General features: G+C 44.6%; 2 protein-coding genes across 2 annotated transcripts in view; both read right to left on the reverse strand.

Moving 5' to 3' along the window:
• plod2 (procollagen-lysine, 2-oxoglutarate 5-dioxygenase 2) overlaps positions 1-6,355 on the reverse strand; it is a gene marked incomplete at its 5' end in the record, with an annotated part of 27,926 nt that extends 21,571 nt beyond the window's left edge. The window contains 4 exons of the mRNA XM_084454332.1: positions 675-838; positions 5,349-5,485; positions 5,681-5,772; positions 6,307-6,355. Coding sequence (XP_084310458.1) covers positions 675-838; positions 5,349-5,485; positions 5,681-5,772; positions 6,307-6,355 — 442 coding nt within the window. The remainder of the gene's footprint in view (positions 1-674; positions 839-5,348; positions 5,486-5,680; positions 5,773-6,306) is intronic.
• A 24,399-nt stretch (positions 6,356-30,754) lies between these two features.
• LOC311322276 (phospholipid scramblase 2) lies at positions 30,755-34,663 on the reverse strand (the record flags this gene model as incomplete). The annotated part of the gene is made up of 6 exons (XM_084454344.1): positions 30,755-30,787; positions 32,007-32,168; positions 32,691-32,852; positions 33,917-34,137; positions 34,462-34,504; positions 34,595-34,663. The coding sequence occupies 6 exons, from the start codon at positions 34,661-34,663 to the stop codon at positions 30,755-30,757; spliced, it is 690 nt and encodes a 229-aa protein (XP_084310470.1).
• Between the last annotated feature and the right edge of the window lie 37,426 nt (positions 34,664-72,089).

A 72,089-nucleotide genomic window follows, 5' to 3' on the forward strand; every position in this document is an offset into this window, starting at 1 on the left:
TGGCAACACTTTGAACCTTTCACCCTAAGTCAAGAATGACAGAATTTTTTATTTACTTTGCAAATATCCCTAAATCATTTGAATTGTTAAAGTCGCAAAGAAATGAAAAAGGCATTCTGTCCCATTTTGGTTCACATAATTGGTCATAGTGTTCATTCAACGATGTATGCCCAAAAAATTTCAAAATTCTACTTTTGTTGTAATCTTATATCAGAGTATATAATTTCTTACTTCCTGGAAAACGGTAGGTCACGTGCAATGACGACAACAGGTACCTTATATTTTAGGCCAATAATCTCACGACATCCTCCTGTCAATCAACGCTATCCTTCTATCGAATCTGTCTAAAGTTCTTAAAACCCGTCCACTTGTCAATGTTCCAATCAAATTCCTCTAAACATTATGTCCCACCCTCATACTGTAGCTTGTTTGCGTCGGAAATACGTCAAACTACAGAAGTTAGATAATCTCAAACGTCTCTGTGCGACTTTAAGCATTTGAACACTTGCTGTTGGGGTTGTCATAAAATGAATGATTATCATATCTACTACTATATATATGATGTCTAACAGTATTAGTTGGCCTTATAACAGTGGCTTCAGAAGAATCCAAGCCAACCAAATGAACATCATCTCCCAAGATGCCCCAGTTGCTTTGCCGAGGCAGGGACCCACCTCCTGAGTTGAGAAAGCGTTTCCCGCTGCGGACCGAGGGGTACTTGTCCGACAGGCGCTTGTCCGGCCAGACCAGTGCCTCGGCAGAGAACAGCACTTTGTGATTGGCCTGCTGGAACTTCCTGAGAATTTCTTCTGGTCCTCCGGCGAAGATCAGATCATAGCTGAACATGAAGTACAGAGAGAGAGAGAGAGAGAGAGAGAGAGAGAGAGGGGAGAGAGAGAGAGAGAGAGAGAGAGAGAAAGAGGGAGAGAGAGAGAGAGAGAGAGAGAGAGGGAGAGAGAGAGAGAGAGAGACAGAGAGAGAGAGAGAGGGAGAGAGAGAGAGAGAGGGGTGGGGGTGAGAGATGGGGGGAGTGGGACAGAAGCAGGGTGTGAGAGAGAAAGAGAGAGAGGGAGAGAGTAGGAGTGTGAAAGAAACAGAGAGGGGTGGGGATGAGAGAGAGAGAGAGAGAGAGAGAGAGAGAGAGAGAGAGAGAGAGAGAGAAAATGACAGATCGTTTTCACTTCTGTACAGGTAAATCCTCATAAGTAGCCTTGCCTCCTGGAGCTCCTGAAGTTAATCTTTCTACCAGCCACACCTACAGACGAGATCTTTACTGGCTCTGAGGTAGGCCTGGCGCCACCATGAATTATCATCCTGCTACTGTATACCTATTTCTGCATTTTTGTCATCCGGCGGGTGGCAATATTAGTGGTGTTTTGACTAGATGTGGACAATTCCCTTCCATGGAATATTTGTGGAAGATTTCCAGAGCGCCACCTAAAATTGTCTTTCCTCTGCGTGTATTCCATCACAGACCATAATAGTCCACTTCCTCCTCATCCTTTGACATTGGACAAACTGTCCAATGTTCCTCTCAGCGTTTGCTGGTGTGACACAAGGAACTCAATGATACCCTGTGATACTGCAGGATGAGCACCGTTTTCCACTGTATTTCAAATGTTCCTTGCTGGATGCATGTCTTGCTAAACCTTTGGCGCTTTCCATCTCAGATTTCCAGTTAGAGAAGCCGGTTTGGGTGAAGGCTGTGTAAACATTAGCACTAGATCCATTCTGGCCTTGCTTGCCTCTGGGGAAGCGTCTTCTGCGGCTGGGGGAGCTAGCAGATTAAGTTTGGTCTCGGCGGTATTATTGGTGCCACAGGGGCTACTTAGCCTGGCTTTGCCATCCTGGTCACATGGCCTCCTCTACGGGCGGCACGTAGCTCAGGAGGTAGAGCGGCCGACTGGGGATCGAAGGTTGCCGGTTCGATCCCAGCCTCCGGAGTGTGCTGAAGTGTCCCTGAGCAAGACACTGAAACCCAAAATCGCTCGGCACGGTGACGCAGTACCTAGTACTGTCACCTCACAGCAAGAAGGTCTACAGTCCTTTTTGGTGCGTGCATGTTCTCCCCGTGTTTGCAAGGGTTTCCGCCCTATAAGAACCCAATATGAAAAACATGCAGAAGAACAGATCTGGGGGCTTGGTTGGCCCCCAGCAATGGCGGACTGGCCATCGGGACGCTCGGGACGAATCCCGATGGGCCGGTCCTCATGTGGGCCGGCCTGGTTGCTGTGAGTGAGATATTCAGAGGGGATATTCCCGGCACTAAGTGGCCTGGCCTGCTGTAAATGGCCCCTGGCCCCCAGGCACGTCCCCTGCACGCTGCCCACTGTCTGCTCCCGGCTGCCCTTAGGGGAAGGACGACGGGACGGGTGAAGAGCAGAGAAAAATGTCATCGGTGGACACTTCGGTGTATGCCTCATCATCACCATGTGCGGTGTAAAATCCGCCAAAATGACAAATTAAAGTTGTCTGTTTGTTTTGAACTCACATTCTGTTTCTCTCTGCCGACCTGTCTGGCCAGGCTTCCATTCACACTGCCTTCCACCCTGCCAGATATTTGCAGGGCCAATCACAACCGTTTATCTAATATGGGGCGGGTTTGATACTACGACTGTACCCATTTAATAGGATGATACAATGACTAACCCACCTTTCATTGCTCTGATTGGTTATAGGCGTATCCAATTGTGTCCAGAGGCATTTAGGTCTGCGACCGTTGATAACGACCCTTGGAAATGGAAATAAACTCAGTAGTTCCAGACCATTCGCATTAATTGGGTCTGGGTCATTTTGCGAATTGGGTCTGGTGAAGTCTGGCTAGGATATACTGGCCTCGGCTGGCAACATTTCACTGTAACTGTACACGTACATTACACGTGACATACTGTACAAAGAAATCTTTAGTTTTTTCCGTACAAAACCACATTCTGGCACATCCATCCTCATTCCTGAACTGCTTTTTTAGGCTAAGCAAACAAGCAACACAGCGAAATAGCAAAAGTTGTACTAAGCTATTTAGCAAGCAAACGAGCTTGGGTGTTAACGGCTGTAACTTTTATCACATCCCGTACAGCACGCCGTGAGGTTCAAATCTATTAAATACATCTCTCGACAATGCACAACAAAAAGAGCTGTCCATGGTTCTGAAATAACAGCACTACGTTTCAGAAGCATATTTGAATGCTGTTTGGGCAGTGGGAAAATAGACTGGATCAGATAGCAAGCTTCACATATTTTATGGGGGGAAACTTCAATGGAAGTTTTTCATTGCTTTCGTCTCTGTGTATCTCAGCCAATATTTTTGTTGATTTGGCTATCATAGGGTACATAAAACCTTAACTGGGAGGGCGGAACATAGAACTGAGGACCTCTTACCCCCTGGGGGGTGCTGGGTCCGCTCCAAGGTAGATATAAATCTGAACTTGGACATTGGAAATTATTGTTCCTGCCTTACGGCCAACTTCTTCCAGGGAAAAAAAAAGCTTAATTGAGTGAGGTTTTGGAAAGATTTCAACCTCATACACTTGCGCATACGAAACACACAGACAAATGCAAATTATATTCAAACAACCTGAAACCTTTCCAAGCCGGTAAATCATGTGAAAATACCCTGTCTATGCTCCACCTTTGCAATAGTGAGCTGTCTCGTAGCTTACAGGCGTTTAAGGCATTTAGTACTGCCACTATTAATATCCTCACCATCTGCTGAGGCTACTTCTGGAAAAGTAATCAAAACTCTAAGGTAAGAAGGCGTCTCTACTGTATACGCATCTGGGTGGCACATGTACACACACACACACACACACACACACACACACACACACACACACACACACACACACACACACTCCTTGGTCTCTGCTGCCTCATGAATCATCCATCATGGCTGCGGTACATGGATCCTCCACCTCCCAGACAGATTGGACTAATAGCGGAAATCTCACTTTCTTGTAGGAATTGTCAAACTGAAGAAGAAATGAATTATCCAGTGAATGCAACAACTTCTAAGACAGTCTTAGTTATAGCCTATTCCAATAGATAATGCATTTGTATGACTCTATATTCATATACAGTATGTTTTCCTCCTAGTATTTTTTTCTAAAATTATTATGGTCAGGATATAACACTTTTGCTCCACCATCATACAGTACATATGATTGTAGGCAACTCTACTCACTAAAGAGGGCAGAAGACTGTAATGCACTGTACTGTATTAGTTCATGTGTTGACTACACATGGCTTCATGCATTTCTCAAGAGCAATGTACCATACGACTAAAGTTGTTATTATGGCCACTCAATGAACTCGCTGAACCTTTAAATAGGCCTACGGTACTCATAATTCAGCTACCTGCGTCTGAAATGAGTGGTCTCGTCACTTCACAGAGTTCCATAATAAGGACTTTCCATGAAAGATAAGGGAAGGTAGCTCTGCGCTATGTAAATAGCAACACCTCTCATTCAGGGGCATGAAGCTTACAGGGGCTCTAAAAACACTTATTAGGTGCTGTAATTATGAAAATTACCTGTATTTTGATTTCACAGATGTACGCAGCCTCACGAGAATATTGCCGCACACACCTATTAAATATATGCCTCCTGTAATTTTGCCGCCCTAAAATGCAAGACCGTTTATTACGTTTCATTAACTAGATTGCCCAAAGTGCTTCACATTTGGACGCAGAGAAAATTAGAAGACGGCCGTGACTATCTAGGCACATCTGTGAAAATATCCATTATAGTGGTTTAGCATACTTTCTGCACCATATAATGTACCAGCTCCTATAATATCTCATGTGATGCCATTGCAAACAACATGTATTTATGCATACTCTTTCTGATTATCATCATTCTTTGAAAGCTTACGAAGGACTTCTCCGCCCGTTCATGAGCTCACAGACACACTGCTCTTCAGCACGGACATACTGTACAAGGTCAAGCACACAGTGTTCCAAGCAACTGAGTCTGGAGTGCTTTTGATTTGATTTTGATTGGAGTGGGGTTTACATAGTGGATTTATGGTTCCAATGTGGAAAAAAGAACCTCTCTGTGCAAATGTAAAAAGGAAATAAGTCGCTCTGGAATATTGGTTTTCTAGGAAGACTGGGCACTGACTGGATCATCCAATACTTGATACCATAAATGCATAGCAACTGAGGATTAGAAATTAGGTTAAATATACAGTATTAAGACTCATAGACCGTAACACCCTCATAATTAACTTTTTGTCTCAATAGTCAAGTCTTGCTACCCATTTCAATCTAAGTGCTCCTGTAACTTTAATATAAATCCATAACTATACATGTCTCCCTGTCTCTGGGTGGTGGAGTACCTGGTCCTTCATACCTGTCAACAGAGAGCACCACCAGATCCTCCTGGTCAGCCAAGCTCTCCATGGCCTCCTTCAGTAGCCTCACTTTCTGCCCCCCGCTGATGGAACGACCCGCGTCCCCGCCCCTCCACTCCTCCCCCATCCCCAGCACCTGTGAAATGATGGACAAGGGTCACAACCAATCATAAATCACAAATCACTGGAATACCACTATTGCAATTAGCACTGTGCACTGATCCATAAGTACAGTATAAGGTATGTTATCTTCTAAAGTAAATCAATAACATGACTGAACTTGATTGAAGGATTGTAGACACCAAGGAATGGGATAATTTACTTGAATTACCTTGACATTGTAGTTGAAGAAGTTGGCTGATTGCATGAAACGAAGGAAGCCGTCTGTCTCTTGTGTGGCAACAGTTAGGACCAGTAGTTTGTCTGATGGTTGGGAAAAAAACATAAAAAAAATCAACAAGAGAATCAAGAGAGATTATCAAATCATCACAGGGTTTATGTATTTCAGTAGCCAACATGTGGATAGTTCACATTATTGCAAGCAAGGTTTGCACCCTGGTCATAGAGAAATACGGACCCATTTTATTGCTGGCATACATTTAAATAATCGCTCCACCAAAATATGTGTTATTTTATGCTTATAAAGTAATGGGTATCCCATAGCAATCCCAACCAAACCTCAGACCAATGTCAACACATGGATGAATGCTACGTTTAGGGGCTCAAAGAGCCGTCTTAATGTAAGGAACATCTATATATAAATGATACATTTGCATATAAAAGCATATTTCTGGTCGGAGGACTCTAAATATAAACAGTTGCCGTTTCATCTTAAGGGAAAAGCTACTCAAGTTCTCAAACCTCCACTACACTTCCGCTGGCGACAAGGACTGAGGAAGGGGGGTAAAGGCCGAGACCAAAGAGAGATCAACGCCACGGCCTCATAAGAAAACAAACTGGAGAGCCGGCGAAGGCGAGGCCCTGGCCGGGGCCGCTCGTCAATCATCTTTGGGGTTTTGCAGAAACAACCCCTGAGAAATCTTAGCAAAACAGGACCAGGGTGCTGGAGGCGTTCATTCATCATCGCAAAAACCAACGGCCATATGAATGTGGTTCTAGGAGGCTACTTCTAGAGAGGAGGAGGGAAGTAAGCCAAATAAATTGATTCCACTTGAGCAAATGTGCAAAACCTTCAAAGGCAAAGAACGTTTAATTTAAATGCAAACAAGAATCTTTAGATGGCGTTCCAGAATGTAGCAACATTTTTCTTCCTCAGACAGTATGCACTGAAACACACCACAGACCTCCTTGAGGCTCTGATTAGGAAGGCAGCAAACTAACAACTCAGCCTGAAAAAGGAAGTCCTCTTTCCAGATCTGTCATGTCTTTCCTTTAGGAGAAATAACATTCCTGTCCCAATTCCTACAGTAACAAGTCCCTGCAAAGTGGTGTCACTGGAGACTCTCATGTTAGAATATCTTGAATGAGAGAGGAAGACGAACAGAGTAAAATCAATGCATCTGTGATCTGGTGGCAGAATTTATTTTTCATTTCAGTGAGAATCTTCCCACATGAATCCTCAGTCAAATGCCGACAAGCATGCACACAGATCCTTTCTTCAAACTTGTAAAGGTCAGGCTTTTATATATAATAATAATAATAATAATAATAATAATAGATCGGTTTGATATAGCGCTTTTCTAGGTACTCAAAGACGCTTTACATAAGAACACACACAAAATATATATGTGTAAATGTTTCCATGGTCTCACACTCACACACACACTCACACACACACACACACACACACACACACACACACACACACACACACACACACACACACACACACACACACACACACACACACACATCCCCTTTAATCGCGATACAAGTCTCATTTCCCATAATTCCTCTCCACATCCTGTCTGTCTGCCTTAGTGTAGCCATTCTCTCACCCCTTCGTCTAGCCAAGGGGCCCTGTCATTGTTCAGATGGCTATTCCAACTCTGCTCCGACGCTCACGCTCACACAGGGCTATAATCGCGTGTAAATAGATCCCAGACTACCCATAACCCCCTGTGCGTGGTGGAGGACAGCCAGCAGACAAGCTTGGACCGACCTAGCATCCAAGCGGTGGACTGAGAGAGGGATGAACGTTTGGGCCGAGTCTCACAGCTCAGGTGTGTGCTTCTGTAGTGACTGCTCCTGTTCACGCCTTCGCTGGGGCAAAGAGGAGGAGGGGAGGGAGAGAGGAGGGAGGGAGGAGGGAGGGAGGAGGGAGGGAGGGAGAGGAGGCAGAGAGGAGGGAGGGAGAGGAGAGAGGAGGGGAGGGAGAAAGGAGGGAGGGAGAGAGGAGGGAGGGAGAGGAGGCAGAGAGGAGGGAGGGAGAGGAGAGAGAGAGGAGGGAGAGAGGAGGGAGGGAGAGGAGAGAGGAGGGAGGGAGAGGAGGGGGAGAGGAGGGAGAGAGGAGGGAGGGAGAGGAGAGAGGAGGGAGGGAGAGGAGGGGGAGAGGAGGGAGAGAGGAGGGAGGGAGAGGAGAGAGGAGGGGAGGGAGAGGAGGGAGGGAGAGGAGGGAGGGAGAGAGTGAGGAGGGAGAGGAGGGAGGGAGAGAGAGAGGAGGAAGAGAGAGGAGGGAGGGAGAGATAGAGGAGGGAGGGAGAGAGAGATGAGGGAGGGAGAGAGAGAGAGGAGGGAGGGAGAGGAGGGAGAGAGGAGGAAGAGGAGGGAGAGAGGAGGGAGGGAGAGAGGAGAGAGAGGAGGGAGAGAGAGAGGAAGGAGGGAGAGAGGAGGGAGGGAGAGAGAGGAGGTAGGGAGAGAGAGAGAGAGAGGAGGGAGGGGAGGGAGTGGGGTCTCCGTCATCTGGGAAACTCATCTAGGCGCTACATAACAGCTGCTTCCATGGTACAACGGAAGAGTTACAGTTACTCCCCCCCCCCCCCTGCATTAGCACAGCGGTAGAGTTGACACACGGGTCATATTCTAAGGGTTATTCACTCCCCTCTATAGTCGCCCCGAGTTATGCACTATAGCCTGTTCTTCCCTTCATAGGAGTAGTCGTAAATCATGCAAGTGATTCAGCATTCGTGTTGTTTTTTACTTGTTCTTTCTTGGCCGAACGGTCCATGTGGGGAAAGCCTTGAGTATCGGATGACACCTTTTTTATTTGTATTTATTCATATTTATTTAATCCTATTCAAGACCCTTTCTTTTTAACTTGTGTGATGTCTGCTTATTACCTGGTTTCACTATGTGATATGTAGTATGTATCACTATGTGATATGTAGTATGTATCACTATGTGATATGTAGTATGTATCACTATGTGATATGTAGTATGTATCACTATGTGATATGTGATATGTATTTTTTAATGAACTATTAAAAAACGGAGCCATTCAGTTTGACTTACTGTTGTCTCAGTAAGATGATATCTCTCTCCCGGGATCTCTCCAGGAGGGATAACTGGACCAGTCAGACTTAGGACATTCCTATGCTGTTAGACAATGGTCTGGGGGGAGAGTGTGTGTGTTGAGGGGGAGTGTGTGTGTGTGTGTGTGTTCAGGGGGAGTGTGTGTGTTGAGGGGGAGTGTGTGGGGGTCTGGGGGGAGTGTGTGTGTGGAGGGGGAGTGTTTGGGTCTGGGGGGAGTGTGTGGGTTGAGGGAGAGTGTGTGGGTCTGGGGGAGTGTGTGTGTTGAGGGGGAGTGTGTGGGTCTGGGGGGAGTGTGTGGGTCTGGGGGAGTTTGTGTTGAGGGAGAGTGTGTGTGTTGAGGGAGAGTGTGTGGGTCTGGGGAGTGTGTGTGGGTTGAGGGGGAGTGTGTGTGTTGAGGGGGAGTGTGTATGTCTGGGGGGAGTGTGTGTGGGTTGAGGGGGAGTGTGTGGGTCTGGGGGAGTGTGTGGGTCTGGGGAGAGTGTGTGGGTCTGGAGAGAGTGTGTGGGTCTGGGGAGTGTGTGTGGTTTGAGGGGGAGTGTGTGGGTCTGGGGGGAGTGTGTGTGGGTTGAGGGGGAGTGTGTGGGTTGAGGGGGAGTGTGTGGGTCTGGGGGGAGTGTGTGGGTTGAGGGAGAGTGTGTGGGTCTGGGGAGTGTGTGGTTTGAGGGGGAGTGTGTGGGTCTGGGGGGAGTGTGTGTGGGTTGAGGGGGAGTGTGTGGGTTGAGGGGGAGTGTGTGGGTCTGGGGGGAGTGTGTGGGTTGAGGGAGAGTGTGTGGGTCTGGGGAGTGTGTGTGTGAGGGGGAGTGTGTGGGTTGAGGGGGAGTGTGTGGGTCTGGGGGGAGTGTGTGGGTCTGGAGAGAGTGTGTGGGTCTGGGGAGTGTGTGTGGGTTGAGGGGGAGTGTGTGGGTTGAGGGGGAGTGTGTGGGTCTGGGGAGTGTGTGTGGGTTGAGGGGGAGTGTGTGGGTCTGGGGGGAGTGTGTGGGGGAATGTTCCAGATTTCCCCCAGCAAGTTGTGAATAAATTCCCCCTTGAATCAACTGCATCTTGGCCTGATTGACTTCTTGAATCAACTGGATCTTGGCCTGATTGACGTCTTAAATCAACTGGATCTTGGCCTGATTGACTTCTTGAATCAACTGGATCTTGGCCTGATTGACATCTAAAATCAACTGGATCTTGGCCTGATTGACTTTTCTCCAGTTGTAATTGTATGTTTCCTCACTATAAAGGCGTGGCCAGTCTCAGTATGATGTCACGTACAGTATCTCTCTCGCTAGACCATTCCACGATGAAACCCTGGACTGGTCAGTCTCTGACATTCCTGTGCTGTTAAACAATGGTCTGGAGGGAGTGTGCGCGCGTGTGTGCGTGTTTGTGTGTGTGTGTGTGTATCTGTGTGTGGGCGTGTGAGTGGGTGCGTTCCCGGGCACTAACTCTCAGGAATTTCAATTCCACCGAATCACTCCCACTGTGCCCTTGGCTTGAACTCCCCTGGCCCCGCCCTTTTCTCCCCCCCGACCATTAACAACAAACAAGGAAGCCACCGCGTGCATGTTGCCATGCAAAGCAGCTAGATAAGTATACCCCCCTGCTCTCCCAGACCACCCTGTCGCCTCTTTAGAGTAGACAGACATGTTCATTTCCTGCATCGCCCAGTAAGTGTGATTCACAGATTTTTGTGATGTTCTTTCACAGTGTCAACAGGTTTCCCAGCCTTCTCAAACAAACACCCGGCACAGCAAATCCTCAGAGGTTCTGGAGGACAGGGGGACTGGCCGGAGCATACATGGGAGAGTCCGCTATGAACAGCCCACAGAAGGAGAGGAATGCAGCCCTGACAGTAACGGCCATAACTCTCCCCCCAGGAAGGGCCCGGGTGCCAAGAGCTGCATGGGCCATGGCTGTCTAGGTAAACTTTCACACTTCCCTGAGCTGGCTCTAGGACTCACTGGCTAGCCTTCTGGTCAGCACTTCTTACTAGAGGAAAGAAAAAAACAACGCTGTTGCTTCTGAGCCTGGCTGGATGGACCTCTATGTATTAGAATAATATACTCTCTGATGAAATATTCTTGGCAAACTGGACCCAAAATCCTGGAACTCTAGGCATTCGGGTATTGTCCGAGTCTATCCAGTCTGTCCATCACCCCCATACTTAAAGTATTTGCCAAAGTCGTTCAGAAAGAAAGTGTGGCCAAGCCAAACAGGAAACAAGCAGAAGTCCTACCAGCAGTTGTCTTGCTTGCCCATCTGTCAGGTTGAGATAATACAGGTGGACAGCTGATATACTGGACATCTGCGACGCATGTGGAATGGTCAGAAATTATGAAATGTTCCTTTAACACACTTGTGTTTGTACGTGTGCGTCACTGCCCCAGCGCTGGGAGGCCATGTTAAATTAGTTCAGCGGTACGCTTGCTATGAGAAGGACATGTACTCGACCTTCCACCTCTTAAGTTCATTTTTCTCTGGTCAAATTGATGGTTGGGTGTGTGGACACTATTTTATTTCATGTATGAGTAGAATAGTATCCTGGAGACTAGGCTTACTGTACGTGGATCGATCCGAATCCGCCTCCTGGGCACCGTGACCTCGCAAGACCTCAAGTGGGAGCTGAACATCAACTCCCTCACCAAGAAGGCACAGCAGAGGATGTACTTCCTGAGGCAGCTGAAGGAATCCAACCTGCCAACCCAATGATGGTGCTCTTCTACACCTCCACCATCGAGTCCATCCTAACCTCCTCCATCACCGCCTGGTACTCCGCCACCACAGCCAAAGACAAGGCCAGACTGTAGCACGTCATCCGCTCTGCTGAGAGGGTGATCGGCTGCAGTCTGCCAAACCTCCGGGCCTCTCTGCACGCCTCCAGGGCCCTGAAGCGACGTGGACAGATTGCGGCCGACTCCTCGCACCCCGGTCGCGACCTCTTTGAACCACTCCCCTCCGACAGAAGGTTGCGGTCCATCAGGACCAAGACCTCATTCTACAGGAGCAGCTTCTTCCCCACGGCCACCAGCCTCATTAATAAGGCCTGTGTCCCCCTCTGACTCTCCCTCCTTTGACTTTGTCCCTTTTGGTCTACTTACTGTACACATGATCGCCGACTATACAGTACTCGCACGACACACACTGTATTAAAACATTGCACTCACGTTAGCACTCTGTACACATACTGTATATACACACATCGCACGCCATTTTGTATTTTGCACTGTTCATTTGCACTGTCCTCTCTGGTCCTCGTGCCCTGTCTGATGTTGTCTACCTCTGCTATGCAGCAACTGACCAGCACACATTCCTAGTATGTGTAAAAACTACCTGGCAATAAAACTAGAACTATCCATCCATCCATCCATCCATCCGTCCATCCATCCGTCCATCCGTCCACCCGTCCATCTGTCCATCCATCCATCCACCCCTCCATCCATCCATTCATCCACCCATCCATCCATCCATCCATCCATCCATCCATCCATCCATCCATCCATCCATCCATCCATCTTTCTTAATGGTCCAGCCTCATTTTGCCAAATGATATCCAAAATGCCGTTAAATTTCATGAAAACAATGGCGGAAAAAAATATCTCTGATGTAAGAGAAAACATTATGATACGTTAGTGGCCTCTGAGTAAAATGGACTCTATGTTTACTGAGACACAAAGTATAGTTTTTTGTGTATAGAACAGTATGTATTGGCAATAGGAAAAATATACTTAGGCTAGAACCCCCAGTGGTGGGCTCTGGTACATCTTGTGCGACGGACACACGCACAAACGACTGGAAGGACAGGGGCTGTTTTTATAGTTTCCCTTCTCATTTCATTAGTTCCCTTCTTTTTATTATTATTACTAATAATAATATTTATTAGTTAATTTGTCTGTCTGGCTGCAACATAAACTCATCCATTGTGGTTATGAAAGGTTTTCATTTTCTTAAGAGTAGCAGAGGTGGCTTGGAGCCCCGCTCTCTCGATGAGGTATCGATGACAGAGATTATGTTTGTTGTTGCACACCACAGCAACACAAACACAGTCTCTCTCTCTCTCTCTCTCTTTCATTCTCTCTCACACACACACACACACACGCACACACACACACACACCTACAATACCAACCCCGTCAACCCCAGGACCTAGCCCTCACACAGTCAAACACACGCTCACTCTCTCACACCAGACCACTGTCCGCCCTACCAATACCATTCACAAAGTCTCATAGCTTTCAATTACATTAGAATTTTAATGTAACCACAGGCAGCTTTCAGCACACAAGTAACGGTTGAGTCAGTAGACGCTCAGACATTCCTTTTCCCCCAACAAACCCCCTAGTCTTCGCCCAAGGTGAGTGCTTCATGTGTTTTACCTCAGTCCCAGTAACCGGGCGAATGGAGCAGCCTTGGGAAACGGGGTTTCTGGGAGATGGTTATTCAGACATTATTTCAGCTGTCCGCAACTAAAATAGAACTTAGCTACTTGTGGGCCTTGGAGCAGCCTGTGATGGCTAAAACACACCGGAGCACATACTGTAGGGGCCTTGTCGCATGTCCGCGGCGCAGGCTGTGTTATTTATTGACTACACGTCCCTAAACGGTGATCATAAAGACCCCGAACGTTAGAATGCGGTCTGACATCATCGGCATCTGGCCAGGCTATAACTCCTCATGTGTTTCTCAGCAACAGCCAGTTTAAAACCGGCAAAAACCAGCCCCCCAGAACGGAAAAAACAATTAAGATGGTGGAAAAGACAAGTCACCATCTCCAACTGGTCTATGTCATGATGTAAGTCAAGGGCAATGATGAACCAATTACGGTCATTTCCTGTGTCACCCAAAGGCCAGGGCTACCATGACGCTAAATGGCTATTAATTGTTTCACGGAAATACCTCGGTGAAACGAGGGCAACAAAGTGTGATGATTCAGTTTCTCTCCAACTTCCAACCCTAGCAAGCTATGAACTGACAAAAGACTACTCTTCTTGACTCTGGCCACTCAGATGGATCTCAGAGGGGTGGACAGAAGTGCACGTTAACCCTGCTCAAATTATGGGGTTCAGATACCTAATTTTCTTGACCATTATCTTTAAACCATAATAGTAGACTTCACTGGCCTTTATCAATGGCTAACTGTCCACAGACACCCACCTTCCAGATATAGTGTCTTCGCCCCAACGTGGGTTTGTCATAATTGGTAGATCTCATTGGCTAGCCGGCAAGACACCCAGAGGTCACGGGTCACGGCTGTTAAAGGGGAGGAACACACATGTAGATATGGCCTGCTGAGCCTGTTAGCCACATCAAATAAAAGAGTCAGCCAGAGAAATACACTGCGATGATCCTTACTGCCAAAACCTAACAGCTGTTCTATTGGTCTTCCCTTAAGGACTAGAACTATGAGGAGAGGCGGAAGTGTTTTCAACACCGCGGCTATGAACAGCGCGTTTGGGGCCTCTTGGAGTTTGTGACTTTTGGCTTTAGGATGTGGAAGTAGCTGGCTTGTTATCGTGCCCATTCCCTATCTGTTTGATGGTTGACAGAAAATGCCACAAGCACAGCAAACACCAAACAAACACCGAAGGTCAACACATGTTTACTAAAGTTGAATTGAGGTTGTGGTGATACGTGACAATGTTCCAGAAGACCAATTATAGGCTCTGCCTGCCAGCTAGGTTTGTTAGCACTAAAGACAGGATTCCGGGCCCAGAATGATCATGCAGAATGCATGGGTGAATGTAGGTGGAGTTTCCTTTCCAGTCTGTGAAGCATTCTCCGAGGTTCCCCTGAGAGAACAATAATCGCCTGTCGGTGTGACTGCTGAGGATACCCAGAGCTTGCAGAAGGATGGCTTCCTTCACTATTTCCCACAGTCACCTACAGGGAGATGTTTTCCAGCCATTCCCTGGAATGCTAAAACTGATCTCAATACAATTAGATAGTGTGGGATCCTGTTGACTTAACACACCGCTGAAATTACCATACAATTTAGAGATCTGTTTCTTTCAATTCCCATTTACTGAGGGTCAGTGGGCTGCGGGTTCCTGTTTCCAGTGCCTGGTTGAATCATTAAGGTAAATACACACACAAAACATGCAATTAAACTTCATCAGCTACATTTTGGGCTATTGTGGTTAAGTGTGGTTGCATTTAAATCAGGAACTTTATAGCTAACCAGCTGCAACGCAACTAGACACATTATAGAGGAGAGAAGCAAATGCAATCATCTAGTGAACTGATGTCACTGATGTGAGACAGTAAACATTGGAAATGAGGAGAGATGGCTGAAGAGATACAACACACACCCCTTTCATTCCTAAAATTATTTTTCCTCTACCCTTGTCTTGCCTCTGTCCCCTCTTCTTTTGTCCATGTCTCCTTTTGTCTACGCCGTCCTCAAAGGTAGAAAAAAGACCAGGTTAAAACCTAGCACTGTATGTGTTGGACTGATGATATGCAGACTAAGACAACGCTACTGGGAAATGTCTTTTCGTATAGGTTCAACTTTATTGACATTGCAGAGATAAGTACTGGGGCAATGAACAACTCTTTACAAGTGTTGATTTTATAAGTCACAGTTCATCCGGCAGAGACCGTAAATTGGCGAGGAGGATGCTGGGTAGAGATAGGCGATGAGGAGCCTCATCTTAGATAACTGCTAATTTGCAGAATGAGAGCGACGCTGAGTCTGGTGTTGCGCACGCGACACCATCTTGGCCGACGACCAATGACGTAACATGTCGCGTGGGCAAAATTCGACCAATGGCGCAACGTTAGTCAGTGACAGACATTCAAGTTCATCAGTCAATAACAGAGATTCAGGTTTATAGGGTGGGCCTCGCTGTGGCAGGTTTGAGTGCCCCGTTTCGCTGTCTGCTGGGACACATGGCTCAGAGACCACTGTCCCGCCATTGCAAATACCAAGGAACGGACAACAGATGAACTTCTATGACCCCGTTTAGACTTGGTTTTAAAATGCGTTTTGGATGATCAGATTCAGAGTGGACAGCGAGACACATCATCGTTTGCACCTGTGTTTATCATGCGTCTCCAAATGTGTCCAGCTGACCACTTGTGTTCGTATATAATAACCATAGTAACTCACTCACTCCTGACTGTGTGCGTGTCGCACAGCTGTTCCATGTAAACAAATCAATAATCAGTCTGAAAAAAGGTTGCTTGAAAGTCTGGACTATTCCAGCTGTTTTGATTGATAGGACAAGTCATTTGGATTGATAGGACAAGTCATTTGGTTTGATAGGACAAGTCATTTGCGACTTGAAAAAGTGCAGGATAAGGCGAAAAAGGAGCAAAATGACCCTGCATTGATGACGTGTTTTCCTGTTACGCCGTTGTGGACGCATCAGGACGCATTAGCGTTTAGACAACTAAGGATATGTGGTCAAATGCGTCCCAGACCACCTCGGCAAGTGGTTTGAGGAAACGTTTCACAAAACGCTTTGGTGGCCATTTACACTTGTATTTAGCGCTGTCCACTTTGAATCTGATTGTCCAAAACGCATTCTAAAACCAAGTCTAAACGGGGTCTATGATACAACAAACACATGGTGAACCTGTCGCGCCACACATGATGCATGTTTTCATCATACAGCTGTTGAATAAACTGGTCGTATTCCCATCAATCTAGCGGTCTATGATTGCACTGTAAAGCAAATATCAAGGTTAGGCAAAAAAACATTCAATTATTTTTTTTCCGCAAGGTTATAAGCATGCTATAAACATGTTATAAGCATATTATACCGCTCAGTGTTGTCTCGCTACGCTTGTAAACGTTTGATATGACATGAAGTGGGACACATACAGATTCCATTGCGACCAGGAGACAAACAGGGTCTATCAGTCCTCAAGAAATGTAACTGTACAAGTTACTTTTACAATCAAAAACATAAATATTTGACTTATTGTTTCATATTTTATAAGTGAAGTTGTTAACCTTATCATGAAACACTAGAAATTGATTCCTTAGACTAGCCTTGTCATGGTCTATGCCTCCCTCTACTGTCTGCATAGTGTTACTACATAGTGGATCTGCTCAAAGAATTCTACAATAACAAGCACCAAAAGAGCTAAGCACCTCAAGCTCTGAACTCTGTGGATTTAGAAAGTTGACAGAGTCCTGAGTAGAATAGTCTATACTTTTACTGAGACACCAAGCATAGTTTTTTATGTACAAAGCAAAATGTACTTGGCAATGGGGGAAATGAATTGTGGCGAGCGCCCCCTGGTGGTGAGCTTTGCTACATGTGTGCCGGATGCACGCACACTAACGTACAGGAGTTGATCTAAAGTCCTCCCCACACACACACCTTTGGCGTTGCCTGTTGGGGGACAATGATGAATGATGACTTATACAACTAAAGCTCTTTGAGTGAATGGTTGTAAAACTAGCATTTCAGTCATCAAATGTGCACTCATTTAGTTTTAATTCTATCGTAACCCAATCTGCCACTGACAGTGGGGAGCCAGCATCTAACTTTGAAGAAAGTGTCAGGTACACTATTGTTTCCAGCAGCAGTTTTTTCAAGAACTCAGCAGATGTTGAAATACTTATTCTCTATAGATGGTGTTCTATTTTATTTTATTGTCACATGAATCCTTTGTTCACTTTAAATTATAGCCCATTGTGTTTTTCCACATTCATCCAATTCAATTAATTCTCATAACCATCCGTCGATGGTCAAAGTAGATGATGTGTCTGTACGGATTCAATGTCCATCCGGTTTGCAGGATGAAGAAGTTCAGAATAACTTTTGCTGGATGGAGGATGATGTAATCATCAGTTTTAGCCAATGAGAGCAACAAAGGCAGTTAGCTGTTAGAAACCTCACACCCAAGTAGTAAAAACACATCATAACCTGGTGTTATAAAGCTTTTGATGCTCAATATCTCATGGGCCTATACTTTGTCCTGATAGAACGCTGTAATTCTAAGGTCACAAAACGACTTTTCAGGCATCTTCCTGTCCAGAGAGGAAGTTGAGGGTAACCGTATGACATTGTTTATAATGCTAACTTCCGAACCGGCCCTTTATACATGTGTCATTGCTCTGATCACAGCTCTCAAATGAGCTCAATGAGCCCTTGGTATTGCAGCGAAGGCTGGTGAACTGGCTGTACCATTCAGGTCTTCCTACTTCCACAAGTAGCATCACACAGCAACAGTTATAGTGCTCCACTCCTACTGAAAGCAACCGTAACGCAAACACTTAAAGAATACATATGGTTACAATTATGGCTTTGGCTACATATTTTACAAGATGCCCAATGATTTTAAGGAGCCAGAATCATCCTATGAAGAAGCCATTTAGCAACACATGTTTACTGAGGGAAGGACCTTTCAGACAAGTCCATAAAGTTCTAGCCCGTTTCTCCTCCCCAAATATATCCCAGGGTTCTGTCCCTGACAGCCGAGTTTACAGCTGTTTGAGCAGGTTCATCTTGGCATGGGTCCATATATTCAATAATAGCATTACTGGTTTATGGTGGTTTACTGATTGTGTGTGTGTGTGTGTGTGTGTGTGTGTGTGTGTGTGTGTGTGTGTGTGTGTGTGTGTGTGTGTGTGTGTGTGTGTGTGTGTGAGAGAGAGAGAGAGAGAGAGAGAGAGAGAGAGAGAGAGAGAGGGTGCGTACGTGTGTGCGTGCGTGCGTGTGTTTGTTCGACCGAGGACATCACCTGCTATAATGCTCACGTAACCTTAATTGTTGCTAATAATGTTATAATGTGATTTGAACAACATATGCATTTATGGATGACGTACGTTCGACAGGGAGACATTACATCTAGCCCTAGTAATGAATATCTATAAATCCAATCCATGAAGAAAATATTTAATCTTTCATTGTAAGCCAATTATATTTTTACAATAGAAATGTGTTGCAGTCTGACAATAAAGAGACAACTTTATTGAAGCAGTCGTGCTTGCTTGTAACTTTAATTGCATTTTGCATGGTGTTTTTCTCTAAGGGAGATAAAAGTGAATTCAAGCAACTGTGCGTCACCCACACACTATGATAGCCTAAATAAAGCTGAATTGTGAGAAGCCGCAGACGTCTCTTTTCTCTCCGTGAAGGCCTATATAACGCTATCGTGTAATTTCGCCATCACCATGTTCCCCTTCGCGAGCACGGAGAACATTTTCCCACACACAGTCCCCGCAGCCAGATGACCCTGACATCATGTTTGCCGATACCCGAATGAGTATTTCTCTTTCTACAGTATAGTTGTCACGACCGTATAGGCTGAAAAGGTAGGCTATGAAAACGAACTGTAATCACAGGAATATAGCCTACTTTTGTAATTTAACCAATCTGCCACTATATAACATTATGCAATACACACAAAACTGTAGCATATTATAGCCTACTGTAGCCCAGACTAACGTCAGGTATGCTAATATCAGGGGTAAAAGTTGTATAATAAGCTGCTTACCTGATTGAATAGGCTCACTTTGAAATGAAATTACATGATCAGTAAACTGTATCCAGCACAAAAATAACAACCAAAACTTGATATACTCCATTGCTTTGGTAGAGGTTAGCCCTCTGTTTCAGGGCTGACTGGACCACTAGACCGCTTGCTCTCGTCCGCTCCAATGGTCAAGACCCCAACCCTGGAGGTTGGTCTCTCGCGATGATAAAATAATGAACCCAAAAAATCCGAAGACAATTTTTAATTTCAGTTTTTCCCGTTCCACTATCCCAGTGAGAGTGAGTCAACTTTCCAGCCGCTTATTTCGCCTTGGGCATGGTATAAATACTGTAATTCAGGAACAGAGAGCAAAAGGCGTGGTTAGGGTTCCTTAATTGCAACTGTAGCCGCTCTCCCTACAAAGTAAAGTGAAAGAGAGAGAGGGAGAGAGAGAGAGAGAGAGAGAGAGAGGGGGGGGGGACGGGGCGCTTGCTCACAGGGTGACGACGCGCGGCGCGAAAGTGTGATTGAACAAGTACAGCTGTGTTTGACATACCCCCTACCGCCTGTAAAGTGTCAAAAAGTCAAAAAGTTTGACATACCCCTTGCCAAATGTGACTTACATTCTTTCTATCTACCCCCTTTATGATGTAGCCTACTCTCCATAAGTTCCAAGTAATACGATGCACATATGAACAAACTTTCTTTTGGGATAAATCAATTCCACAATAGGGTAGGCTACCCTATTGTAATACGTGTTGTCTAAATAGCCCACATTTAACAAGGACATAATTTTTCCAGAACTGAAACTTCTTCTTTTTTCTTTCTTTCTTTTCTTTCCTTTCTTCAACTGTCTCGGCTGACAGCTCGCGATGCTCTTATCTTCCTCCTTATCCCTCCCGCCCGACTCTAGAAAAAGATATGGATGTCAGTCATTCTGTAGCCTCGCCAGCATCCTTTGTGCAGAGACACACAGATAGTGGATAGACGCCAACAAAACAGTTTGTTGCTGGGGGAACTGGATGACGGGCACCGCCACCACTGCCATTCTTTGTGCCTGTTTCTGTGAAGCTCCCAGTGAGTTTCCCACAAATGTGCTTTTCTCTCATTTGTGGTTTTCATTTGTTATTAAGTGAAGTAGACTAATATCCCCCAGGCTGGGAGCGGCTACTCTTACCATTAACTTGGCAGCTGTGATGACTTTCAGGGGTCCTTGTTTGATGACATCATCCACCCCCAGTCAGAAGGTAGACTGGGGAGGGGGACTTAACATTTATGAGAGAAATGATTTAGCTGCAGAGGCGCCTGCAAAACCCATCGAACACAAGGGCTACAGTAAGTGCAATGCCATGAAATCCATATGTCTGACTTGGACTGTGACCATACTGTAACGTTTCATGAATTTTTATTGTAAGCATGTGAGCGTCATGTAAGTGAATTACGAGCAGGTATTGTATTTGCTCAACCAAAAGCCAAATGGGTTGTCTTGGCTTGGTTAGGAATGATAAACATGTCTCCCTGACAGACTGACAGACACACACACGCACACACACACGCACACACACACACGCACAGAGGCACACACGCGCGCACACACACACATGCACACACACACACACACACACACACACACACACACACACACAGAGGCAAACACGCACACACGCACACACACACACACACACACACACACAGAAGCACACAATATACATTACATTTATAACTCCTTACAGGAGTGTGGAGAGTGGGGGACCAATACCGATACCCTGGATACCAATACACACATTTAGACAAAGTCTCTGACTTTCACAGAAGGAGGAAATGGCATGGATACAGAATATATATGCCCGCAAAACGTTGGCACCTGCGAGCTGAAATGTGTTATTGAAACATCCTGACTAGGCTAGGTTTGTCACCCATAAGTGCTGGGCGGGTTGGGCTTAGCACAGACTGCAGCTGGGGAATTAAACGTGGGTTGTGGTGCAGAACACATGCTGGGTCTGGCATGAGGTCTGAATTAGACAACGGGACACAAACTGAGCCTGGAATGGTTTCGTTGGCACAAGCCTCTGCCCAGCACACAACACATTTCCGGGTCACTGAACCACTGGACGCTGCTTAAAAATGTGTCAAGAGCAATTAGGGTTTGTCCTTGTATCGTTGTTTTGGTCAGTCCATAATGATATCCCCCATGTAAGGGCCTGGGATATTACCAGACATTTTGACCAGACATTATCAGACATTACCAGGCTTTGAACAATACAGAAGAATAGTATTGACTGTGTTGCGTTATATTCCTCTGATCATTTGCATGATGCAGTAGCAGGTTTGCACAGAGAGGGTGTGGGTGAGAAATTGATCTGCTTCAATACACCCTTATATACTGTAAGCTGACATCAAAATGGTATCAGGTTAATTAAGATAAGCAGAATGAGAAAAAGAGTAGAGTCCTCACACTGGAGCATATAGAAAAATGGAATGTTCCCAATAGTTTATTAAATATGACGTTTCAATCTTATTCGATCTTCATCATCTTCTGATGAATCTTCATCATCTATTGATGAAGATCGAATAAGATCGAAACATCATGTTTAATAAACTATTGGGAACATTCCATTTTTCTATATGCTCCAGTGTGAGGACTCTACTCTTTTTCTCATTCTGCTATCTTTTTCTTTTTCTCTTTTTCTTTTTCTCATTCGCTCTCCGGTTTGTCCTGCACCTGGTCTACATAGTGGATGTGCAAGCCCCTTACTTCTTTAGTAAAGGGAAAAATCATGTTTAGCCCTGTTTTAAGGTTACTTCTGATCATATACAATGGTTCAGATAAAAAAGTTGACAAAACTAGCACTTTTGAGAAAATCTGATAATTGCTCTACCACCGTTTAGGTCATACAATGGATATGGGTGGGCGCCGTGAAAAATAATTCAAAAACATGTTAAACTCTCGATTTCAAAGACAAGAAGCTCACCGAGGGGGTAATTGGTGTCCGTAGGTGTTCTGACATCAAATTCGCCGCAAAGTATGAATCCTGTAGGGTTTTATTGATCATTTTATGAAATCCATTGACTTGTATTGACGCAACCGTTGTAGATGTGTAGATCAATCCGCAGAGGGGATTAAGGAAGCGGAACTACTTCAAGGCATTGCGCGAGATCGGAATCAGTTCAAGCGGAAGTTTACACATGTATGTGCTGCGACTAAATAATTCTATGCTAAATATTTTAAAAAGCCTTTCCAGATGAACCAGAATCTTACTTTATGTCGAATTATATGTCAGAACGACAACTAACACCTCGGTGAGTTTCTTGTCTTTGAAATTGAGAGTTTAACGTGTTTTTTGAATGATTTTTCAAGGTGCCCACCCACATCCATTGTATGACCAAAACGGTGGTAGAGCAATTATCAGGTTTTCTCAAAATAGTTTTTTTATCTGAACCATTGTATATGATCATAAGTAACCTTAAAACAGGGCTAAACATGATTTTCCCTTTACTACTCCTTTAAGCAGACATTCTATTTTGAGCATTATTGTGGAGACAGTGGGTCTGTCTACATGGCCTTTCAAATGTCACCATTGAACATTAATGAGGTCGAGGGCTTGACTGTCGTGATGGACCCACATAAATTCTCAGTACCAGATTTCATTAGAGACTCATTAAACATTACAGTGAACACATGCACCGACATAAAACATATTCCCAGACATTTTCCTGCACATCCCATTCAAAGCATGGAAGAAAATGCACCCACAGGAGAAAATAATGAATAGTCATCATCAACCCTGATTTTCTGGGAATAGTCTAATGTGATTTGTTAAGAGTAATGTCATTTGTTAAGAGTAGACTGGAAAAGAATAGGGTTGGCTGTCTACGGTACAGCTCTGTGACATTCATTTTCCGTTTAAAAATGTTTCATTATTGGGTCTGGGTCAAAAGAGAAAATGCAGACCTTCTCATTTACATGAAGGATTGAGTCCTGAGTATGGAGTCCAACAGCGCCAAGGCAAATCCTAATACAAGATCACCAGTGGTAACAGTACCCCTACTGTATAGGTCTCCCTGTAGCTTTGGACAGACTCTGTATTTGACTGTTGACTCCATGACAGAGGCATTGGTTTATTCTTGTTTTTTTGGTGTTTTGTTTTTTACGATGGTGAGTCATCTCTCTATAGACATTGGGTTCCCCACACCCTGATTGAGACGTGACCATAATTGCCTCATGGCTCCCCTGAGAGCGGTTTGATTTGGTCTCCTTTCATCACTCTACCGTTTAATTACTAGCTCAGATCAACGAGAAGCAAAGCACTCCTCCTCTTCTGTCAGCCTTCCTTCCTGTCGAGTCCTCTGTCTGTGCTCCGTGACCACGTTCTGTGGACGTGGGTCCCCCCGTATGGTGCCACAGGCTAGCAGCCCAGGGCGTGGACCAGGGAGTGTTGGGAGGGGGATCAGGGGGCAAGGGTTTGACCAAAGTTGTGTTTAAGTTGAGATCATAGTTTTTAAACCCCCACAGGAAGCATGCCTTTTCGTGTCGCCCTCACAGTCTGTCCACAAGCGGCGAGAGATAAACAGTCTGGACTCTTACCAGGTGGAACAGGCGTGGATTGTCAACATGACAAGTCAAATGTTTATCTTAAGCTTAAGAAAATACTTAATCACATTACCGAGATCAAATACGTGGCGCGATCATCGGGTATCCATTTCTGTTCATCGTCACAGGCTGGTAGAATCCAGTTTAGGAGCAAAACTGAGCTGGCAAGATTGATTGCTGCCCACTGCCCTGGACCCAATGATTTCAGGGTGGAAATTTACTGGACAGTTTAGGCTGGACATGGGAGTCTCCGTCTGCCCGTCAAATTACACAGGATGAGCTTTTTGGCCGGCCTTTCATTAGTATAATACCCAATGTCATCATTACTGTAGGTGGGCCAGGCTAAAACCACAAGCTCGTAAAAACATCTATTTATATCTACTTCGCCATTTGCTATGGCCCGTCATCCCCACATGGAATGAGCGTTGTCAGAATCCCAGCGTTTGAATCGGAGCGTTTGAGCGTCGATCTCTCAGTCAGCCTGCTTTACAGTCACACAGAAAACGCGACAACGCCAACGCCAACGCCGCCCCAAAACCTGCAGTCCCTCAACCCTGCGACCCCTCAACCCTGCAGCCCCATTTAAGAGCCCAAAAACTGTCCTTCCTGCCCTTTGTATAACCATGGTGTTTTGTTAGGCTGCGTTTGCACAGATGTTGGCTTGGCGGGCCCTTCGTTTAAAGTTGCAGACCTAACACATAGATACAGGAAATTCCAGGTGCTGTATGCAAGGAACCAATGTAGCCGTTTGTTTTAACTCAGAGCAGGCAGAGTTAAAAGTGTGATGAAATGTAAATATGGTGGAAATAGCTACAGGCTACAACCTTCCTATGTTTTCCTATGCAATTGACTTCTGAGACCCTCCAAAAGACTTCAGCCCATCACTCAAGTGAAATTTACACAAAGAGAAAGCTCCATGCATTGCGTCCATAGTGCAAACACATTACACGTACCTCACATTGGTGTTAGGTGTTGTACAGCTGCTTCAGGCTGTGAGGCATAGCACACTCAAGCTGTTGTTTGTGCTTTGGTGAACTCACAACCTCGCAAACTTTCTGTCACTTCAGTCTCTAATTGTAGGTTTACTGTAACTGTCTAAGAGTTCCAGAAAAGATATAACTCCGTTCACAGGTTAAAAAGCTTTCACAAATGCATTATCGCAAGGAGACATGTTTGTTTTTGCCTGGAACAAATCCAACATCCAAATGCTTTTTAAAACACAGCTCCATTGTGTCTGAGCTTCAGGGAATCGCTGTGTCTATGCTGGGATAATAGAGTGGGAGTATCATTACTCTGTCCAGAAAGCAGCTGTGTTGCCCAGTTTCTGACAACATGCTAAGTTTCCTTGGGTCACTACAATGGCCACTAAAAGACACAGTGGAAGCCAAATAAGCCATTAAACCATCAGGTGTGCTAGTATAAACTAAAGTCTTAACAAAACAGAAAGTGCACATGGCCATGCAAGTGTTAAGAGGTCAAGTCCTGGGGCTATGAAAGATTAACCCTAACTAACCCTAACTTACCTTAAAGGTCAACTCCATTGTAATAACCGCCCCACTTTGGTTTGAGTAAGCTAAGGTATGGTGTTGCGGAATTGTTACCACTCTCAAAGTCATAATTAGAGCCTCTGACACTTTGAATGGCAGTAAATTACAGAAAATACCGATTTACAGGTTTTATGTCATTAAAGGAGGCTGAATTACATTATTGACCTGAAATAACTTTTTTATGGCTGATGATCTTGGTCACTGAGATCTTAATCACACCCAATGGGTATACATATATTACTAGAACGTTTAGAGGAAAATTACTTTCAGCGGATGGGATTAGACTTGCTTGTTTCCAAATGATTTCTTAGCATAGAATTAAGTAATTAGAAAACTATTATCAATCCATTACCCTGCAACCGACGTGGCCAAGGACTACACCATCAGCTGCAGTTCATCCACTTGATGAAAAAGAGCAAAGTAGGGTCATCTGGAGAGACATGGAGCTGTGTAAACTACTATGATTCAGTCATAGTAGTTAGTAGACTACTAAGATTCACGCTGTAAACTTCCGAGGTTTACACCGTGAAGGGATGACTGTTGTATGTTCGGTGAAATTAGTACTGTTTACAAGTTACTGTTGTTTCGAAATGCAGAGGCGAAAGGACCTATGGTGTTTACAGGACGACTTCAGAGCTTGGTAAGCATGAACCATGTAATTCCTGAACTTGAAATCCACGTATATCATACTTTTTTACATTTTTTCGAGTGTGCCCATAGCTAGCAACGAGCCAGGGTGCACGCACTGATGTGATTGACACAGAACTCTGTACTGCACAAAACAGAAATATTTTAACCTGTACTAGTCAGATACATGCCATGGAAGCCAGGAATAGGGCTAAACATGAAATTCAGTGTCCTTATCCTTTAACATCCTACTTAAAAGCTGTCAAACATTCTCAGGTCCTCTGGGATTCGAACCACTGACCCTTCGATCATTGAACGACCCGTTCTACCAACTTAGTCTTCACTATCAGTCTGGGAGAGGAGAGGTTTCACCTTGGCAATGTTTCTTGGGTGATAAAATGAGGTCCTTGTCACACTCTTTATATGGGCCTCAAAGCTAAGATCAGAGTCCAGCACGACACCTACAGTACGTTTCTGGCCTGGTATTTGGTATTCAGTGTCAGTGTTTTTAAATGCACCGATAGTTTCTCTCTTTGACCTTTTTTACCGATGATCAGTACTTCAGTTTTGTCCTGGATTAACTGGAGGACGTTCTGTGACATCCACACATTTATGTCAGCAATATATTCTATCAAATGGCCAACGGAGCTGGTGTTGAGGGGTGTCACAGAAATCTAGAGTTGGGTGTCATCATCATAATTATGGTAATGTTCCTTCACAAAGGACAGTCATGGACATCCTGAGCTTAAAGACGGTGAGCTTAAGGACAGTATGTGTCCTCAAGTATGTTTGCACTACCTTCACATTCAACTATTTTAGAAGCAGCTGTGTACTGTGAATAGATGATTTTACTCCAAGTTAATGTGACATTTGGAATATGCCTACATGTTTCAAGTAAACATAACAGCCAGATGTTGGTCTAACACAACTTAATTTGGGGAAGAATGACAACATACGGTATACTCCAGACCAGTTCTCACATCAACATATTGACTTAGGGATCATCCCTCTACATACAGTAGTTCTGTGAAGTGGGGTCCATTACTGGGAAAACATGTGCAGAGGGCCCCGATTGGTCAGACTGATCTGAACAGACTGAGGGTCAAGTTTGAATTTAATTTCACTTTTCCTCAAATGCATGTAAAAACAGTGTCCATGTTTCTGCCATTGTTGCATTACAGAACGTTACAGAGGAAATGCAGAGAGTGGAACCTTCTCAGTTATTGCCTCCGCCCGTCGCATGGCGGGGATGTGTCTTCAGTCGCGTGTGTTGTTTGTTTGTTTGTTTGTTTGTTCGTGCGTTGGAGGGGTGAAGCATGGGCCAACTTAGAAGCCATTCAATTTTGGATTGGGTCCGAATCACGGGGCGGATCGGCAGATGAAAACAGTGGGAAGTGGGTTTGATATCCTAGGGAGAGAGAGAGAGAGGAGAGGGAGAGAGAGAGATGGAGAGAGAGAGAGAGGGAGAGAGAGAGAGAGGAGAGGGAGAGAGAGAGAGGGAGAAAGAGAGAGAGAGAGAGGGAGAGAGAGGGAGAGAGAGAGGGAGAGAGAGAGAGGGAGAGAGAGAGGGAGAAAGAGAGAGAGAGGGAAAGAGAGAGGGAGAGAAAGAGAGAGAGGGAGAGAGAGAGAGGGAGAGAGAGAGAGAAACATAGGGAGGGAGAGAGAGAGACAGGGGGAGAGAGAGACAGAGGGAGAGAGAGAGACAGAGGGAGAGAGAGAGAGACAGGGGGAGAGAGAGAGAGCCCCTGCTGCTTTCTTATCAATCACTGTCTGATTATTTCATCCACTTACACGTTCAACAACTGCACATGCTGATCAACTGCTCATGCTGATCTAAGAGGTGTTGATTTATCACTCATCAGTATCACTTCCTCCTGCAACTTGCCCACACTGGCATCGAACCCAGGTCTTCTGATCTGCATTCACACATGACCACCTGTCATAAACACCACTACCAGTTACGCCACAGAAAAGCTCACTCTTCCGTGGTGCGAGTGGGCGATATTTATACTGAGGAGTGAGTTTAACCATTTCAACTCGGTTACACCAACATAATTCATTCATGGGCGGAGGCATGTACTCTCAGAGCACCCTTTCTAGGCTAGTTTCTAGTTTGAGACCTTACATGAGTCATAGTCATTCACTTTCTCCCTTGATGTTGTACTCTTAAATCTCTCGTTTTCCATTACATTTCACTGTAAGTTTGCAAACAAAACTACACTTAATGAGGAACTGGCTGAGAAAATGACACTGACACCCACCGATATTAACACTTACAGCACAAATAAACCCTGCCCTGGGAATTGGAGGAAATAAGACACCAGTTAAAATAGTTTACATCAGTCATACTTACACATGTATTAATTCCAAAGCCAATGTCTCTGAATACATAAATTGGTATAGATGTATTACAAACCGAATGGCTTTGCAATGGGTGCTTATTAAGGAGTCATAAAGTGCTTATGAACATCAATAATGTTCCAGTTACAGTTTATGTATTTTCATTGTTATCTTACTTGTACTGTATGTCTTTGTGGATGAGAAGATATGTTAAAAGCAAGATAGGCTAATCATTCAATAATCAATTGACTTGTGCCCAGTGAGGGTGTATAAGTGGAATCTATAACAACACATGAAATAGCTCATTGTGGTATCACATTTTTATTAACATTTCCAATACTCAACTGACACCATTTTGGTAATCAGACTTGCTCACCAGGGTATGCATTGTATGACAAAGCATTTTCCATTACACCAGAGAAGGAGGGATCTGTTCTCACATTTAATTGATTTTTCACCCGAGTCTCTGGCATTCACCCAGAAGAGAAGCTATACTCAATAGCTCCACTTTGAAACACCTTCCTCTTGGCTGTGACGGAGCTGACAGGAATTCAAATGACACTTTATAACATGGTCTGTTGCCATGAATATTAATTGATGTTCCTGTTTTGAGTGCATGTGAATTATTTTAGGTAAGGCTGGTAATCACAATTATCATCAAATGTGTTTGGAAATATACAATGATTCTGTTTCTCAAGCATAATTATGTTAAAATATGTTAAAGCATAAAAAAAACTATGTATCTTTACATTTATTGTATCACCACTAGCAACTGGTACCATAGTAGGTAAGTATGTAGGTAGGTACTGTAGGGAGGTAGGTAGGTAGGTAGGAAGGTATGTAGGTTGATAGGTAGGCAGGCAGGTAGGTAGGTAGGTAGGTAGGTAGGTAGGTAGGTAGGTAGGTAGGTAGGTAGGTAGGTAGGCAGGCAGGTAGGTAGATAGGTACAGTAGGTAGGTAGGTAGGTAGGTAGATAGGTAGGTAGATACTGTTGGTAGGTACGTAGGTAGGTGGGTAGGTAGTTAGGTACTGTAGGTAGGTATGTAGGTAGGTAGGTAGGTAGGTAGGTAGGTAGGTAGGTAGGTAGGTAAGTAAGTAAGTAGGTAGGTAGGTACTGTAGGTAGATAGATAAGTAGGTGGGTAGGTAGGTAGGTAGGTAGGTAGGTAGGTAGGTAGGTAGGTAGGTAGGTAGGTAGGTAGGTAGGTAGGTAGGTAGGTAAGTAAGTAGGTAGGTAGGTAGGTAGGTAGGTAGGTAGGTAGGTAGATAGGTACTGTAGGTAGGTTTATTGAGTAAAGTACTTCCTACCCAGTAGACACAGGTGTGTTCTACTGTACATTGAGAGGTCAATGAGAGGTTAATGAGAGGTCAATGAGAGGTCAATGAGAGGTCAATGGTATGTTGCAGAAGCATGCATACAGTAGTGGAACCTGAGTCAATGACCAAATACACAATTCCAAGAGACACTAATATTGAGATGTACGTTTTTAAATTAAGCTTTACTATTAAACTTATGTGATCTTAATATGGATAGCTTAATATGGATAGCTTACTGTAACATGGCTAATTAGCTCCCTCTTGTGGAAGGGAAAAGAAAATGAATAAAATGGCTTATTGATAACACATACTATTTGTAAATGGTGGAGCTAAGTAAAAACATACCTACCCAATAACATTTCAGTAGTATTGCCATGAATATATAGAAGTAGTCATAGTAGTAGTAGTTTAATAAATAAACAAATACAACCATTAAATAAACAGATTGCATCACGGTTTAAAAGGTTTGAACAAAAATCATTTTCAATCATGGTGACATCAACAAATAACCTAACAATACGTTACATATATTCTATTCATATCCTGTCTACCAAAAATAGACACATGTGTTTGTTTGTGGTTGTCCACTTTCTACACAGCTTTACAATTACAGTGGAAGGAATCATGGCCACACCCCCTGCTGTTTGCATGTCACATCTTGTTTATGGGAGGTTGTGTTGATTCTGTTTTGACACAATCATGTGGTGAATGGGTGGTTCTATTCAACCCAGGTCAGGGCCCCACAATGCACACACACGCACGCACACACACACACACACACACACACACAAACACACACACACAAACACACACACACACAAAGACATCCTTACATTCAGTATCTAAGAAACGCCTCACTGTGTACTTCCAGTTCTGAGTAGCCTGATTTAGTAGCAGCGTGTCCCAAGCAGAGGTGCTAAAACTACAACTAACCAACTACCATAGGAGCTATATTCACCTGTATTCCTTTTAACCTGCTACAGTGCCTCCGACATCATAGGTACATATCGTTTCTTTATCCTGATCAAGTCACGTCACAAAGAACCCAACAGGGGGTGTCTGGGAATGTGCTGATCAGGGTGGCGATGTGGCCTTCTACCCGCAGAGTCCATTCACTGGTTGAGGATGTCCACTCTGCTCCTAGTTGTTTGCGCTCTCAAAGAACATGAAATCCTAAAGACAAGCGGTATGAGAAAGAGAAAAACACTGAAACAGCCATGAGATTACACAGCTTTCACAATCTCACACATGAACAAGCTGCTCTCAGCCTGTCCGTCTGTCTGTCTGTCTGTCTGTCCGTCTGTCCGTCTGTCCGTCTGTCCGTCTGTCCGTCTGTCCGTCCGTCTGTCTGTCTGTCTGTCCGTCTGTCTGTCTGTCCGTCTGTCTCTGTCTGTCCGTCTGTCTGTGTGTCCGTCTGTCTGTGTGTCCGTCTGTCCGTCTCTCTACCCAGACTTTCTTCAGACACCGTCGGCCTGACAGAGCTTGAGGTACTTCCTTCAATTGCAGAGTTTAAATCCATGGCTTTTGACATTTGTACTTCGACCTGTAACTGTTTTTAATTATTATTATTATTATTATTTTGTATTGTATTTGTTCTGTTGTTATTTGTGTATTTGTGTGAACTCGTCAACTCTGTAAATGATAGAAACCTCAGTGCTTTACGAGTATAAAGGTTTGAAATGAAATTAAAATGACAGCATTTATATTTGGCACAGGTATCCACAGGGATCCAGGACAGACCATGACAGTGCTGGATTGTTAATAAATTTACATTTTGGCTGATTTTAACATCAAATACTGATCCAAGCCCCCAGCCAATAGAAATACTGCTCCGGCCTCAGCGTCCCAGTTGCCTACAATGGACTAAATGGCCAATTACTGATTGCTCCAACGGGTATCAGAACTAATTGCTAATAACAGGAGTTTATATTACGCCAGCTTGTATGACTGATAATAATAACAGCTCCAGATGGGCTTGTCAAGCTTGAGAGATGTTCATGAAATCCAAGTAACACCAATGTGTTACCCCCAATTTGTTCCTTTCTGTTTTCCTACTTGATTGATGTTCTCTAAGTTTCTCTAAGTTTATTGTTTTACAACCTCTGTGAAACTTCCTTCTCATCCGTTCCAAGAGAATCAGTAACCACCATTTGCTCTGTGACATCACTTCCCTGTCCTCTTCATCCTGAAACTGTATGTCACTTTCTTTTTCACGTTATAAGATATCACTTTCGAGTCCCAGTCCCTCACTCTCGCGTAGGAAACACTTCCTGTGCAGAGTCCGTTTTGCTAATCGTAACATAGAATAAAACTATTATCTTTCGTTTGAAACCAGCTTGAATCGACCACATCGCGTTAAACGTTAGACAGTGACAATGAGGGAAATACTCACGATGAGGAAACAGGCTCCGATCATCACCGCCTTCATCTTCACGTCCAGATCCATGGGGAACTGGATCCCAAAGTTGTCTGTGTCCGTGAACATCTCACGCAGGAGACCCGTCCACTGCTTACTGATTTTCCCAATCTTACTGACCTCATCCATGGTCAGGATCTGGAAATAATAAAACATAAATCTTAGAAAAGTATAGGCTATGTGACAGTGTGATGTACAGTATATCAAATAAATATGATGTGAGAGAGGCAATAATTACAATACTTACAATCGGAATCTCTTGCCCAGGGTCACAAAATTACCATAAATGCAATTTCATTGCTTCGTCTGTCATTGAATTCAAATCAACTTGGGAGGCAATATTATGCTTTGGCAATATTATGCTTCAGCTACTCGCTCACCGCAGTCTGGGGAGAGTCCTTTATCCTTGAAGCAAATCAACTTCTCAGCCAAGAACAGAAAACCGCTAAAACATGCAACAATAGCCGCATTGTACCACACCAAAAAAACAACCTGGGGGATGGCCTTTGTATACCCACAATCCCCTCTGATTGGGAACACATGTCCTGTTTCAGTGAAGGGGGTAGGTCCCCTTTATAGAAATGTCCTGAGGCCCAGAACACCCATGTCATCTTCTGTTTTCACAAATGTCATTAGGCCAGCCATGTTTGGATAACTTACCTCAAAGTCCACATCTGGAAGGCAGCTCCAGCCACAGAACGGCCCGTGGATCCTAAGCACGGGTTCCCTGTTTTCGTTCTCCACGATGAATTTTGGCGAGAAGGGGTGCCACTGCTGGATGACATAGCCCACCGTGTTGCCCGGGGGAGACTGCACCTCCAGCTGAGCCGTGGGATTGTGGGAAAGAGAAGCGGGTTGGTCGATGCCCCCGGGGGGGTCGGAGTAAATAGGGATGGGGTAAAGGGCGAGATATAAACAAAGGTAGAAAGGATGAGTGGATAAATAAAAAAAAACATGTCTGTGAGTTATAGGACACACACATAAAACAACAACAATAACCATGCATTAGTTTATTAGATATGTCACAGACTTCCGTTAGGGAGAGCTTTTGGGGGGGCCTCTGTTCTACTCTCAGGGTTTTTTACACGGGGTTCCTATAAAGGTTCTCCAGTAGAGAACCCTTTTTTAGAGTGGAGTATCATGACCCTCAAGAGCGGGTTGATGAAGGCTAATATAGCAGTCCCAAAAGACTGACCAGCTCTATTATAGCAGTCCCAAAAGACTGACCAGCTCTATAACAGTCCCAAAAGACTGACCAGCTCTATTAAAGCAGTCCTAAAAGACTGACCAGCTCTATTAAAGCAGTCCTAAAAGACTGACCAGCTCTATAACAGTCCCAAAAGACTGACCAGCTCTATTATAGCAGTCCTAAAAGACTGACCAGCTCTATTATAGCAGTCCCAAAAGACTGACCAGCTCTATTATAGCAGTCCTAAAAGACTGACCAGCTCTATTATAGCAGTCCCAAAAGACTGACCAGCTCTATAACAGTCCCAAAAGACTGACCAGCTCTATTATAGCAGTCCTAAAAGACTGACCAGCTCTATTATAGCAGTCCTAAAAGACTGACCAGCTCTATTATAGCAGTCCTAAAAGACTGACCAGCTCTATTATAGCAGTCCCAAAAGACTGACCAGCTCTATTATAGCAGTCCCAAAAGACTGACCAGCTCTATAACAGTCCCAAAAGACTGACCAGCTCTATTATAACAGTCCTAAAAGACTGACCAGCTCTATTATAGCAGTCCCAAAAGACTGACCAGCTCTATAACAGTCCCAAAAGACTGACCAGCACTATTAAAGCAGTCCCAAAAGACTGACCAGCTCTATAACAGTCCTAAAAGACTGACCAGCTCTATAACAGTCCCAAAAGACTGACCAGCTCACCTCTTGTAGACAGCAGGGGAAGAAGCAGGACATGCACTTGAGGGGCCGGCTGACGGTGATGACTTCCTGTCCGAAGTTGTCGAGGACGCGGATGGTGAAGGATCTCAGCGGACCACAGCACTGGCGACTCAGACAGTCGTTCTCCTCCACGGCGTAGAACACGTTCTGACCCACGGCGTTCCGCACCTCATACTTGTTGTTGCTCTCAAAGCCCACGAGGGCTGTATGGACGCACACACACACACACACACATGCACACAAGCATGCACACACAGACACGCACACACACGCATGTCGCACACACGCACACATACACACACACGCACAATTAAACACACACAAACACACACACACACATAAAGGCCTCACACCATGCATATGCATGCACACACACATAAAACACACAGAATCCACCAATTATTTAAATGCTGCCCTTGCTATATATTTATAATCTGTCTTTTAACCTACAGTATGAACCATGAAGGCATATTGAATACCATTAGAGATTAACTAAACCACTCAAATCGAACAAGAACAGTGCTCACCTTCGACAAGTTCAACTTTCTGTTTTATGAGTAGCTGATCGACCTACATAATAAGAGAAAGAAGACATTCACAAATTAGTTTTTGTCTTGCACTCAATCGAAGGAATATAATCAACCATCAACTGGAACTTACTTGTGTTAGATACTCCAGTCCAGGTGGACAGTCTGGTATTCCCGGGCTGGGCACTGAGTACATATTCATTTTCTCAGGGATGGTATGACCTAGCTGTCAATGATTCATTACACCGTTATTGTAAGGAATTGACCCAAATAATCCTAAAATGAGATCTAGCGCCATCTCATGTTGACTTGCACGACATACTCACAAAAATAAAGCACCGCTCTGATTATAAACTTGCACTCTACTGCATGGGAATTTGCAATCACAATAATAATTTAATGATTATGATTATGATAGTAATTTTCAGCCTGCTGTATGTCTCAATATGATCAGGCTACATATAATGCTCAGTGCGAGAGCTGGATAAGAACGGGTACTATGCCCCCTGTAGCTCAACTTAAAAGATAATCAGACAAGGGTCTGTTGTCTTCGTTAGAATAGCAATCCAAATAACAAACGGCAATCCTATTTGGTAGCCTAGCGCTGTGATACACACTTGGCTATGGACACGAAGCCAAGTGTTCCAGGTGACATGATTGCAATATTATAATGCCAATTGAAGCTTAAAGCCTCTCCGTGTTTTTATATGTTGTCCTGCAGACTGTAATTAGTCTCAAGCAATATACACGCTCCGTCTGCGACAGGGCCTGTTTATTCTGAGTGATTAATAAAAGGCTGCATCCATAAACCAGTGCAATAATTTAATCAGTTAGTATAGTAGCATTTAGTCCGATTATACAGCAATAGTATCGGTTAGGAATACTCACCAGTTTATCCGTGTGTGAAATTTAGCCTAGCGGGCCACCTCGAGAGCTCTGTGATAAATCTATGATCTCATTGGTCGACGTCATTGTGTTTCCCACTCCTGTCAGCCAGTGGCCAGGCTAGGATATGAATGCCAGGAAGTATTAATCAATATTTTACAGCGCATGCTCCAGTTCTGTTAGCAGGCAGGCATGATAATGCTAACCTACATGTTCAAACGTTAAGACGGTTCTCCACCCACTTTTCAAGTGTGCATTTGTACTAACCCAAATGCTCTCTAAGCCCACGAGGGATTATGCAGTGTTTTCAACTTCACCCTCCCGGGTTATAGAAATTTGATTTGGAAATATCTAGTCTTGTTTGGAGACATATTCCCTCTGCCCATTCAGTGGATCAAATGTCCCATGATTAAATAGCATGTTAATAGACTAATACTACTCCAATAATGAACGCCAGCATTTCCAATTAGTTAAAATGTAAATAAATATATTGAATACATCCACTCATAAGTGACTGTTGCATTATACTAGTGAAAAAATGCATCAATTAATTTTCATTCATTCATTCATTCACACTAGGTGGTGAGGTTTTTGAGGCAATTAGACACACAGAGGGATGCAGAAAAAGAAGAATAAGGTAGTCTCCTGTAGTCAGCAGAGGACAGGCTGTGCTAATCAGTCAAATACACAAGAGTTGTGCCAACTTAACAAGACAACATATTTTTAACATATATGTTCTTGTGTAACCTTTCTTTTTTCAATATGAACATTATAGAGACATGTCTTAAGCATCTGTACAGTATTACAATAAAAACAGTCAGAAATAAGATAATATAGATACTTTATTGGTCCCCCTATAGGGGGAAATTTGGCATTTCAGCAGTGAATTACAGCAAGGTTGGAAAAAAGACACTAGATACAGAGTAGTAGCATAAAAAGAGGAAGAGCAGGGACTATATACATCCATATGTACAGCATGTGTACAGTATATAATACAATACAAATGTATGGATGTACATATATACACCCAGCCTGTATAAATGGGTCATTCCAGAATTGGAGGACAATTAGGCATCTACACTTTTGAAAAACTGACCATTTATTTTACCATTTTCTGTTATGTATTTAAGAAAAACAGGCAAAAAAAACAAACATCAAAAATGTGATTGGTCCAGCTCAGGCATCACTTTTTATGGGAGGTTTTATTTGCTGTGTGTGCTATGCTTGGCGCAACCCTATTACCAAAACTCAGGAACCTGAAAACAGTATATTTTAAAATATTTTTCAGTAAATCCTTATACCATTAAGTAAAGAAAGTCACATTCCCCATGAATACTCACTCATTTAAAATAAAATGGGATTATATTAATTTAATCAGTGATATAGTAACAGGGATGAAATTAAAGTAACAGGGTTGTGCAAAGTAACAAGGTTAACTTAACATGCTTAGGCTACCTGGGGGGGGGGGGGGGTTGGGGGGGGTGCTGGTGGGGGTATGGGGGTGGGTGCTGGTGTAGTGGGGTAGGGCAGTGGGGGGGTGGGTAGGTGAATGGGATTGGGGTGGGGGGGAGGGGGTTAGGTTGGGGGGGGTAGGAGGGGTGGGTGATGGGGTAACTGGGGTTGGGTTAAGGGGGAGTAGGGGTGGTGGGGTGTTGGGGTGGGATAGGTGGGGGGTAGGGGTGGGTGGTTGGGGTGCGTGGGTGGTGGGGTAGGGGGGATGGGTGGGGTCGGGGGGTGGGAGTGGTAGGGTAGGGGCGGTGGGTGGTGGGGTTGGGGGGTGACTGGGGGGGGTTGGTTAAGGGGGGTGGTGGGGGGGTAGGGTGGGTGGTAACAGTGGTGGTAACTCAAATTATGGTAACAAGGTTGCAAATCCATGCTAATGTTAGCTTTCACCTCAGGAACAGATGCTAGCTGAGTAATGTTTGTTAGCATCAAGGTCGAGGTCAAACATAGGCTAGTTACAGTAGGACCCCACTTATCCGAACCCAATGGGACTGAAGGTAAAAAAATAAAATGTATAAAAATATTTGTCTTATTCTAATAATATGAGTAACAGGGTTACATTAGTTAGAGTGACACAGTCAATCAAGGCTGAAAAGATTTGAAAAATATGAAAAGTTGAAGAGAGGACTTACCTTTGATCTTGCCATTTCTTTAGCTAATGTCTTGATGATGTCATTTCCTGTGTGACACGTAACTCACAGTTTTTTCTCTTCCTCTGCTAGGCTAAATAAGTAACAGGGTTGCATGCATGTTGTGGGACACAACTTAAGTTTATTATTACAACTATTTAAAATATGTTGGTGAATAATAATAATCATAATAATCATAATAATAATAAAACAATTATAAGAGACATAGATCAAGAAAATAATAGCAAGAAAAGTAAATTTAATACATATTTTTAATGTTATATTTGATATGCAAGTTTGTCAATAAGAAGGCGGGACAAGAGCAAAATGCTGTTTTGGGGGGTGCATGAGAGTTATTAGGTATTTAAAGAAATATTTCAGAATAAATTTTTAAACAACTATATTTATGTTTGGTCTCAGGACAAGTTTAAATTACATAACAATGTGATGTTTATATTATATGAAATTTCATGGCTGGGACTGAAAATGTCCTCCAATTCTGGAATGGCCCATATATATATAGGCCTATATATATATATATATATATATATAGGAGTGCACATATTCATACATACATACATACATACATACATACATACATACATACATACATACATACATACATACATACATACATACATACATACATACATACATGGGAGGGGTTGTCTAGGATAGACTTCAGTTTGTCCCTCATCCTCCTGTCCACCACAGTCTCCAGGCTGTCCAGTTGTTGGCCCACAACACACACACCCTTCTCACCAGCGTGTTCAGCTTGTTGGTCTCCTCAGACCTGGTGCTGCCTCCCCAGCAGGCCACGGCAAAGAACAGTGTTCTGGCTACCACAGACTTGTAGAACATTCTCAGCAGTCTGCTACACACATCGAAGGACCTGAGCTTCCTGAGGAAGAGCAGTCTGCTCTGTCCTTTCCTGTAGAGGGCCTCAGTGTTGTCAGTCCAGTCCAGTTTGTTGTTCAGGTGCACTCCCAAGAACTTGTATCAGCTCACCATCTGAACTTCCTCCCCCTTGATGGTGATGGGGGTTGGAGTCTTCTTGTTCCTTCTGAAGTCCACCACCAGTTCCTTGGTCCTGCTGATGTTGAGTTGGAGCTGGTTCTCCTCAGACCATTCAATGCAATCTCCTGATCACATCCCTGTACTCCTTCTCATCTTCTGCCCTGATGCAGCCCACAATAGAAGAGTCATCCAAGAACTTCTGAGGTGGCATGCTCCAGAGTTGTGGCTGAAGTCGGAGGTGTAGAGGGTGAACAGGAAAGGTGACGGACTGTTCCATACGGGGCGCCCGTGTTGACGGACGTACTGTGGCCTGATGGTGAGGTAGGAAAATACATTACACACTATCGGAGGTATGGTGAAAATTAACATACAGCTTCATACCCAAGGTGATATACGTTCTGTAAAACGGCTAGGGCAAAGGACAGGATCACATTGATGAATGCAAACAATGCACAAAAAAGTTCTTTAAAATGATCAGGAATCAGTGATTACTTCAGGAATGGATGGCTGGAACTGGGATTTTCACCACAGGAGGGCAGTGTTGAGCTATGTTTTAGTACTGAGCCAATACATTTGTTGTTACGGAGGAGTTTATTTATGAGACAAGAGGACAGTCATAAAAATGATCTAATGTTTCAGCAAACACTGCAAATTCAGAGTACTTTCACTTCACTTTCACAAGGACACGCGCACGCGCACACACACACACACACACACACACACACATACAGTTTTGCTCTCTCTCTCTCTCTCTCTCTTTCTTTCTCTCTCTCTCTCTCTCTCTCTCTTACAAATAGGCATGCCATTGTTGGCCTGTGTATACTCAAACACCATTGATTTCTCTCAGGAGCACTAATGAGAATAAATGATTTTCATACAGATCCTACAAGACATTAGTTAGTGAAAACTAAACATATTCTCTTTGATTAATGAATGACACATTAATTCAGATTACCATGGCCTGATAAAGGAAATAAAGTGTGTCACTGTCAACATCTCCTATAAATGAGCATGAATGGCCAATTAACAATATGTCTATACTATAGGAATAAGGTATTTATAAAACTCTGAAATTGTATTTGTTTGTATTGTTTAACAGGCCAGGTTAACACAATATACTGTCGGGCATCAGTCCATGGGGCGTGAATCTGCTCATGAAAAACACAGAACATAACTTTTTTTTCATCTGCGAGATCAAACAAAAGTGATGTCATAACCTTGAAATGGTGGCATTCTCAAACACCATCTGAGCAAACAGACAGAATCATGTGGGGTCTTTGAAACCCCCTCAGATTGTGCCTGTGTTCATGGTCCAAGCCCCAACCCACCGGGTGAGCGGTAGTGTGTGTGCATGTGTGTGTGTGTGTGTTTCTGCGTGGTCCTAGTTTCCCCTATTGGGTTAGCAGTAGTGTACGCGTGCGTGCAGTTCATCGCACATAAACTAATTTGCTTATCGTTGTAGCAATGTACTTGTTCATAGGTTTGACTGTGGGTTCGCGTATTTTCGTGAAGGTGCTGCACTTCACCTGCGTGGGTAATCTTTCGTGCACCCCTAACGAGGCTGTCACACCCAGCGTATAATGAGGAGGTCAAAGATGAATGGAAAAACACCTCCATTACCCTGCTTTCATCCCCTTGTTCATTAGCTTAGCATAAGGTTACAATACATTACTTCAGTCCCACGCAAAACATTGCTCTGGTCCCTCTCTGAAGGGCTGTGTGTTACCTCCCTGCTCTGATGTTCATGAACACACACGCACACACGCACGCACACACGCACTCACACACACACACACACACACACACACACACACACACACACACTGTAAGGTCACATGCATCTACACATCACACACACACACATCACACACACACGGATGAGCAAGAAGGCAGGGCTGTATTACACACACGCATGCACGCAAACACACACACACACACACACTGTATGGTCACATGCATCTACACATCACACACACACACACACACACACACACACACACACACACACACCATATGGTCACATGCATCTTCACATCACACACACACGGATGAGCAAGAAGGCAGTGCTGTATTACACACACACACACACACACACACACACACACACACACACACACACACACACACATAGCATACAGCATACTGTAGATATTGGTTTTTTTAATTGTGAGAATGTTACTTGCTCTTGCAACACACATTGTCTCTCTCTCTCTCTCTCTCTCTCTCTCTCTCTCTCTCTCTATCTATCTCTCTTTCTTTATTTGTCCATCATTTCCGTGGGCCTGTCATGCTCTTTGTGTGGTGTGACTTTCCATGCGGTTATGTGAGCAGAGACAGTCTGCCTCCTCGCCCTGGCACCGGGCCCTGCTTTCTGTTTCCACGGCAACTTTATAATTGTTTTGGACGCCGTCCAAACGCCGCTGGATACGAGGGCATTATGGGATGTGGAGAGAAACGCGTATGATGCGAGCGGGAGACGTGGACGCGTCCGTTTGGCTCCGCCTCCGTGCGCTGCCCCACGCAACGAGCCCATTTAACGGCTTTCAATAGCCTGTTTTTGTGATATCGCTGACTAGATGCCGCATGTGACAGATAATATTTCAGCATTTTGATCTTTCCGTATATCACAATGGGATAATGGCATGAAATACACTCCAATGCGAGGCACTGAACTGTGGAAAATTGCCGCCTATTCATGACATTAAGTAATTGTCACAGTATGTACTGCTGGGTCCAAGATGGAAGCCCTCCTGAATGGCCTTGTCTCCGTCACAATATGATTTTTGATGACTGAATGGTGGGATCTCAATGAGATATCAGTCTTGCTGATATCTAAACAATGGGGTAAAAAAAAAATTCTATGGCGTGTGAGAATGTTCTTGGTTTGCCGGATCAAGATTAGAAACTCCACAGAATTCTCCACACAGCGTGATGCGAAGTCCTTTACTGTACTGTAGCTTCTACGTTCGCCATGAAGTGGAGCAGGGCTTGTTTTGACAAGGGGGAGGCGGGGATGAGTTATCCAGGTACCCGTCACCACCGCCACCATCTTCTAACACCCCCCCCCCACACACACACACACACACACTCCCCCCACCCCCGAAGCCAGAGCAGTGGCCACATTAACCACTGTTGTCTGTGACACTCATTAAAATAACATATAGTGTCAACAGCAGTGCGGCCCCCAGTGAATAAGCCCTGAGCGCTTCATCGTTGGAGCAGCGCATCCACAGTTACTATTATATGGGAGGTGTAGCCGCGGTCCTGTCCTTTGATGCTCTGGTTCCTTTATTCCGTCAACATGGAATACTGTAGGCTGTGTGTTCATGTGAACAGAAAATGAGGCCCTGACTGATCCATCACACACACACACACACACACACACACACACACACACACACACACACACAACCTCTCCGGTTAATTTATGACCTGCGATGTGGAACACTGGGAGTGTGAAGTGAGTGAGACGTGGTGAGAAAGCCCTGAATAGCGCAGGGGGGCAACAGGCCCTTGGAAAAACACAAAAGAGCCACCACAGCTGTTTGGGCAGGCGAGAGGAGAGCCGCCATCTTGCCCTCCCCAGAGCAGAAGCGAGGCGCTACAGTTAGGAAACGGGCGGAGGTTGAACTGGACAGTCAGGCTTTTAAAAAGGGGGTAAAATGAAGCACACACACAAGGGTCTTAACACATGTAATATCACATGTAATATCACACCGACATGAATGTTGACATCAAGTTATGCTCAAACAGTATTTATAGTAGTCTGATAATCTGATCTAATTTGAGAATTTTGAGAGAATTTCTAATATTATTACTTTTCTATATCGTACTATGCCTTTATTAAGATACAATGAGACTTTGATCTCCTAGAGGGAAATTAGGCGTTTCAGTAGTAGAAAAAGTACAGTAAGGATGGAACGAGAAACAGTAGATTCAGAGTAACAACAAGACAATATTAGAACTGAGAACTTCACTGAACTTATGAAAGGAACAAATGACCAGCAGCACCATATGGCAGAACCCGACCCAGTCGGGCTTGACGTGACGCAGACGACCCAAACCGGCACAAAGCAAAACGGGCAAGCAGCAAATGAGCTGGAAAAAGGATCACCCCCCCGGCCCCACCCCCCATCCGCCCCTCCACAACTCCTCGGTGACTGCCAAGTAGAGAAGAGGAAGAAAAACAGGACAACAGCCGATCACCTTGGCAGAGCGAGCTGGCCGGGCGGAGCGGGACCCGCTGTGGCGCAGGAAAGTGTCACCGGGCGTCAGGAGTGCGCTGTCAAGCCCCGGTTACCGACTGTCAGCCGCAGATAAAAATGATTTTCAGAATCCGGGGTTAGAAGTTCAGCGGCCTGTTCTCTTCCCCCAGATGGGGGGAAAAACGCTGTCACCATCGCTGGGCCCACCATGATTTATTCTCTCCCGTAGCCTGCTGCCGGCTCCCCATTGGCTGTCCGGCTACTCGTTCCTCCCTGGGACGGCGCCTTGCTTTTTCGGCTCACGCCCATTAGGGACATGTGTGAGCATTATGATGGGTGGCGCCATTTAATATCACTTAATTTCAGTCCATGTGCAATTTTCATTATAGCTTTTGTAAGGGAGATGCAAAACTCGACTGCTGACTGCGATTCGTGGGCATGTTCCAGCGTACAGCTGTGTGCTGGTGTGGAGACTGTGAGCCTGTGTGTTGCTGTTATTCTCAACCACCGTCTTCCTTCAGAATTGATTATTACCTCAGCCCTGGATACAGCTAGCACAGGGCGAGAGATAATGTTTTCGGTGGCGTGTTTGTTTGTTTATTGGTTTGTTTGTTAGCAGGATTACGCCACAAAAAAATATCACACCGATTTTCATGAAACTCGGTGGAGGGGTGTAGGATGGGCCGACTTAGAACCCATTACATAATCACGGGGCGGATCCACGAATTAAAACAAAACAGCTCCCCATGTGGGGGCGCTAGAGACACACGGGATTTGGACTGGGGGGAGACTGTGAGGAGAAAGCCTGGAGTGTACCGAACCCCCCCCCCCCCCCCCCCCCCCCCCGCTGGCTGCAGCCTGAGGGGGGCGCCACGAAACGGCCGAAACACAGCTGCCCATTCACCTCCATTCATTTTTTGGACCTAGGAGCTTAAAATTTCCCCCATTCATTGTCAATGGGGGGATTGAAACGGCCATATCTCATCATGGGAAGGTCATGAGACACAGGGTTTGGATTGGCATAAAGCTCTCCACCTACAAATGATGCAGCAATACCAAACATCTCCCGCTTGCAGGCACGTGTGTGCGCAGACAGCCCCTTCTCCAAAATGCGTTCATGGGTAGAGGTCTGTGCTCTTCAGGAACTATTTCTAGTTGCCTCTCTATTTTTGATTAGATCTTGAACTTAAATGCTGCATTACCTGTAAACTGAATGGTATAAGATGTCCCTTTTGTCAACAGCATCATTCTGCTGAGAAAAATGTGCAATATGTTTTGCGTGTGTCTTGAAGGGGTCTTTGTACGTGTGAATGACACAAAAGCTTCTCCGTCGCTGTGAATGTGTCAGCTTTACACAGCGGCGAGTCAGAGAGCAGTCGCTTGAAAAACGGCGCCAAGTTTCCGGCTACAGAACAACAGCGGATGATCCTGAGCATGATTTCAAAGGTCTCTCTCTCTCCCTCTCTCCATCTGTGTTTAGCGAGGCGCTGCCTCATCACCGCCCAGTGAGAGAGAGAGAGAGAGAGAGTGAGGGAGAGAGAGAGAGTGAGAGAGAGAGAGAGAGAGAGAGAGAGAGAGAGAGAGAGTGAGGGAGAGAGAGAGAGGGAGAGAGAGAGAGAGAGAGATTGTCCGGAGCAACCATCTGCAGACCACGCTCCAGACCCAAACACTGGGGGAATCACAAAGGTGTTATTTTTCAAAGCAGGCTCTGTCCACCTCCCACCGCGGGTGTGCGGCTGAGGTTCAAGGGAAGGTGGGGAACTTCTGAAGGCCCTAACACCCCTCCACCCCCCGCCAGCCGCACCCCCCCCCCCCCCCAGTCGCCTGTCTCCTCTGGGGCAGCTCTTTGAGGGTGTCATAACTGTGGCCTGTATAACATGGGTTACTGCTGATGGAGGTTGGTCACAGTTGATGAAGCCTTTAAAGAAGCTTTCGCTTTCATGGTTTCTGTTAAAATTCTGTTGAGCCGGGGCGAGGCCTGGCTCCCAGACCATCGCGGGGCAGAGGATTATGAAAGGGAGAGAGGCCAAGGTGCAGTTCGCCTACCGGCAGGCAGAGGGCGCTGCGAGCTCGGGTTTGAGAGGAATATGCGTCTGTTAGTGCACACCGTAGCGACTCACCCTCTGACTCCCCCCTCCGCCCAAAAATGAAACCCCCTTCTCCATTTTAGTTGAGGCGTCTGAGTCAGAGTGCGAGCTCGGCTTCGGCTGCCGCAACACAAAATGACTCCTCCGTGGTTTGGGGTGCAGGGGAGGAGGCGCGGCCTCCATTTCTACAGAGATACAAATGAACGGGTCGGTGAAAACGAACGGCCGCCACACGTTTACCGTGTACTCACAGCTTTTAGCATGACATCCGCGGTCTGGTGGTGTGGTTTGGGTTCAGTGTGTGTGTGTGTGTGTGTGTGTGTGTTGGGAGGCGTGAGGGGTGTGTGGTACCTGGGGTTCACCTCTCACTCCGTGGGGTCCCTGTGGACTCAGCGTCCTGCTGCTCCGCCATGAAACTGGATTGTGGAAAATGCCGTCATGCTGAGACAGAAAAAAGAAAAGACAAAAAAAAGAGAGAAAATATGACTTTTCACAATGGGGCTTAACATGATTATACAGTGATTATGGTGGAAATGGCCGAGGTGAAATGAAAAAAAGTGTAATTCAGCAATGATAACACCAAATCATTTTACATATGAAATGGATGTAGGCCTATATTTCGGTTTTTGAATTCATAGTCTACAGCTAATATTTCATATTGCACAGTGTGATGCACATCAAACTACTTTTGTTCTGCTACAGTATTATTGATTTCAGTATTTCTTTTATTGATGTAGTACACAACACATGTTTATCTTGATATTTGTATTATTCTTCTATGCATTTTTGATTTATATTAGATATAAAATATATTTCTCCAAGTAGGCCTACAGTAACAAGCTTGAATGTCAAGAAAGCAAGGTGGCATTTTGGTGTTTCTACAAAGTAAGAGAAAAGTAATTGTGTCCTTTCAAAACAAATTAAATAAATTTGAAATACAGGAAACACACAGTATTATGTATATTCTGTGCACCAAGATGCAATAGTGCAATTGAAAAGCTTGAAATAAAAATGCATTTTCACAAGAAAAAATTAATGTCAACTCCTGAAATGTGTATTACCGTAATATTTATTCAAATGTAACCTTTTTTAAGCTCCCTGTTTCATTTAGATTGGTAAATTATAAATGTTTTTGGGAATAAATAAAATGCACGCTTGCAAAAATAGAAACCCAGCTATGAACCAATGTTGTAGACATAGAGAAATGCATCATACAATATCTTAAACAATTTTGCAGAGTGAAAAACTGTAATTATTATGAGGATATAATTAGTTGAGGCATGGAAGGAAATGATCCCTGTATCATATTATTATTTTCCAAACATGTTCTTTAATTGAAATTTCACTTTAAATAAAATGTTATCTTTCCTGCATTTGTCCATTATGTTTATGATTAGAATCCTTATGAAGGTCTGATAGTGGTAAATTGGTGTTTGAACAGCGTTTATACAATGTTTTGATGTTAGGAGTAAAACAAATACTGTGCTGACGGATGAATTAGAGAGAGAACTTTAAGTACAGGTCCTAGGGAGCCAGTGAGGCCCCTCAGCCGTGCCTCTGAGGTGCATGTGGTCGGAGGGCCACAGCAGGGCTACAACCTTCCCCTGTGTGTGTGTGTGTCTGTCTCAGTGCAAAGGCCGCTGCAATTTGGGTGTCCCCCTTAGGGCCCGCTATGGTACGTGAGTGAGAGCATGTCTCCACTGCACTTAGAACGTGAACCAGGAGCAGAGAGAGAGAGAGAGAGACAGAGAGAGAGAGACAGAGAGAGAGAGCTGGGTCTAGCACAATGCTCTTCTGTTCTCCGTGTTGTACTTCTCTCTCTCTCACACACACACACTGGAGAGTCCTCTCCACACAGTTGGAGAGACAGGGGTCACTGACTGGATGCTCCCAGCTGAGCGCTTCAGAGCAACTCTTCTCCTAAACACACACACGTGCACATAAACACAGCACACACATGTGCACACACACACACACACACACAAACACACAGGGTGTAGTGTTAATGTCTTTTTCCACTCTGGTGCCGATGGTACGGTAAAGCCTTTAGTGGAACCATCAAGCAGATCTGGCAGAGCCTCCTTTATTATCTTTATGGCGCAATAAATTGTTGCTCACATTGGATTAGGGTGATGAGATAGGGTAACATTATTCAAATACAGTGCTCTATGCATGGCTCATGGGGAAAGTATCTTTGACAAATAGAGCACACCTTTAAAAACACAGATGTTCAGGAAGTCAAAGAAAGAGTTGTTGTGGGGTGTAGCCTAGCAATATAAACTAGTCAGCATAATGAAAGTTTTTGCTCCCCGAACACTAGCCTACTTTGGGGCCCGTCCAAACTTTGACGGACGGTCCATTAGCGCGAATGAGCTTTGATTCAATCGACACACTCTCAATGCTCCGGCGCATTAGTTATCGTCACACCGCTGCAGATATCGATCCAAAAACACGAATAATCGCGGGGCCGTTCATCATTTGGTGTCATAGGGAGAGAAACACGAGCCCGCCAAGCCGCGGAGGGAGGGCGGAGGCAGCGGAACGCGGGGAGAACCGCGGCGGAGGAGGACAGTTTGATCCCTCCGCCGTTTGACGTCAGGCATCCATCTAGCCGCTGTTATTCCTTAATCTGATTCGCTTGGCCGTGGCGTCGGACCGCCGTAGCCCGTTGGAAAGGTTTCACGTGGGTGATGGATGCTATTGTCAGAAATGCCAAGGTCAATAAGCGACGCGGCCGGCAAAAAAGGAGAACTTACTTATTTCAAAAGTGCCTCCCATGTATCATCATTCCTGCAATCTGACCTTGCCTTCCCCTGTAATAACATTCAGGGAGAGGACTACTGCTGGGTTCTGACTCGCGGGTTTGGCGTCCGTCTTTCAAACGGGTCACGGCGCGCTCGGAAAAAGAGCCCCCGTCACTTGTGACAGTGTGCAGCTAATGTTACTTACACTGAGACAGATCTGGATATCACGGACTGCGCAGAGGAGTCGAAAAGTGTGTCGAGTGTGTAATCCTAGGGGCCAAAGTAAAACAAGGGCCTTATACTGCTGTTGGTGTACATACAGTTACACATTAGTAGGCTATTAAGGACGTAAATATTTTTTTTATGTTCTTAAATCGCAACATGTTGACATTGTGAGAAATGCATTTGACATAGAGATTGTACTACTGTTTCTGAAGGTGTTATGCAAAGTTTGTAAATGTGTTATAAAGTTGATTAAGATAATTAGTCATTCCAAAGGTTTCATTTAGAAAACATTTGTTCACAAACAGATTACTCACTGGGCAAAAAGGGGGTCTGTATCTGGGAATATCTAAATTGGATAATTGTCATTTTGAGCATGTCAGCACTCAGTAACGGGACCATATCAGTATGCAGTGTGGTAGGACTCGCATATTCTGAATATCATCAATATACGAAGTACTAGCACGCTGCATACCAATATGCTCCCATTCCTGAGTTCTGATATGATCCGGATATGACAAATAGCCTATCCAATTTGGATATTCCTAGATACAGACCCTTTTCACCCATAAGTAATGATGATGGACTGGATGTTTTTTGAGTGGGTCATTGTACTGTTGATCTACTCTACTGTAACAGCATCACATGTGCTGACCCAGATAGCAAGCGGATGTGTAATAATTCTGGGCCATATACGGCCCGGAACTAAGCCACAAGGGCCAGATCTGGCCTGTATATGGCCCAGATCCGCTTGCTATCTGGGGACATGCATCACATGTGCTGTATGGAAGAGATGTCACCTGACTCTGTCATATATAATTCGAACAGACCAGATACCCAGCATGGGCTGCATTCACGTCTACAAAGACTCCCAAAGAGACTAACAGTGCATCAGTTTGACTGACAGTGTCACTAGCAGTTACTTACATTATACATTCAACTATTCACTGAGTCACATTTCGAATAAAACTTAACTTAAGTGCTGGCAGTGATGAATGTCACTACCTGAGTGTTGTTTTGCAAAGTTCATGTGCCCATATTCATATCAATGTGCAGACCGATGCACGTGTCATATTAGGCTATGCGCATGACGATGAGCGCTGAGATGTTGTTTTGTGTAACAATCCCATCTGTTCAAATGGAGCACATTAAGCAACATTAACGCAATCAAATTGCAATTATATTACAATCACTAGCAGGGTAATAGCCATTCATCTCATCTCTCTCTGTGCACTGATTGGCTTGGTCAACACTAGATTGACACAAGGGACAGTAGGTTACCGCAGAAGAAGAAGAAGCGAAAAGACAAGCAGACTTTAAATGAGATAAGAACTGGAAATCAACCAATGGCGAAAGCCAACCCTGGTGATATCTGTACAGCCTTCTTTTTCCCCGTGTGACTCGAGGAGGTGGATGCTGACCTGCGCACTGCCATGACTCCCTCCACTGCCATGACTCCCTCCCCCCACCGCCCCTCGACTTACCGCTGGGCCCCTGACCCCCACGGGGCACAGTCATCCGCCCCTCCACCTGGGGGCAACTCCAGAACAGACAATTAAATACAGTCGCAGGAAGAATCAAGAGGGGAAAAAGAAAAGGCCTGTCATTAAGATTCAGCACTGCCCCCCCCCCACACACACACACTTGGCCTAGTCTCACTCAAGACCTAGCCCACGACCAGGGAAGAACTACCCCAAGACTTGGGGAAATGACTTCAATTAACCACAATGTTAATCACTATAGCTCGGAACAAAAGTCAAGCTGAGAAATCCCTTGATGGAAATTTTTATAATTGCCTAACTACGGGGATGAATATTTCTCCTTGCTTAATTACATGTGACTTAATTTAAATATACCATTTGCGGGTTTTAAAGTATCTTAATCACAGACATTCATTTTTAATATCTAACATTTGGAGTGGCGGGGGTGGAGACAAACATCTTTTACTATGTGACTTGTTACATGCGGCAGGTAACCGTAACAGAATGTCAGGTATGTATTATGCATGAGTTGTTGCTGACAGGAACCAGTAGCCTATGCTTCGACAGGAAACAATAATTGTGATTTCCTCATAGGAAGGACGGAGCAATCGGTTACCAGCCGAGCTGGAGTTCTGACACCAAGCGGGATCCAACTAGAGAGACTCGGGTCTAAAAACAATGGTGCCAGCTACTTTGCGGCTGCCTTTACAAAAGGGCTTTGGCGTTTCTGACAAGCAATGATGGACAGTGCAAGCTCAGATTGGACTGGTCTGACTGCTATACGCCACACACTCATAGTTAGTTTCACTTTCTACCCAGGTAAAATAAAATATATTTAAAGTTCATAAAACTCTCTGAAATCGGAGGAAAATGGCGCGCATACAGTAGACACATCTCACTTCCGCACTGAACAGAAGGCGAAGCGCTCTGCGACAACATGGAAATGGGAGAGAGATACCGTGGCGAGTGGCCCCTCTCTTTTCTCTCCGTGGTCATTAGCCATCCTGTGGCAAGGCTCGCAGAGGAACAGGGGTAGTAACCCCGGTGTCCTGGCCTGCAGCCAGTGGTGGCCATCCCAATCTGGCCACCTAAATCACCGCCTCGTCTAATTGGCTGAATCACCCGCTGGTCCCGGAACCCCAGCTGATGCATGGCAAAGGCCTAGCAATCAGTGAATGTTTGCAAACTGCTAATTTTGTGTTTCTTTAAGGTTCTCAAAAGGTTTTGACACTGTAGTATTACGCTGTAATATACCGTAAAAGAAAAAAGAGGCACGGTACATATTGGAAATTGTAGTTATTTCCAATGGTAGGTATAGGCTACGCATTCAATATAGCCTATACCTATAGCCTCAACTGTGAAGAAATTAGGAATTTGACTGTGAAATGAAATCTCAACTTGAGTGCAATTATTTCAATATATACACAAATCACCCAGACTCTTGGTTGCAGCTAGTAGCTAATGGCGAAACGAGGCTTTCTGAAACACTAAGCCGTTTAGGCGCATTGTATCGCAAAAAGATTAATTACTCGAAGCCTCATTAAATGCTTTGTAGCTACGCTGCTGACACCTGCTGGCAAAGATAATTTAGAGCCGCCAATATCACTGCGCACCTGCTGGAGCGCAGAAACATTACTGATATGAACTGATTTGGATTGACAACTTCATCACTGATTTTTGAGTTTAGCTACACCTAGGCGTGTGCTGCATATAAACCAAGGGAAGGGGAAAAGTATGCCTATGTGTCTTGTTATTTATCTGGACCTGTCTGCAATAAAGTTTAATAGAGGAACAATTGAGTCCTAGCTGTATTTGAGAACAAACCATCTCCCTTAATACGAGTCTTAGAATAATCTTCATGCCTGGATCTATGATAAAGGTGTGTTAAAACCACTCTTGCTCTATTGTTGGGGCAGTGGCTATACTTGACCAAAGTAATGGCCAGCCACTACCCTAAACAATGAGAATGGTTGTGACTTCACTGTATGATATTCTCTATGCTACTCATAACTCATAGTAATAGTTGTCATTAGGCTATGTTTGTTGTAATTATCTCTGACTAAAGTAGAGTCGTTATAATGTGGGTCTATTGGTCAACACATGAAAACTGGTAAATAGCCTAATAAATCTATTTGAGTGACCATGTTGACTAAACATGCAGAACAGGAAGAATGAAATAAAAAGGGACAACATTGTGAGGGGTGCAGTTGGGCAATAGGCTAAATGTGCTTCTGTAACTGGGGACTGTGAACTGGGCAGTGACTGTGAATGTGCTTCAGTAGGCATATGGGCAGTGAAACTGGGGACTGAGTGATTGTATAACTGGGCAGTGACAGCAAAACAGTCCTGGTCACTTCTACTACACTTTCAACTCTATGCAACAATCAACCAACTACTACAACCTTCAAAGTAAGGCGGGTTTCGCTTCCTTACATCGACCACTCGAATCTCGAACCAAACCGATCACGTGACCGAGGCCTCGTTTGTCATCAGTCACGCGCTTTAAAGAAGCGAGTCTCGATACGGGGTTTCATCAGGACTGCCCCACGCGCTCGACAAACACCTCGGAACTTCGGTCTCGTACGTGACATCGCTAGCTAGCTGCGTTTCTACCACGCTGGCTCTTATCTACTGAGCAGACAGTAAGCTTATCTGCTGCTGGGATGCGTACATCACACACACAAACACACACACACACACACACAAACACACACACGCACACACACACACGCACACACAAACACACACATGCGCACACACACACACGCACACACACACAAACACACACATGCACACACACACAAACACACACACACATGCGCACGCACACACACAAACCTTCTACACACGCAGCAGTGTTAAGCAGGCCTGCAGGTCACGCAGTGTGAGTGAAAAACAGAGAGAGGGAAGGGGGCGAGCAGCTGCAGGAGCCGGGGGGCGGGGCCTTACGGCAAACAGCGAGGGGCCAAGTGGGCGGCCGAGGCCGGAGGGAGGCGGGGGGAGGCCCTGTGCCAGGGGCCGCCTGTTTAATTGGAGCTCATTTACACAGCAGTGGTGCAGGAGACACCTGAGGGGCCTTCCCGCCTTATCAGCTGCATGGTCTCCTCTCCTCCCTCCTCTCCTCCTCCCTCCTCTCCTCCTCCTCCCTCCTCTCCTCTCCTCCTCTCCTCTCCTCCTCCCTCCTCTCCTCTCCTCCCCCCTCTCCTCTCCTCCTCTCCTCTACTCCCCCCTCCTCCTCTCCTCTACTCCCCCCTCCTCTCCTCCTCTCCTCCTCTCCTCTACTCCCCCTCCTCCTCTCCTCTCCTCCTCCCTCCTCTCCTCCTCTCCCCTCCTCTCCTCCTCCCCCCTCCTCTCCTCTACTCCCCCCTCCTCCTCTCCTCTCCTCTCCTCTCCTCTCCTCTCCTCTCCTCTCCTCTCCTCTCCTCTCCTCTCCTCTCCTCCTCCCCCCTCCTCTCCTCTACTCCCCCCTCCTCCTCTCCTCTCCTCCTCCCTCCTCTCCTCTCCTCCTCCTCCTCTCCTCTACTCCCCCCTCCTCCTCTCCTCTCCCAGATTACCTCCTCCTCTCTACTCTCTTCTTGTCTTCCTACTTCCCACCAGAACGCTCCACTATTGCTGCCTGTACATGCCTCTCCTAATCTGACCCTTCATCTCCTCAGTTCACCCAACATGGCGGTGCCTTCATCCGTCTCCTCTCTTTGTGCTGTAAATCCCTCTGCGTTTCACACCGTGTGTTTCATATCCAAACGGCCCAACGGTTTTCCCGTAGAACCCGCCTGCTGAAAAATACCGTTTTTGCCAGAGATGGAGGCAACGTGAGGCGAAGCGCACTCTTCTCTCAACTGCTTACCTCGATGCCTTTATGCAAATACAGCAGAAAGAAAGAGAGAACAGGGAGAAATGGCTCCGGGGTGCTCATAAACGCTCACCCGAGTCAGGGTGACGAAGAGGAAGAGGAGGACAAAGAGAGGAGGAGGAGAGAAAAGAGAAGGAAGGACTTACTATAATCATAGTCATGTTCAATCAGACACCTGCTATTAAGTTAGATAAATACACTTTTCCCAGTCTGGGGCCCGGATACACAGAGTACCCATAAGGCACTGTTCCACTCTATCAAAGCCTCTCCACCAGGCGTCCGAACACTCAGCAACCCGCCTCCCCGAACCCATTTTCTCACATTTCAGCCGTGTCTGAGGAGATGTCCCCCCCCCCCCCCCCCACACACACACCCCATCATTGACTGTACACAATCGCCACAGAGTACAGGGACAGGGGACAGATTTTGGGTGAGTGCTTTTTTGGAAGGCTTTTGTGGGGAGGAGGGAGGGGAAGATGAGTAACAGGGCTCCATTAGTATGTACTACTATGTTCTTTCTAGTTGTACACCCCCCTCTCCCTCTCTCTATCTTTCTCCCTCTCTCTCACACACACTCCCCTCTCTCTCTCTCTCACTTGTGGTAATAAGGAAAGATTGGAGAAAGGGGTCTTTATTTTTGCCGGGTGGGGGTGGAGTGTGTGCGGGATGCGGCGGTGGGAAGGGGCCGCGCAGACGCGCAGGGGCTTCTTGCCTCCTTAATCTCTCGTCTCGCCTTTTCAGCTCCCGCCAGTGCCCCCATGCTGGTGGCAGGGGCCAAGAGGATGCCCCCCGCGGGGATTCTTACTCAGCGCCGGTGTCATGGCCGCTGTAGCGCCTGATAAACACTAAGTAGAGACTGTCACAGGAAGGCATTTTTTCCCTCCACCCCTCTCTCTCTCTTTCTTTTACACCAATCTCATCTTAAAGTGCCTCAGTCCCGGTCTTGGTGTAAAATGCTATTGTCGGGCAACTGCTAATGGAGACGTGGGGTACAGTATTAGTTGGTCTGATAATGTGTCTACACAGTGTCACTTCAGGCCTGGCGGGGAGAGTTTTCAGCAGTGATGTTACAACAGTGAAGCCTGGGCTTGTTTCGAGGTTGAGCTAGCCGCTCACATCTCTGCCACTGTCCCCCCGGGAATACGCTGAACACCGGCCCCAGCATCCACAGGCCTAATGTTGTTTATCATACTGAACATATTTACTGTATGTTGCTCCAAACCAACAGCAGCTTAGCCTAATCACAGTGGAAGGTGGTGGGAGTTGATTATTTACAGCCGGACTTATCGGATCAATAACAGAAGCTTATAGAGGCTTCTAATCCGCTCTATGCTGGTCTCCTCAGAGACAAACAGACAACTGGGAGCACCTGCTCCTGTTTGTAAGATGATCAAGGTATGGGTTCAGAAGTGTAGCTACTGATAGGAAAAACTGCATATGGTGAAATCAAAGAGCACTGCATTTTTGACTCAACATTCCTGTTGAGTCCATGTTGATTTGTGTAAGTACAGTTCCGAATCAATCCATCTTATTTGATAAAGAATTTACATTAAAATTAAGGTCTTATATTTGAGATATACAAGCTTAAGCAGGATTCGTCCTAACGAAGAAAAAGGAAGTAAATTCCAATGCCTTATTTTACCAAGTAGTGGGACAAAATTGGCTGTGTATATCTGATTAAATAATGGGGTAACATTATTACATGAAATACCTAAATAGACAAACCCCAAGGGAGACTGCTCAGAGGCACAGCTTCTGACTTGTTTAAGTTAATCTTATATCCAGAAAATGTACTAAACACGATCATCCGAATGAGAGCTGGAACTGATGTCTCAGAATTAGATAAAAACACTAGCATGTCATCAGCATAAAGACTTATTTTATGACACACACATCTCCAACCTTTAAACCAAGTATAGAGGGTGTCATTCTAATGACCTCAGCCAGTGGCTCTATTGCTAATGTGAATAGGAGAGGTGACAGAGGACATTCCTGCCTAGTACCTCTATGTACAAAAGTACTTTGGTCTTACTCATTGATTATAACTGCAGCTTGAGGGTCATTCTACATGACTTTCATCCATTTCACAAAAGTATTACCAAGACCACATTTTTCTAATGTGTAAATCGGTGCAATTATTAATTGGTTCCAAATGACACAGGCACATGCTCAAGAGGCAAGGGTAAGCTTGTAGGGCTGTCAAAGAAAGTTGAACTTCAACTGGTCGTCAACTTTGGGGGAAAAATGCAAAATCGATCTTAAAAATGTAGATTTGTTTAGTAGGCTACCGCAAAGCAGTATGCGTCACACAGCCTCCTGAGTCCCATCCATCTTTATCATGCCAAAACACATTATGTTAGTGTTCATTCTTTTCAACATGGCCAGAAAACAGCCGGACGACTGTATCTAGTGTATCCATCTATTTTTCTAGGTGGCATGGATATACCATACTTCCATAAGACCCGAGCGCATCTTCTCAAGTGGACAAGCACTACAGGCTATTCCTCTTGTTTTGTTTTCAGTTGGCTAGACTATAGGCCCAATAAAAAGCAACCTGTTTGCACTAAATATCACCCACGTTGACTGGGTATTAACGTTACTTGAATACTTGAATCCCGTGAACACAGAGACGGATACGAAAGTTCCATCAGTGCTTGTTCTTAACAATAGGCAGCGAGCACTCTCTTGTGGCTAGAGCTGGTACTGGCAGTTCCATTGTATGCATCATTTTCTATACAAAAATATATATTTACCAATAATAAAATATATATATTTTATTTTATGAAAATATTTAATAGAGAAAGTCAAATATAATTTCTGAGCTCAGTTGACAGCCTTACAGTACTGCTTGCTAGCTAACTAAAGCTGATGTTAGTACTGTAGTTATGTTATGGACAGAGTTCTAAATGGCCACATTGACTGCCATTCAGGTTAGCTAACTAGCTACTTCATCTTGAATGCAACAGGTGACGTCTGCTGTCAAGATTTTTCCAAGAACACACAGGTCTGTTGTACAGGACACTACAAATGGAAGGACCGCTCTCTTATATGGACATTACACTATATAGGTAAAGCGCTCATATTATATCACAGTTTTTGCTAACTGGCTTAATGTTAACCGGACAACTTCCACTAGATAATTTCCAAGAGTATCAAATGTAAGTAGCTACACATTGTTTTTCTCTTCAGCACATGAATTGATGGCGGACACAATTATGGACACTTTGCACTATTAGGGAAAAGTAGAGAAGCCATAACATACATAGTAGTCTACAAGTCAGTCCATGTGAGTTACTCCAACATTATTTCCTTTAAGAAGGTTCTATGTTAACCCCATCTGACAATATTATGCTGGCATGTTCTCAGCAACAACCAAAACAAGCCTCTGGAAACAGCATGGTTAAAAACCTCTCTCTTCAATATTATTGAAAACACAAACCCACTTTGAAACATGAATATCCTGTTTGGGGTTGACCCACAGATATTTTCCCTACTTCCTCTCTGTTTCGAAAGAAAATTCATAACGCTGCGGTCAAAGTTCAAAGTTGTCCCTGAGCACATCTTTGAAAGAAGAAGAAAAAAACTACGGCCGTACTCGTCTCTTAAAATCACACATGTCACTGATTGAGTTGCAAACCGGCTTGGATGAGATGCGTCTGGAGGAGTCGGAGGGGGTCTCTCCATTTCTCTCTCTCTCTCTCTCTGTCTCATACACACACACACACACACACACTATCATCTGGGTGGAATTCATCATCTGTTGCGAGGGCACAGCCTCACGATAAGCAGGCTGTAGCCGAGCCTCGCGCCACTATATCACTGGGAATGAATGAGTGACCCCACTCTGACCCGACCAGGGGAGGAAAAACACATGTTCTGCTGGTCTGGGCCGGCCGGCTACCTGCGGAGAGGGTTGGGAATTCCTCCAGCAGGAGGGATGGAGAGACGGAGGGATGGAGGAGGAGGAGGCTCCATGTGTCTACGGGGTATGCCATTAGTTCGGGAGTTAGCCGCCAACGTGCTGTCCATTTTTCTTGACACAGCCGTCGTCGTGTCGGTCTGTTGTGAAGGGTTAATTGATATTTGCTGTAAAGAAGTGAAAATTAATTTAGTGAAGAAGGCAGGGGGCGGGAGAACGCCGAGGGGTACGGAGTGGACGGCGTCTGCTGTTCGGCCAACGTGACAGATCAAGACCAAGGGCTGTTAGAAGAGTTCAGATGTTCTCCCAATGAAAGCTGCTAAGCTGTTTTATTGGTGTGATTTTGAGATTGTTGGTGGAACGAGTTGTAAGCCCTGCAAGCTCAGACTGGGAGGGAAGACTTAATATGGTATTATACAAGTCTTTGGCTGTCTCTCGCCTTGCAAATCATGTGTTTCCTGTTCGGAGCGCAGCGAGGTCCATCGCTACCCATTGTTTTTTTTATTGTCCGTAAAATTTTTGCCACCTTCCAAAACCTGCGGGGGGAACTTGAGTGCCTTTGTCCGGAAAACTCCCCTTTATTTCAGAATAAAGCTCGTAGATTACTTTCCCACCATCGTCCCAAGTGGAGTACAGCTCTGGATTTCATTACCAGAGTATGTGTGTATGTATGTGTGTATTTACCTATATGTATCTAGGTACAGTGCACATGTGTGTGTGCGTGCGCACGTACAAGCCTGCATGTGCGCACGTGGATACACTGTTCGGACCCCTACCAGAGCCCATACTGGGCCACATGACTGAGCGACTGTGACGGTGTCAGTCTGTTATAAAGTTGTGAGGGGAACTAGGGGTGTGTAGGGGGGGGGAGGGGGTGAGTAGCCTCATGTCTGGACACGGAAGCAAGAGTTACCGGGAATGGTTGGAGGGGGGCGGAGCATGAGGGCGTGGCCTGGTTGGAAGGGGGCGGAGGATGAGGGCGTGGCCACTCGGCTACAGACAGGATGAGCCCCGTGACCGGGAGGTGGATGAGGGAGGAGGACGGGGGAAGGGGGGGGGGGGGGGGGGGCGGTCGACTTCGCCCCTTTATTTACTTTGACCCCGGGTCCACAGGAGGCCTTGAGAGGGCACATGCCAGACTCCCCAGGCGGGCAGAGCTGCCCTGGCCTCTCCCTCACCTCTCTGCCCCGCCCTCTGACTCCACTGAGATATATGGTGTGTTTGGAGCGGGTCTGCTTGAGCTCAGATGATACACTCTCTCTTTCTCTCTCTGTCTCTGTCTCTCTCACTCTCACTCAGAATCTGGGTAGTGAGAGCTGACCCAAAGTCCAGAAACATGCTCCAGACATTTTTGCTCTTCTTCCTCGGCAATACAGACACCATTCCATAAAGGACACTATTCTATTTCGTTCGATTCTATTATATTTTGTTGACGATAAGCAACATGCTGTAATTGCAATACTATATCCTGTTTCCACTCAGCATCATCTTCGGCTGGTTTTCGCCATGCTGACTCTGACTCTGACATCTCACTGCACATGCTCAGGTCAGACACTATGGCTAGTTACAGTAGCTCATTATTGAGATATCTGTGGAACTGTGTCTTCATGGCCTTGAATGTGAAAGTCTGGGTGGTTCTCATTCTCCTCTGTTCCTTAGCCCTGGGTGAAACGCATCACAAGTGAATTTGAACCTCCAGTTCAATAGCCATGGGACACAGTTAGGCAAATCAATTTCCACGAACAATCTCGAGGCCTGGCAAGACATATTAAAATGTAATCCTAAATAAATTTAACATTTGTAATTTGATGAGACAATTTCATAAACGCGTGTAGAACGAACTGATCAATTATGCATGGCCTCAACTTCGCTTCATAAATAAACTCGCAATTAAATGCTGAGGAGGAGGAGGAGGAGGAGGAGGTGGAAGAGGAGGAGGAGGTGGAGGAGAGGAGAAATGGGAGCAGAGGTTTTTAAGATGTTAATTATTCAAATGAGCTGAACTGTACCTGCCCAGTTCTGATGTCATCACCGTGATTAATACAGCTCGATTACCATGGTAATGCTATCGCCATGGTGAATCCCGCCTATGATTAATTTACTTAGGGCAATTATACTGCTGTGTGATTAGAAGTGCAAACATAATTGCGTTTTTAAGCCCCTTACACTTGTATTAAGCGCAACAATAAGTCAAAGGCTCCCTGGTTTAAGCAGATGTGTTAGGGAGAGTGGCCGTAAGAGTTTAACCTTCAGTAATGGCGTCTCAGGGCTGACTCAGACCTCGTAGCGAGGGACTTTGGGATCAGGAGGTCTTGTTTTCGTGAAAGAGGGTTAATTGATTGTCGAACGGTGTCGTGGGCGTCGGAGATTGTCAGCTGTGTTGCGTTGCGATGATGACTCCGGGGCAAATGTGACTCGGGGAACAAGGCGCCCTCTCGCCTGACAAGCACGGCGGCGGCGGCGGCACAGTGGCGGGGCAGAAAATGTCACCCCCGAGTTGATGATCATATTCCATTGCAGTTAGCGCTGGATAGTCTACTGCCATGTTTGGTTGCAAATGACAGCATTTTTCAATGCGTCGCAGAGCACAGGCGGAAATATTGCCTTGTGAATATAATGTTTTTTGCGGTTATGAAAGCTTGTTTACTCAGGAAACAGAATTCCTTAAATAATTAATTAGGGTTGTTATTAATGTACATATGATGGCAACATCTTAGTCTTTGTGAGGACAAGTTCAAGTCTGAAGAAAAAAATCCATTGAAAATAGACATGTTTTGTGTTGGGAGTTACACGCTGTGCCTTATTGAATGACCAATTACTCTACAGTAAACCCTTTTCGCCATTGAAAGCTGAAGCCAATGGCACAATCTATCCAATTCCAGTGGTTGTAAGTACCCAGAGTGTTTTGGACTTCTATGGGGACGCCAATGAAGCTGCTTGGCATCCAGTGAATTTCGGCCCCCATCTTGTTCCTCTCCGAAAAGCTCTGCCGTGGGCCTGTGGTTGCCAGGCACCTCCTGAGGTGACTCTATCAGAGCCAGTCAAGCCTGAAATCAATCACTCACACCCATCAAAGGCTGCCCTGCTCCGCCTTTGTGACTGGGCCATCTGGGCCTCAGAACACTGTCTACATTTATCTCTATACTCTATATGAGTGTGTGTGTGTGTGTGTGTGTGTGTGTGTGTGTGTGTGTGTGTGTGTGTGAGAGAGAGAGACACAGAGAGAGAGAGAGAATGTGTGTGTGTGTGTGTGTGTGTGTGTGTGTGTGTGTGTGTGTGTGTGTGAGAGAGAGAGAGAGAGACACAGAGAGAGAGAGAATGTGAGTGTGTGTGTGTGCATGTACATGTACATCTCTGTGTGTTTGCGTATGTGTGTTTGAGTGAGTGATTGATTTTGTGTGTGTGTGAGTGTGTGTGTGTGTGTGAGTTATTAAGTGCTTGTTTGTGTGTGTGTGTGTGTGTGTGTGTGTGTGTGTGTGTGTGTGTGTGTGTGTGTGTACATGCATGCGTGCACGCACACGTCAGTAACTTTTTATTACATTGTTGTGTTTATGTTTCTGCCTGCCAATATGAATCACTCCAAAAGCTGGTTGTGCATGCAGGAGCGTCCAGCACACTGGCGCACATCTCTACATCTGTTCCAGACCTCCACCCTCAGGCACCCCCTGCATGGCATCACCTGCCTTAACGAGTACTCCCGTGTGGAGAGCTTTTCTCCTTTGGCCCTGCTCCGGACAGGCCGTTCTCTAGTGTCCTGTCTACGCGCTAACCGCTCGCCTCAGACAGGGCCGAGGGGAACGGGCCTGCGGGCGCGGCAGCCACCATCGGGGGGCAGTAGAACACAGAAGATCCGTCTCCAGCACGGCGGTCTCTCTCTAGCCCCTCCAGCCCCGCAAGGCTCCCCCTGAGCGGGGCACTACTTAGAGGGATGCCCCCTGCACTGGAGACAGGCCGGGGAAGCTGTGGACGGGTCAAGCCACTGGGGCTGGACATCACGCCCGACCAAGGCTGGACTAAGAGGGGTTGTGAGTGGGTACGGAGTAGCATATTTGGTCGGCATGGATGGTTAGGTTACATGAGTGGGGATACATGCACTGTATATCAGCAGTAGTGAAACACAGATAGTCTGTTCAACAGAGGTAGTCATACACACATATACATGCTGAGTGAACAAACATACACACTTTATATTTACATAGTATTGGTGTATAAAAAGAGAGAAAGGGAGTAATAATTATAAACAAAAGCATCAGTATAATTAATTATTTTATATATTTAGAAATGTGTAACTTAATTATGGCCAAACCAAGTTTATATTCAGGCTGAATTTAATAAACCCCAAATCAGATTATGCTTTGATGGTTCAAATTTTGAATTAGGTTTTCTGTAGATAAAATGGGAGTTATTGCATATTCATAACATGCAAGACTGCAAAAAAGTAATTATATCTTGATGGACTGCATTATCATCCGGTGTGTGGAAAAGTATTTTATCTTAAACATTACTGTAAGAGATTATATATATTATGTCTTGATCATGTGTTCAGGTCAGACATGTGAAATGCTTCATACGGTTATTGCATTCTTTGTACTTCTATTTCACTCTTTGAAAGATCATTTTTAAAAGCCTTCACCAGAAAAGGCAGTTCAATGCAGCCATTTTAAAAAGCTTTTTGTGAAAAGAACCATAATTGTTATACCCCTTTCTGTCTGGACATACAGCTTCTAATCCTTTTTTCCAATAACAATCCAATACTATAGAGCAGAATATGGTGCCAATATCCATCAACCATACTGTTTTACTGATTATATAAATCAGATTTTATAAATCCCTGCACATGCATTGGGCCAATACTCTATTACATTATTCAGAATGAGCCTTAAACCCCATTTTATCCCCGGTAGAAATGTATTATTACCCAGACTACACACACATGTCTTATTTCCGCTTCCAGGTTGATTTTTTTTCCCCCAACAGATAATCTTCTCTCAAATCTATTTTGTAAAATAGGAAATTTGCGGAGATAGAATGAGAACGCTCACTTCTGTAAAAGTAGGATGTAAAGTTGGATGATCCTCCTGTTCAATTTAATACTGGCTTTATGAAGGTTACTGTGGAAATGAAAGCCTATTGACATTGAGGTTGTTCTTTGCAAAGGTTGTGTTGGAAAAAGTTGCTTAGGCCTATAGCTTTGGCCAAACAATTTTTATATTGTGTTGTATATTTTATTCATGCATGTAATTGCTTATAATGTTTACAGCTATGCTAGGAATTAAGTGTTAAGGATTTTTTATTTCATATCAATAATTACTTCATATTATTTTCATACAACACATGCATGTGTATGCTTGTACCTTCATATTGATTTAAAACTTTGTTGACTTGCTATGATTATTAGCCATAACAAAGTATAGTACACCCATGTATACCATATACAGTACAGTATATCTTCTCCAAAACTAGCAATAGAGTAATAATAATAGAAATCCTAGGCCTATATTGGAACCAGGTAAAATTGCATTGATCTGTTGCGGAATTATACAGTAGTCAACAGATAAATGAATGTCTACTTTATCTGACTAAATTGTAATTTGTCTTACTGTCAAACAACAGTGATCAAAGAAATAAACAAGAATGCAACAATAGTATGCAACAAAAAGCAAAAAAACAAAAAAACATTTCATACCCAATACTCTAATGCCAACACACAAAACATCCTCTATCTGCTCTCAACTACAGTACAACAAACCAGCCTGCAAACTTTCATCCCAGAAAGCAATGCATGTTCCTGTTTTTTCTCCTCCATGTTTTCTCCGCGCCATTTAGACAGTGAACAGGGATGGCCCAGTCCCGGGTGCAATGTCCCACATCAAGGTTTGCTTTTTTATGTACACAGAAACTCCTCGCTGTGAAGGGGTCCCACAGTTAAGAATTCCACTTAGAGTGCACATAGTTGAACTACGCTAGGACACTGAGAGACCCATGTAGGACACTGAGAGACTGAATGTACTTGCTCTGCTCTCTAGAGCTGCTCCATGTTGCCTCAATACCCAATTGGCAAGGGATGTGCTGCATACATATTCCTGCCCGAGTCAAGTTTGTTTTGTACTATTCTATTTGATTATTTGTATGGGACAACCTTCACTGGAAGATATTTCAGTGAATTGTGTTATATGATCGCATGCTTTCTAATAATGTAATTGAATAACTAACCCAATACAGTATGCATACAACTGTTCTATTACTGTTTATGGAATGCCATGTATGGTATGGAATGCCATGTATGGTAGTATGTTCTTACGTAAGTTCAAGAAAGTATGAGAGGATGAACAAAGAACCGAATGTCATGTTCACTCAGAAATCACACAGAACGCAACCAAACCTAGTTTTTCGAATTGAGTTAATACAATACATATTAAATGCATGTCAGTACTTCTAATGCCCTTATGGGAATATGTTAAACTGTATAATTATCTGTTGCTCAGCAGAATCCATGGCTTTGATAGAAGTCATGTAGAAGGAAATAGACCCGTTTTCTGTCTCTTTACTGTAGAATCTGTTGTTGTTAGTGTTGCTTTTTTTTGTCTTTCTTTGTCAGAACATGGCTGTCATTGGCAACACCACATACAGCCGAAAACAGAACGTAACTCCTGACGAAGGCAGCACTTTCCAAACACTGTTACCATGTTTACAAGTGCCAGAGGGCGAAACAAGACCTTTATTTCCCTCCTGCTAATTGTTTGATTTCCTGTTGCCGCTAGAGAGCCAGGCATGAGGGGGGAGAGAGAGAGAGAGAGAGAGAGCGAGAGAGTGAGAGTAAGAGAAAGGCCTAGGTCGGCAGAGGAGCTAGCACACTATTTTTTCCCCCCCTTCATTTGTCTCAAACACTGGGATAGCTCGAGGCTAGCTTCTCTCTGGAGCTTTGGAGAAAATACCAAACAGTGACATCCAACACTGTCTGTGGCATTTCTCTTTTCTTCTTCTTTTTTCTTGCTCTTTTCTCTTTTTTTTTCACTCCCATTTTGAGTTGTTAAAAACACCCTCGCTGTGACCATCAGCGTTTATTCTGCGGTATTCACTTAGCCAACATTTGCAGAATATGGCGTTAATGCGTGAAAAAAGGGCTACCAGTGGCTCCAATCGTTGGGTGAAGGCCATGGAATACCAGATCGTAAATCTTATGGTTTTAGAGTGCAGATTTGGAGAGAGGAGGGAGGTCCGTGTCCCGGTCAGGGTTCCTGTCTGTACCCCTGCACTATTCTGGTGCCTATCTGGAGCCTGTCATCGGTGGCTGGTTTATGTGGAGATATGACTCTCTCATCCCACACTGATTCTGGTCCTCTCTTCAGCAGGTGGTGGGCTTTAAAAGTTCTTGTTTGTAAGCTATCGTGGGAGAGATGACATATTTACAACGATCAGCGCGGGCCAAACAGGCTGGATCCTGGCAGGGGTGGGCAGGGAGGAGTGTGCAGAGCTTGTGGCACGCTAGCCCAGTGCATTGTGGGACCTCCCTCTGAGGGGGCCAGAGCACCACATAGAGCGTCAGACTCACCTACCGCTGTTTAATCACTCTGGGCTATTCTCATGGAAATGTATGTTAATCAGGACACAAGGAGATTGTTTTAATCGGATTGCTGGTTTCGGTTTTGTTTTCTTTTGCCTTCAGAACTTGGGAATGCGTCTGGGAACAAAAAGTACTGTTGTCAGGCGGCAGTAAGCCAGTAATTCCTCTCGCAGCTTTTTGACGTTAGCACAATCCTACAGGCAGACAGACGCGCTGCAGGGACCTCTTTGGCCCTCCGTGTGGTTGCATGGCCCTAAACCTGGGTGCTGTCTTTTTGAATTAGCTCAAAGGGAGACTTTCCTAAAGCCAACCAGTGGGCCACAGGTCCCACCTCTGGATTGGAAGCCTGACAGGGCCAGCACTGAGATAAAAATATGAATAATTATTATTATCTCGGGACCAAAGTACATAAGATGATTCTGAGAGACAGTTACTTTTAAACTGTAACCTCTACATGGAGATAAAACAACAGGACTTATTCATAGTGCCATTCATTGTGTCTAATATTGTATTGTCCCATCCACTGAGCTTTGTGAGGTAATGTTGCATAACATTCTATATGTATGCGTATTTTGAAGTATTGCCAAAAAGGTTTTTTATGCTCACTTGAAGTAGTTTTTGCCTGGTAACAATTTATAATAATGACCAATTATAAATAGTTGATAGATCATCCACAAACTGTTAGTTAATGAGTTATTAATGATACGTTTAACATTTGTTAATAGTCAGTTAATGATTTACAACTATCCCTTATGAATAGTTAATAGATCATCCACAAAATGTTAGTTAATGAGTTATTAATGATGTTAAATGTTTAATAGTTGGTAAGTGATTTAAAGCTATGACTTATTCATAGTTAATAGATCATGAACAACCGATTAGTAAAATGCTTACTAATGAATTGTTAAGTATTTGTTAATACTGGATCAACCTACAATTGACCTTCCATCAGGGGGCCCATCTAAACACAATAAAAAATGCTTGAAGTGAGTAACAAATCAATGTAAAGGTTATTGCAAATATATTTGTTAAGACCATGTCAGTAATTCATAGACCGCATTGGGACGTTATTCTAAAGTTACAACTATTCCTCATTTGCTGATGTTTACAAATGTTATTGGTCACACTTTACAATAAGGGTCACAAAAAACATTAGTTAACTGTTAACTAATGCTTATTTAGGATTAGGTTAGGTTACTAATGTTAATAAATACGTTAGTTAAGGTTAGGGTTAGGGTTAAGTGAGTTAACCTAAGTTAATATAAATAACATTAGTAAATGGTTAATAGAGAAATTAGTTAACTGTTAGTTAATGCTTAATAATGCATTAACTAATGTTTATTAATGTACCCTTATTGTAAAGTGTTACCATGTTATTTTATATTAGTAAATTGGTAAGTAATTATTATCAACTCATTTGTAAAAGGTCAGTTTATATTTTTGATAATACAATGTTAATGAGTTATTCTCGCCATTTTCGGACATTATTCTAAAGTTGCAACTATTGGAACCCACTACCCAACCAACTCAAAGATGCACACACTTATTCAACCTTCACACCTTAAAGCCTGGCTGAGCGAGAACTATACCTGCCCTCATTAATCCCTCTCTGTGCTGCCTCTCCATCTTGCTTGTTTTGTTTATGTATTACTGTTTGTATGTGCTTAATGTGGTATGGCCTGTAATCGTCTTGTGGCGTCTATGTGCTTCAATGTCGCTGCTACCTTAAGTGCTTATGTGCTTCAATGTCGCTGCTACCTTAGGTGCTTATGTGCTGTGGTTTGTAAATATACTGTGTGCTTCTGTCATTGCTATGACTATTCATGTGTCTCTGTCCCCTATGCGTTGTTGTTACTGTTTGCTGCAACTGCTTGTAATCACCTCTGCTCGCTTACTGGAGCTTTATTTGTCAAGTGTGATGTTGGTGTGTCTTGTCTCGGCCATGTGCCCTTAGAGTATTGAAATGCATTTTTTTTCACCAATGATTTGAATTTTAAGAATGCCATTTAACAACTGGCCGGAGACTACAGCTCAAAATTAGCCGATTAGGTTAACGCTTCCTTTTTTACTGTATTTTATATGGTTCATGTATTAGGATTGTCCTCGACATAATAAACTAATAATAAAATAAATATTCAGCATTTACTAACACTAGTGTACAGTGCCCATGGCCACCGTGGTTGTTTTCTTCTATCTATCTATCTATCTATCTATCTATCTATCTATCTATCTATCTATCTATCTATCTATCTATCTATCTATCTATCTATCGGTGCTAATATTCCTAGGAACTATTCCTCCCAGTAAATACGGAATAGTTGCAACTTATTTGCAACTTATTTAAAGTAAGAATAGCTTCCCCAAAATGTCTATAAATTGAGCATGGTATTATCAAATATATTTACTAACCTTTACATGTTTTGTTACTTCTAAACATGTATTCATTTGGAATGGAAGGATGGATGGAAGACCAACTGGGGCCAACTGTAGGTGGATCATCTATTAACAGATACTTAACAAGTCATCAGTAAGTAGTTTACTAATTGCTTGCTCATGATCTATTAACTATATATAAGGTGCAGTTTTAAATTATTAACCAAATATTAACAAGCATTTAACAAGTCATTAATTACTCATTAACTAACAGTTTGTGGATGATCTATTGACTATTTCTAAGGGATAGTTGTAAATCATTAACTGACTATTAACAAATGTTAAACATATAATTAATAACTCATTAACTAACTGTTTGTGAATGATCTATTAACTATTTATAAGAGATAGTTATTCTAAACTGTTACAGTTCTGGGTAAGCAAACATTGAACTCACAGGACTGAGCAGCTGTGTCCGCTTTCGGTGTCTTCTCAGATATTCCCATAATGTGTGAAATGGTGCATGTGGACCGACAAGGACACTAAATTATTCCTCGGTCTCATCCGTGAAAAAAACATGGAAAAAGAAACAGCAATGGAATGCCACAATCTACCAGGAATTGCAAAATGTAATTTGGTGGCAACGTCTATTTCATCTGTTTAATACAGCCGTGGGTAGCATAGCCTATACTGCCATCTTCTGATGAAACCAAGCTTTGCGTAGCCTAGCTTATTCCCACCACAAGCCAATAGATGGAATCTTCTTCTTCTTTTATTATTTTTTGCGTTTTATTTTATTTATTTGCCTGAAATTCGCTTGACAATCTATGGAAACACAGCTAGTGAGACTGACTGTGTTGGAAAGTAGTGAGAAAAGAGAATTATTTAAGGACAATGACTTCACTCAGTTATGCAGAATATTTTTACATAAACAATTCATCTCCATTACCAAATGAAAAGCAAGACACTGATAAAGAGATGACATCATAGTTTAAAGTGACACCTTGTTTAAGTGACTGTGACGAGCAGGAAGACAGGAGCAGCAGTAGAGTGACTGACTTATGCCACGTCGCCTTGGGTCCTGAGTGAGGGATGCCCCTCCCTGTGCCAGTGCATTTCTGCCTGCCAGCGGGCCCCTAATCCCTCCTAATGGGGGTTGTCATCTCACCGCTAATTTAAACCCTCCAACCACGAGGCTTCCCCACCTGGCAAGGCTAATCCCAGCACGAGGGGCCCCTCCCTCCCCACAGTTCCTCTTCCCATCCTGGGGGCCCAGGGGCTCGGAGGCCCCCGCTACCACCCTCCTACACAACAACAGCATCTTTCAATCATCGCTCCCTCGATTGTATTAATCTTATCTGAGTTTAATTACATTTTTTAAGACTCTTGCCGTATGCCATCTTTGTGCGCAGTGGGGGCCATGGAGGGCTCCTCATTTCTGATGCCTTTTCATTTGGGGACAAATCCACATCAAAGAGAGCCAAAAACTGTGAGGAGGCAATTTATTTTCACAGATGAGGGGGGGTTGTAAACTTATTTTGGCGCCAAATCCCAGCCTAAAGTTATATGGCCCGCAGTGGGTTGTTTGTGGCTTATCTACTTTCATTTGAAAAGATGCAGGCCCTTGTTGGATATATTGGGTTTAAATTGGGTTATATTTGGGCACACGGAGCCAGCAACACCATTTCCGCCTGCCATAGATTTTATATAATTTTGTTGGAAATGATATGGTTTTCATAGGGTTAGAGTCAGCCAGAGAGGAAGAGAGAGAGAGTACAGTAGAGAAAAAGGTTCTTCTTCTGATTTTGTTAAGTGGAGGATAAGTGTGGAGATCGGGTACTGCGGCAGGTGCATTTAATTAAGCAGCGGCTAATTCAGGAGCATTAGGACAGGCGAGGTGCGCAGACCTCATTTTGACGTGTCGGAGCGACACATATGGTATGTGGTTTAGATGAGCGTGACGAACGCAGTAACAGGTGTCTTCATAGCGCCTTCGTGATTTACATCCCTGTTTAATGAACCCATTCGGGATGAGAGTGATTGCGATGCAATCAGAAATGCACACGCTCTCCTCTCTCTCTTCTCTCTCTCTCTCTTACTAACAAATAAACTATCAGCCATCTGGTCAAATGAGGAGATGAGTCTTTGTTTGATTGCAAACTTACTGGAGGTTTCAGCTTTTTCTCTCAGCACAGACAAAGTACATCCCCCCATCCTAATGAAATTATTGTTAGCGTGGAATTAGAAGTCCTCAGAACTGGAGCATAAACAGAATCGCGGATGTGACGGCCTAACCGTCTCCATCTCAGTGAGGAATCCCAAGTAATCATTTCTATTCTGCTTGTCACTTCCTGTCGTCAACAGAATATGACTTCCATACAGCGTCAGACAGGGGAAATACAGTACTTTTACTGTATTTTCTATACTGTATGTCAAAGACTTGATCATTTTCTGCCTGTATACACCTACAGTACAGTATGTTGACAACAGAAAATGTGCAATGGCGAATGCGAAGGTGTCGAAAATTGTGTGGCAAAATATTTACATAGCTATCGACCCTCCACAGGTCGCGGCACACACATCTATAATGGTATTAGAGAGTAACGCTCAGACATGTCACTGATAGTGGGGCCCTGCGTACCTTCTTAAATTAGGATGGAAGATGACGGAGGGGGCCCACTGAGCTTGTCCAGGCATTTCTCTATGGATATTCTTTTCGTTTTTGGAGAAGGGGTGGGGGGTAGGTGTGGTAAATCTGAAGTTGAGACCCCCTCGTCTCCCATCCTCAGTCGTGAGTTAAATGTGTGTGAGATCTGCCAGACACTGAAGACCCTGGGGGGCGTCTGTCTGGTGGCTCCCTCCTGTACCTGGTGTGTGTGTGTGTGTGTGTGTGTGTGTGTGTGTGTGCACTTCATGGGGGCCAGAGGAGGCGGTGAAGCTGATTATCAAAGCATTAAAAAAGCACACATTTCATGTTCAGAGGTGCCCCACCTGAACAGGGAGAGGAGAAATTGTCTCAGGGTAACATCACACATGGATTTCATGCTCGCCTCGCTCCCCGGCGCGTCAAGTTGCGCTGTAAAATGAACGCGTTGGCGAGTTCGGCTCATTTGAATAATCTTTCTTGGGGCGGAGGAATGATATGGGTCAAAAAATAAGAACGGGAAAAAGAGGGAGAAAACGTGGTAAGGAGTTGTGTTCAGAAGGGCAACTAAGGAATTCTCAGAGACCTGGCTTCGTATTTTAGCCTGACTTCCTGTCCTGATGGGAATGATGAGAGGATTTTGCATGCTCACGCCTCCGTAGCACCCTTTTCATTTTAATTCGGCGCAAACGCATAATCAGTGTCAATACTGGATACCAAACTGAAAGAACCGCAATACCAAAACCGAGTTGAGCATATTTTTGATTACCGATTACCAGAGGCAAGAATCAAAGTTTTGAGTTCAAACAGAAACAAACCGACACCATTCTTTGGTTCTACCTTGTTATTCTGTCATCCCGACTGTCTGTGAGGTCATGTACTGATATACTGCAGCAGAATAGTGACAGTCTAAATGACTGCCTGTGGTTTCAGATCAAACATCTCCTACTGCCCCCCCCCCCCCCCACACACACACACACAAACACACACACAAACACACCCAGGCAGAAGAGCCTCGACCCTGTGTGACAGCGCCCCCCCCCCATACACACACACTCACTCACACACACACACACACACACACACACACACACACACACACAAACACACACACAAACACACCCAGGCAGAAGAGCTTGGACCCTCTGTGACAGTGAGTCAGGAGCCCGGGTAATGACCCCTCTTCAGCTGAGATTCACCAACAAAAGGATTAACTAATTCAATTAACGGAGCGGCAGAGTACTTTATAACTGTTAATTATGTGGCACCCTCAGCCACTACTCGCACCCCGTTTTGTTTGGAAGATCGGCTCTTTTTTCCTAATTGACCTCTGGGGAACGCTTACGTGCACGTGTGTGTGTGTGTGTGTGTGTGCGTGTGTGTGTGTGTGTGTGTGTGTGTGTGGTTGGAGGGGGTGGGAGGTGGGGAGGGAGGGTTACGTAATCCTCCAACAGCTCTAGTATAAACAAACTGACAATTCACTTTGGGTATGTGTAGAGTGACACACTCTATAGAGAGAGAGAGCCCGGGGTCGACACGCAGGCTCTAAATGACCTTCAATGTGCCACCAGAGAATAGCGACAGTGCCTCTGCCTTTCTTTCTCTCTCTCTCTCTCTCTCTCTCTCTCTCTCTCTCCCTCTCTCACTGAACAGAGAAGGGGCCCGTTTGAAGGGGCCCGGTGTCCCTAAAACTTAGACAGGACAGAACGTACCCTTTTGTGTTGGGGGGCGGGGGGGGGGGGGGGGGGGGGGGGGTTCAGAGACTGGAAATCTATTCATCCTTTAGAATGTGGAGTGATAGAGAGAAAGTAGATCTTCTCGTTCCGCAAGCTTCCCAATAGCCCTTTTACCTACTACTTGACCCTCTTAGAGCTGTTGGATGCAGTGTTGACCGAGTGATACAGAGAGGACAGGACTCTTGGGAGTGGTGGATGTTTTAATTGTGTGTTTCTGAAACCAAAGGTGTCAACAAATTGGTGCGAGACAACACATAACATCCTGGTAATAAGGTTAGGGTTAGGATTATTGGGGGGTGGGGCTAGGATTGGGATTTAGGGTTGGGGTTAGGATGATGATTCATCTGTAACATGTAACAAGATGGATGGTTTCAGTTCAGTTTGGACCATTGCGGGTGTGTTTGTTTGTACAGCCCTTCCATGCCTTCACAGGAACATGGGAGGGGCAGAGAAGCTTCTCTGGTTCCGCCAGACAGTGTCCGCCCCTCCCGTCGCGCGGCCAATCACATTATTAATCACCCTCGTCACACAATGAGTAGTCTGATGATGTGACCTGGTTCTCCATCCATCCCTGGCGAGACACCCCCCCCCCCCCTCTGTCTCTCTCTCACTCTCTCTCTCCCCTCCTCCCCCAGTCAGTCGATATTAAGTTATACTTCAACCTGTAACAGTTTATTATTATTATTATTATTATTATTATTATTAATAATAATACTACTAATAATAATAATAATATTGAATTTTGTTCTGTTGTTATTTGTGTATT

The sequence above is a fragment of the Borostomias antarcticus genome (genome assembly GCF_949987555.1).
Source record: "Borostomias antarcticus genome assembly, chromosome: 2".
Classification (NCBI taxonomy): Eukaryota; Metazoa; Chordata; class Actinopteri; order Stomiiformes; family Stomiidae; genus Borostomias; species Borostomias antarcticus.